We start from the raw sequence: 72,089 nt of genomic DNA, 5'->3' as shown, positions 1-72,089 counted from the left end.
TCATGAACATATAGGGCTAGTTGAAATCAACCAAAGCACCCATTTAGATGTTCCTGATGTCTATATTACGGCTCAACAGGCGACCCAAGTATTCTATCTACCGTGGGCCTGCCAAACTAATCCAAATCTGAAAGGTTGGGATGTCGTTTATGAAGTGCCGCCACGTGCTAGACTATCTCCCCCAAAGGAAGAGGATTATGAACCTCACATTAACCCAGACACATATGAAGGAGAATTCTTCCAAGAGACACGTCTTTCCAAAAAGCGTTTCAAGAACCGCTATACTTCACCCCAAAACATTGAAGTAGACAGCGACAGTGAATCCGACATCACCCCAGAGGAGGAACAAGAAGAGCCGGAACAAGAAGAGGTTACTGCTGCGGATGACCTGTCATTGCTTGACCGATTACGTCAAGGTGGCCTTCCACATGTTGATGCCACTGAACCCTATGAGCCCGTCATTGATTATAGTGATGATGATGATTATGCATTTATTGATGATACTGATCGAGATTATTAGTAGTGTCAGGTATTAAATTTTTTAATGTTGTACTTGATGATGATACACTTAAGTGATACACATATTATTATTCATGTCGGTCTTTTTTTTATGTTGTACTAATTTCGTTTACTGTTTGTCATGGCAGGTGTTGAAAGATGGTGGGCGCTGGTCGGGAGCGCGCCAAGGCCCCTTCTTCGTCGGCGCGTGGTCTGAGGTCTTCGATTCCAGACGCACCTCTCCGCCGAGCGTTGCTGGACAGTATGTCCACACCGCCGGGCCCTTCTTCGTCGACCGCGGTGCCCAGCAGGGGACGAGGTAGGAAGAGAGGAGGTGGGGCACGTGGTCGCGGGAGAGGAGGTAGGGTGACTGCTACGGCGCCTTCCTCGCCGCCACCCCCAGCTGTTTCACCCGAGCACGTGACTGCTAGGGTGGACTCGTCCGAGGAGGAGGCTACACGGACTCCGGTCCACGAGCCTCCGGTCCACGGGTCTTGGGCCCACGAGCCTCGGGTCGACTGGCCTTCGCCCACGAGTTCGGCCCACGAGACCCCGGAGGAGCACACGTCCGGATGGGGTACCTGGCCGGATCAGCCCGAGGAGCCGAGTGGCCATGCTGATGATGGCGGGGAGCCGACTGATCTTGAGGAGGAGGGTGGCACCGTCTACCAGCGTGGTGCTACACGGCTCCCGTCCGTGCCGGCGACCCGCGAGCAGAGGTGGTTGATTTTCCCTGATGGGGAGAGGTACGTAAGTGCATTTAATATTTTTGTACCTTCTGCATTCACGTTTCTTCAAATAACTAATGCGTTGGCCTTGTCATGCTGCAGGGGTTGGGACCACCATCATAGTGTCCGCCGGCCCAACTCCGTCCTTGGAGTTCTTTGCCGGCAAAACTTCCCGGGGTTTGTCACGTTGCCTGGTGAGGGTCGGCTTCCAGAGCTTGGGTTGAGCTGGGAGCACTACGTGGCTGCCCCGGCCCCGCCGGATGTCATTATCGACGGTGTCGTGTGCGACACGAGGGCAGACATGGTGATCAGGACGTTCTGGGTAATTTCTCCTTTACACATTTCAAAATCTTCAACTAGCTAGTTATTAATTGTACTAATCAATATTGTCTCATTTGATTGCAGACATTCTACAGGTGTGAGGAGGGATACGAGGAGGACGCGGCAAATGTTATCCAGAACGTCTGCAAGCGCCTACTCCAGAACTTACGGCACGAGGCTCGGGTGCAGGCTGTTCGAGACTACTACGCCTTGCGTGGTATCAAGAAGACCAAGCCGGCGTGCCGCGATAAGTTCCTGAGTAAGGAGCAGTACATGAAGGTAATTCTTAAGGCCTTCTACTTAAGTTCCTTCATTTAGTAATTCTTAGCCGTAGCGCTCAAGTTTCTATTTGCTAACTTAGGCGCCTCCGAGATGGTGTGCGGATCGGATGGATTGTTGGGAGGTGTTGGTCGATGAGTGGTGCTCAAAAGAATGGCTAGCCCTCCACAACGAGGCCAAGGACAAACGTGCCCAAATGGAAGGTGTGCCACACCATCAAGGCAGCTCCAACTTATATCAGTTCGGGCGCAACTGGGTATGTGGTTTGCTTCATGATTCATGCAATTCATTCATCATGCTAGCTTGAGCCCTTTAATTACTAATTTTCATTGTTTCTCTCTTTCAGGCACGCTACAATAAGGCGGATAAGGTGCCAGAGGTGTACGACCTGTATGCCATGGCCCACACTGCCTCTTTCAAGAAAGTCAAGGCTTTCTCTCAGTCTGACCTCGATGATGCAAACAACTTCACCAACATCTCCTCCCACAACAAGCTCGTGAGATATAGAGATGAGGGGAAGGCGAGGAAAGGGGAGGACTTTAACCCGAGCCAGGGTCCCATTGATCCAGAGCTGGTGATGATATCTGGTGGCGGGAGGTCCCATGGCTCCATAGCCATTGGAGATGGACTTATCCGTTGTCCTAGCACTCTCCCGGAGATCAAGGCGCGCCAGTCGAGCTCCGCTCCTGAGATAAGGCCTCGTGAACGGCCAGTGCAACTCGCCATCAAGGTTAGTGATACGTACTCAGTTATCTTTCTCCATTACATTGTGTGCGCTTCCATCAATGATTACAAATGGTCATGTGAGTGGTGTTGCAGGCTGCTATACAGACTGAGAGAGATAGAACGGAGAAACTTCTGGCGGAGGCGGCGGAGAGGCAGCGGGAGATGGAGGAGAGGACGAGAAAGATGATGGAGGAGGAGAGGGCACGGAATGACATGCAGGCAAGGGCCATGTACGAGCTCCTTGTGGTAAGTTTCTTCTGCAGATTACTTGCTAGTCTTAACATTTGAGTCTCATTACTAACTAGTATGACTCTGTTGTGAAAACCAAATGTGCAGTCTGTGTGCGAGAAGTCCGGTCAGCCCGCTCCGCCGATGCCAGTGATTGCTCCTGGGAGCACGGTGAGTTTAATTTGAATGGACATTACTTGCTAGTCTTAACATTTGAGTGTCATAATGCTAACGAGACATTGGAAATGATCTTTGGTGCAGCTTAACTCCAGAAACGCATCGCACGATCCTTCTCCAGGTAGCGGCACTAGCCACCCCGCTCCTACACCTCCCTGATCACGGTAAGTTTCTCTAGTGTTTTGCTTAACAAATGCATAAAGACCTATACTTAGCTTTATTTCCTCCAATATGCTTACCATAATGACCTAGAGTTAGCTTCTTTTCCTCCAAAATGACCCATTTTACCTAGGTTAGCTTATAAATGATGCAGTTCATCCAAGTTAGCTCAAAAATGACCCATTTTACCTAGATTAGCTCCTAAATGATCCATGTTACCTACGTTAGCTTTAAAATGGCCCATTTCACCTAGGTTAACTCCAAAATGACCCATCTTACCTAGGTTATCTCATAAATGATCCATTTCAACTAATTTAGCTCATAAATGATCCATTTGACCTAAGTGAGCTAAAAACGATCCATTTCACCTAAATTAGCTCTTAAATGATCCATTTCACCTAAGTTAGCTCAAAAAGATCCATTTCAACTAAATTAGCTCATAAATGATCCATTTCAACAAAGTTAGCTCAAAAAGATCCATTTCAACTAAATTAGCTCAAAAATGATCCATTTCAACAAAGTTAGCTCAAAAAGATCCATTTCAACTAAATTAGCTCAAAAATGATCCATTTCAACAAAGTTAGCTCAAAAACGATCCATTTCAACTAAGTTAGCTCATAAATGATCCATTTGACCTAAGTGAGCTAAAAAACGATCCATTTCACCTTAGTTACCTCAAAAACGATCCATTTGACCTTAGTTAGCGCATAAACGACCCATTTCAACTTAGTTAGCTCATATATGATCCATTTCACGTAAGTTAGCCCATAAATGACATACTCTTCTTGTTCTAGTCTTCTTCTTGTTCTAGTCACCTATTTCTAACTTTCTTATTTTTCATTTTGCAGATTTCATTCACTTGACGAAAGCTTGCATAGATGGAGTGCTCCTTATCCCTTTCTCTGTTTCTTTTGTATCATTGAACTATGCATGTATCTTGGTAGTTGGATGAACTATGCTATGTATGATGGAACTTGCTAGTTGGATGGAACATATGTGATGGAACTATGTATGATGGAACTCTGCATGTTGGATGGATATCTTATATGTTTGCACTTTGCTGTGAAAATTGTTGTCATATATATCATATATATCTTATATGTTTGCTGTGAAATATATCTATATGTCATATATATTTGTGATGAAAATTGTTGGATTTAATAAAAAAACAGAAAAAAGAGCCAATATGCAGGCTCTTTGCCGTCTGCCACCGACGGCAACGGGCTCTTTGCCGTCAGCAGCAGACGGCAAAGAAGCCACGTGGCAGCCAACTGTGCTTCCTGGGAGCTGACCCATTTGGTCAGTTTGCCTACAGTGGCAGACGGCAAAGACTTTGCCATCAGTGGCAGACGGCAAAGAACCTGCACTTTTCCATCAGTGGCAGACGGCAAAGAACCTGCCATCTAGTGACGTGTAGATGACATCATACGGTGGACGGCAAAGACACTAGAAATTTTGCCGTCAGCGGCGGACGGCAAAGGCCTGCCGTTAGCCACTTAACGGACTGACAGCGCAATTATTGCCGTCCGCTCTCTTGCCGTCCGCGGCAGACGGCAAAGGGCCTTTGCCGTCAGCCGCCAGGAAGCAGATGGCAAAGTAGCTGTTTACCATAGCCTACTTTGCCGGAGCCTGTTGCCGTCCGCGGCTGACGGCAAAGGCCTTTGCCGTCCGCTGTTCGAGCCTTTGCCGTCCGCCGTGGCAGACGGCAAAATAACTGTTTCCTGTAGTGAATCAATACACTACACAGATCTAATGAAACTTACTCTGATTTGATGGATTGGGAGAACATAACCATAGGATTTCTATTCCAAAAAGGGGGAGGCAGGAGTAAGCAGAGAAACCCTAGGATCTATTTGACACATAAATGGGTATAGATGACTAACCAGTTGTCTGTCGTCGTCGGAGTCGTCGCCGGAGTGGTCGTCGAAGTCGTCGCTGGAGTTGTCGCACGAGTCGTCATCGGAGTTGGTGTGGACCTCCGGCTCCGGTTGTGGAAGCACGGCGCCGTTGACGACGTCAGGGTGCGGCAATACCTGGCTGGCGGTGACGGCAACCTCTATCTCCATCTCCACACCGTGCTCCGGTGCTTCAGCAGCCCCAGCGTTGCCACTGCCTCCGATGGGGCGCTTCGGTGGCATCCTCATACACCGACAGCTTTGAGGAATGAGAGCGGCATCAAGGATGCAAGCGGAGAGAGAGGATTGTGTGTGTGGCAAGGATGGGGGGTGCGGACACTCGGGCGCACCATTAATATGGAGTAGTGGGAGAGAGGCGGGCGGCGGTCAAACCGTTGGCTCGCCTCCCAGTGAGCCTGCGCACCGGACTGCTGGCATGCCTACCGTCATTTCACACAGCTACTTGCACGCCTCCCGATGACACTGTGCAGCGAGCACACCTCCCATCAATTCACACACCTGCATGCACGCCTCTCGTTCTGCCTGTGCGGCGGACTGCTTGCATGCGTCCCATCAACTCATGCCTGCTCGCACGGCACACGGGTTGCATGGCGGCTCGTATATTGTTGCTCTATTTTGATGATTAATGCTGCCGCTTTATTGCTTAACCGAAGCATGACATGTATCCATTGTTTGTTTAACGCCCACGGTTCGAATAAATAATTCATTTGCGATATTGGTTCCCAATTATTAATAATCTCCCATTTGTAAGAAGATAAAGATTACATCAAAACTGGACTCAAATTTGACAAAAAAAGTACAATGCCACTTTGTATTGGTGTCCATATGACAACACGATAAGTTTCATGAATTTCAAATAAGTTTTGGATGTACTAGAATTTTAAAATCATGATTCTCAATGTTTGAAATTTCTTGCATGGGGAGTAAGCATGCACCCAGTGAGACACATGTGTTTTTGCAATCCATTTAGGTGCACTGTCACGTGTGCATGTATCTCAAAGTTGATTTTTTGCACATTATACCCCTAGAAAATCAATCAATGTACTAAAATGTCTTAATGATCTCTGGTTTTTTTCAAAATTAAAATGTCCCTCCTTTGGTAACATATGTTCATTGCGGGATAATTTAACATGCATCATAGTTGCGGTGGATGCGCGGTGTGTGTGTGTGTGTGTGTGCGCGCGTCTAGGGGGTGGGGGTGGCCGGCAGTACACTACGAGTCGGTGGCACCGTGTGGGTTGGCCGTTTTGTAAGGCAGGTGCCACATCAGAGTCGTGAATTCGTTATTTAAAACACTACACAACCCTTTCATACATACATGTTTTGGCCACATGCAGTCGATGGTTGTCCTACACGACACTCACTTGCGTATCACGCTTTCTATGGGCCCGCGAGGTCGTCATCCATCACTTTGACCAACAGTCGACAGAGAGGTTAATTTGACCAGCAAGGTAGAACCTTTTTTTTTGTGTTATGGTGGGAGTATATAGTATGCGTCAAAGAGGTGGGAGGGGACCATCATATATACTATATGTACGGGTCCGTGAACAAGTGCACCTCACTCAGTGTCGGGATTTTCGGTTTTCGAGGCACGTGCCACATCAAAGTTGTGAAATTGGCCATTCAAACATCACACAAATCCTCTTTGGGACACATGCATGTAGGCGGTGGTTATCCTAGGACACTCACGTGTGACGCTTCCATATGTGGGCCCGCGAGTCCATCGTCGATGCATGCATCACTTTGACCTACATCAGGAGAGGTTAATTAATTTCACCATCAAGGAGTATTCTTTTTGGGTTGAATTATGGTAGGAGCATATAGTATGCGTTGAAGAGGGGGAAGGGGACCATCATATGTAGTACGCTTCATGAACCATGCTTTGTGTGGGGACTTTATGGTTTTCGAGGCATGTGCCACATCAAAGTTGTGCATTTTGGGTATCCAACATATGTTTGGCCCACATGCAAAGCGGTAGTGGTTGTCCTCTCTCACCCACTTAAGCGGTTATCAGCGATATCGATTCTTTCCATCTGTGGGCCCGCTTGGTCCATCAATATTTTGCCTGACAATGAGAGAGGTTAGTTTGACTTAGGAGGGGATTATTTTTTGTTTGTAATATGGTGTATATATATGTCATGCTCTTGGATGACATGATACAGTTTGAGCACACACATGCATGTGTACGCATGAATCCCTCCCATCGAGTCGAAGTGGCTAGTACCATGACACGTCATGAACCGATCTCGCTCTGTGTGGGGACAGTATGATTTTCGACGCACGCGCCACATCAATGTTGTGAAATGGTATTCAAACATGCATGCATCACCTCCATACATGTGCATGTAGTGGTTGCCTTTGAACGGTACACTCCCTTTTGTGGTTATCGGCGACAAGCCTATATATTCGTGGGCCCTCGTGGATATCCATGATCACCTTGACCGACAACAAGATAGGTTACCATGCCAGATTCTTCCCTTGGTTCGTGTTATCATAGTATAGGTCATGGTGAGATTCAGACCTAATTAAGTTTGAGCGCATACTATGCACGCATGCATGCATGAATCCCCGTCATCGGCTTGAAGTGTGGTGTGATATACATATGCATCGTCAACTAACCCTCGCTCCGTGTGGGGATTTCTGGTTCGAAAGCACCATGCCACATCAAAGTTTTTCCATTGTGTATTCAAACAAACCTCTCCATACATATGTTTGAGCCACACGCAGGCAGTCGTTGTCTTCAGGGACTAGCTACTTGCCTGATTATAGCGAGCTAGCCCATCTCTGGGGTCTCATGGACGGCCATCACTTTGACCAACAACAAGAGAGAGGTTGTACGACCAAGGTGGATTATTGTTGGTCTGTTTTATGATACATCTTGGTGAGATGCCCTCTCCGGCCTGCCGACTGAAAGTTTTTGGAATCGTGGAAACACTAGCATCCAAATCACACAAAGAATGGCACTCATAATCTTTTATCTTAATCTTAATAGTAGGTTCCCACTCATCATAAAGTTTTCTAGGAATGGAAACTTCCAATTCAAGCTTTTCTTCAAAAGATTGCATCATAGCATCAACAATATGTTTAGTAAAAGCTTTGTTTTGATTATAAGCATGAGGAGAATTCAACATGGATAGCAACAAGGAAATACAATCTATTAAAGAACAATAATCATGATTAAATTCCTTGAAATCCAAAAGAGTGGGTTCATCGCTACCTAAAGTTTTGACCTCTCCAATCCCACTTTTATCAATTTTTGCATCAAGATCTATAAACTCTGCATCATTGGGACGCCCTTTAACTAAAGTTGACTCATCTGCAGTCCCAACTTTATCAAGATTTATATTGGAAAACAAAGATTCAATAGGAGTCACATCAATCACTTTAAGATCTTCATCATTATTTTCAGGGAAACTAGAAGAACACGCTTTTATAAACCAATCTTTCTTAGCACGCATCTTAGCGGTTCTTTCTTTGCACTCATAAATGGAAATTATCGTAGCTTTGAGAGGCTCATTGATATCATGCTTGGGTGGAATAGATCTAAGTTTCAAAGAATCAACATTAAGAGAAATTCTATCCACGTTCCTAGCCAAATCATCAATCTTAAGCAATTTTTCTTCAATAAAAGCATTGAAATTCTTTTGTGAACTCATAAATTCATTAACACTATTCTCAAATTAAGAGGGCATCTTATCATAATTTCCATAAGAATTGTTGTAGGAGTTACCATAATTATTAGAGGAATTACTAGGGAACGGCCTAGGATTAAAATTACCTCTATACGTGTTATTACCAAAATTGTTCCTACCAACAAAATTCACATCCATAGATTCATATTATTCTCAATCAAAGTAGACAAAGGCATATCATTAGGATCAATAGGAGCACTCTTTCTAGTAAATAATTTCATAAGCCCATCCATCTTTCCACTCAAACTATTAATCTCTTCAATCGCATGCACTTTTTTACTAGTGGAAGATCTTTCGGTATGCCATTGAGAATAATTAACCATAATATTATCTAGGAGTTTAGTAGCTTCTCCTAAATTAATTTCCATAAAAGTATCCCCTGCGGCCGAATCTAAAAGATTTCTAGAAGCAAAATTCAATCTAGCATAAAAAAATTGTATAATCATCCACAGATTCAAACCATGCGTAGGGAAATTTCGTATCATTAAGTTCATCCTCTCCCAAGATTGTGCAACATGTTCATGATCAAGTTGCTTGAAATTGATAATATCATTCCTAAGGGAGATGATCTTAGCGGGAGGAAAATACTTGGAAATAAAAGCATCTTTACACTTATTCCATGAATCGATACTATTTTTAGGCAAAGATGAAAACCAAGTTTTAGCACGATCTCGAAGTGAGAATGGAAATAGATTCAATTTAACAATATCATTATCCACATATTTTTCTTTTGCATATCACACAAATCAACGAAATTGTTTAGATGGGATGCGGCATCTTCACTAGGAAGGCCGGAAAATTGATCTTTCATAACAAGATTCAACAAAGCAGCATTAATTTCACAAGATTCCGCATTAGTAGCGGGAGCAATCGGAGTACTAATCAAATCATTGTTATTGGTGTTGGAAAAGTCACACAATTTGGTATTCTCTTGATTCATCGTGACAAGCAAGCAATCCAACACACGAGCACACAAAAGGCAAGCGAAGAAGACGAACGGAAGAGGGGCGAAGAAAAGGAAAATCTTTTCAAAAAATGGTTTTAGAAGTGGGGAGAGGAAAACGAGAGGAGAATGGCGAATAATGTAATGCAAGGGATGGGAGTTTATGATGGGTACTTGGTATGTCTTAACTTGGCGTAGATCTCCCCAGCAACGGCGCCAGAAATTCTTCCTGCTACTTCTTGAGCTTGCGTTGGTTTTTCCCTTCAAGAGGAAAGGGTGATGCAGCAAACTAGAGTAAGTATTTCCCTCAGTTTTGAGAACCAAGGTATCAATCCAGTAGGAGACAACGCACAAGTCACTGAATACCTGCACAAACAAACATCAACTTGCACCCAACGCGATAAAGGGGTTGTCAATCCCTTCACGGTTATTTGCAAAGTGAGATCTGATAGAGATGGATAAACGGTAAAGAAATATTTTTGGCATTTTTGGTTTATGGAACAGAAAGTAAAAGATTGCAAAGGAAGTAAATAGGAAACTAAAATTGTAGATCGGAAACTTATATGATTGAAAGTAGACCTGGGGGCCATAGGTTTCAGTAGAGGCTTCTCTCAAGATAGAAAATATTACGGTGGGTGAACAAATTACAGCCGAGCAATTGATAGAAAAGCGCAAAGTTATGACGATATCTAAGGCAATGATCACGAATATAGGCATCACGTCCGTACCAAGTAGACCGACTCCTGCCTGCATCTACTACTATAACTCCACACATCGACCGACTCCTGCTTGCATCTAGAGTATTAAATTCATGAAGAACAGAGAAACGCATTAAGTAAGATGACATGATTTAGAGGAATAAACTCAAGCAATATGATGTAAGCCCCATCTTTTTATCCTCAGTGGCAACAATACAATACGTGCCTTGCTGTCCCTACTGTCACTGGGAAAGGACACCGCAATATTGCACCCTAAGCTAAGCACTTCTCCCATTGCAAGAAAAACCAATCTAGTTGGCCAAACCAAATCGATAGTTTGAAGAGACTTGCAAAGATATCAAATCATGCATATAAGAATTGAGAGGAGTTTCAAATAATATTCATATATAAGCTGATCGTAAATCCACAATTCATCGTTTCTTGGCAAACGCACCGCAAAAAGTATTACATTGAATAGATCTCCAAGAACATCGAGGAGAACATGGTATTGAGAATAAAAGAGAGAGAAGAAGCCATCTAGGTACTAGCTATGGACCTGTAGGTCTGTGGTAAACTACTCATGCTTCATCGGAAGGGCAATGGTGTTGATGTAGAAGCCCTCCGTGATCGAATCCCCATCCGGCAGGACGCCGGAAAAGGCCCCTAGATGGGATCTCACTCGTATAGAATGTTGCGGCGGTGGAGAAGTGTTTTTTTGGCTCTCCTGGTAGGTTTTGGAATATGTCTGAATATATAGGCGGAAGAAATAGGTCGGTGGAGTCACGAGGGGCCCACAAGGGTGGGGGCGTGCCCTACCCCCCTGGGCCCGCCCTCCGTCCTTGTGGTCGCCTCGTGGCTTCCCTGACGTGTACTCCAAGTCCTATGGATGTCTTCTGGTCCAAGAAAAATCATCGCGAAAGTTTCATTCCGTTTGTACTCCATTTGATATTCCTTTTCTTGGAAACTCTAAAACAAGGAAATAACAGGAACTGGCACTGGGCTCTAGGTTAGTAGGTTAGTCCCAAAAATAATATAAAATAGCATATTAATGCATATAAAACATCCAAAACAGATAATATAATAGCATGAAACCATCAAAAATTATAGATACGTTGGAGATGTATCACCATGCCCCTTCGGGACCTCCCTCCCCCACAAGTATCCATACATCGCCTGCAGCACGTCACCATCGAGATGCGACGAGAAGAAGACGAAGTCACCCCTTTGCTTCTTGTCCAGTTCCGTCGCCCTCTTGCCCCCCTCGGCGGCCGCCTCTTTTGCAACGGACGTCTGCTGCCCCCTGGTAGCAGTTTTCTTCCCCATATCCCCTGATATACTGTGAGAGAGTGGGAAGGAAATCCAAAGGGGATCGGTGGCGAATGTGAACGAAGGAAGCGGGCGGTTGTTCGGCTTGCGAAGGAAGATGATGGGAGGTGAGGCAGACGATGAATGAGCAGTACCTTCCCATGTTTTCCCCTCTTAAGGGAAATGGTGTGGAAGAGGGCGTGGCTCTTCAAAAGAGTTACCGTTGTTACATTAACTGCTACAGTCCCATGCCCCCAGGCCTCGTGATAGTTACGCGAAGTGGACGTTGGATTGACTGGTCATCATGACGAACCATCGCATGGCCTTCTCCTGCCATGTCTCCGTGCACTGTTTGGGGCCTAACCCAACGTGCCCAGCGACATGTATGGCTCAGGCCCGGGAGCATCTGTCAGGGAACACAAACAGGGGTATATGTTTTCCCCTGACTTGTGCATGAACAAAAGGCCCAACAACAAGATTACAGCACCAAGATCAGATCAAAGCACGAGGGATCAGTTCTTTGAAGGATCAAAGTGCAGATCAAGAGGACCAAGACTAGCCAGAGAAACAAGATACCACTGCGAGGAGAACCTCCCTTGCCGAGCAGGCGAGCCTGGCGAGGTAGGGGTTACCCCGGAAGCTAGCCTCCAAGATCGCCCCGGCAGGCCTGCCGGGGCTCATGGAGGCAAAGCACTCCCCCACGCCACCTCACAGCGACACACATCGTCTATCAGTGCGGTGTCAAGCTCCTAAGTTACTAAGTGGCTGCCCCCTGCCACATGGCAGTCACTTCCTACAGAAAATGCCTCCAAGCAACACCCGTCCTGAGAGGTGTCAAGCAAGCTGGCGCGAAGCTGGCAAAACGGCCCGGCAAGGCCTGCCGGGCGAGCTGTGATGTGACACTGCGCGGCGCACTTAATGTGCTCTGTCAGCCTGCAGAGTTAGGTCTGATAGCACTGTTTGCTATCTAATTAGTATGGAAAGACTGATTTGCCACAGTGGTGACCCCTTGATCTATAAAAGGAGGCCCATGGCAACCGTACAAAGGATTCGGACGCCCTCACACTCATACGCGCATAGCCACTCTCGCCCCGAGGCAACCTTGTCGGGCAAGAGCGATGCGCTTTTCCACCATTTTCCACCATCAATCCACCAAAGCAGGAGTATGGTTTAACGCCTCATGGCGGCCCGAACCTGGGTAAAACTGCCCGTGTGATCTCTGTCGTTCTGTGTTACGCTTCTCCGCTCTTTGTGCCATGTGCCCATCCCCCCGCCGAACCAAAAGGGGCCCATGGCCCCATAGGTTGTCATGGTTTCCCACGACACCGGGCAAGCACCCCTAGACGGAACAAGTTAGACCAGTACCAGATCCTGAAGTACCCTTAACTACCGAGTGGATCAAGTTAGATCAGTACCAGATTCTGAAGTACCCTGAGGCTACTCACTCGGTCGTTCCCCTCTGAGTGGAACAAACTTGACCAATACCAACCCTAAAGTACTTTCGGATTACCCCCTCGACCGCACACACCCTCGACAGGAACAAGCTTGACCAGTACCAAATCCTCAAGTACATTCTAGTTACTGGGCCAGCCCAGCACCCCCGGGAAGACCCTGCTCGATTAATACTAGATCTTGAAGTGCCCTTTGATCTACCCTCACTCCGCTGACCCTTGAGTCAGCAATGAAGAAGATAAAGGACAACAACACAAGATGACTTGCCTCACTCGGCTGACATCCGAGTCGGTAAGGAAGTTTTACCTATTATCTCGCCAGCGCACGAGTGTCAGCGGGCGCCCCGAATGCCTAATGACAGTTCTAAAGACTACCACCAATTGCCAGCGATCGACGACAGCCTCGGGGACTACACCCAGTGGGTGCACTCAGCGTGCCCCCACTGAAAAGTGACTCATCGATGAGCTAAAAACACAAGTTCTAAGACTAGCGCCGACTGTTCCAGTCAACGGTAGCCTCAGGGACTACACCCAGTGGGTGTACTCAGCGTGCCCCCACTGGATCATGTCCACTCGACGAAGCTCCAGCTAGACTCCGAGTGAACACAAAGAAATTCAACAAAACTTCAAAGACTCATGCCGACTGATTCCAATCGACAGGAACCTCGGGGACTACACCCAGTGGGTGCACTCAACGTGCCCCCACTGGATCATGTACACCTAGTGGGTGTGCCCTGCGCAAACCCACTGGCAGAAATCCTACTACAAGAAAAGAAGAAACTTCGGCTGGGAATTATACTCACAATGGGACTTACTCAGACATTGGTCTCCAGCGCCATGTTGGCGTCATAGGCCTCCTTCAGTCGGCTGCACATCAAACCCACCTGGATCAGCGCTTCCTTACTCACCCCCACCTGATCCTCTAGGACATGGTACAAGGGGAAAGAAGTAGTCGGGGCCGAAGGAGTCGCAGACATCGGCCTCTGGGCCAGAATCGTCGGCGCACCACTCGGAGGAGCTTGGGAGGATCCTGCAGCCAACACCACCGCGGTCGAAGATGCCGAGCCACCTTGAGCTGGAGGACTTGGCCTTGCGGTCTTGGTGGCGACCTTCCCGGTGAAACAGGGGTCATCTGGTGAGGAGAGGCGTCTGTCATTGGCCAGCATTTGGCACCCCCTCCCTGGCGACGTCCGGATTCGGCGGATCAGCACCCACTTCATCGTCCAGCTAGATAATCTCAGGTGGAGCTGCATAAACCAAGGAAATCATCAATGTTCAGTCGAAGAAGGCTTGACCATATGAGTCAATCAATGCAACATACCTTTGGAGGTGGCAGCATCCGCCGCGTCAGCGTCACTCGGGCCTGGCTTGCGGGCATGCGGGTCCGCTGAAGTGGTTGAAGTGTCGTTACTGCAAGGATCAAACAACACTTGGTCAACAACCGAATCAATTAAAAAATGAGCAACGAGTCGGCGAGAGCACTCACTTCGAGGCCACAGGCACTGCCACCTTGATCCGCGGCACTGCAACCTTCCGAGGCTTGGAAGAGATCTGCTTGGGAAGTTTGGGTTGTTTCTCCTATGAGCTCTCAGCCTCGGCGCGAGCGCGTTTGGAGCTCCGAGTCGCGTGACCTGGAGCAGTCGGCTGTTGAGTTTCTCCTGGCTTGCCCTTTGGATCATGCAGCGCCTTGGAGCGGGGTTCTTTGGGGGGCCTCATAAGACGGAGAAGACTCCGCCTCATCCCCCTCATCCGAACTCTCATCGTCATCGTCGTCGTCACTCTCGTCATTGAGAGAGTACTGGATTAAGGGGTCCTCAGGCGTTCGGGCTATGTGACGTGGGCCGGACTAATGGGCCGAGAAGATACAAGACAGAAGACTTCCTCTCGTGTCCGGATGGGACTCTCCTTTGCGTGGATGGCAAGCTTGGCTTCGGATGTGAAGATTCCTCTCTCTGCAAACCGACTCAGTAAAATCCTAGGCCCCTCTGGTGTCTATATAAACCGGAGGGTTTAGTCCGTGGAGGCAATCATAATCATACAGGCTAGACATCTAGGGTTTAGCCATTACGATCTCGAGGTAGATCAACTCTTGTAAACCCCATATTCATCCAAGATAATCAAGCAGGAAGTAGGGTATTACCTCCATCAAGAGGGCCCGAACCTAGGTAAACATCGTGTCCATGTCTCCTATTACCTTCGATCCTCAGACGCACAGTTCGGGACCCCCTACCCGAGATCTGCCGGTTTTGACACCGACATTAGTGCTTTCATTGAGAGTTCCTCTATGGCGTTGGTGACAGGATTGATGGCTCGCCTTGCTATCAAGGACAGTATCACTTCGGGAGGAGCCCTGGCCGCAGGCCAAACCCTCCGGCTGGGCAACTTTACCATGGCTGCCCCTTCGGCCGTTAAGCCTATGATGACTTCCCAAGTCATCAAAATCGTCTCCGTGTTGATCCCGTGTACTCCAAACGGATGGATCCGGTGGATTCGTCGTCTTTAAACGAACTCCTGGATCGCATCGCCACCCTGGGGGTCACTTCAGACTATGATCAGATCGGGCTTAAACCCGATCAGAGAGAAATCAAATCTCCGCCGATCACCCATCAGATAGTGGTCGTAGAGGAGCAAAACAACAATGACTCTTCCCCTATGTTGAAAACAAGCTATGTTCAGATTTCTGAGCTCGGAGAGCCGGATACCCGTCTGCAGGGGGACACTCCCAGTCCTTCGAACTTAGAATCGGGCGTTGAGCCTAATGAATCATTGGACATCCCGGAGCCCGAACTAATAAACTCGGAAGTTTTTCAAACTCCGGACTCCACATTGGGTCAGGGTTTAGATTTAATGCCACCCACCCACCACAAGCAATGTTCGCCAAGCAATTCTGGTCCCCGGATATATGCGACCTCATGTACGTGCGACAGCAGTCTCAGGAAACAGTCCATCAATTTTGGGCGAGATTCCTCCTTGTCAAGGACAAGATTAAAGATTGCCGCGACGAGGATGCGATTTCAGTATTCTGCAATAATTGCATGGATGAAGGAAACCTCAACACCCTCAACCGCCGTCGCGTACTACACTTTGCTGACTTGGCAACCATAGTACAGAAGTACTGTGCAATGGAAAGTGTCTGGAAAACTCAGACAACCCGCTGGGAACCACCGGCCTTCACGCCACCTCCCAGGCGGGAAAAAAGGATGCACCCTCGCGGGGCACCCGACCCTGTAGGCAAGAAAATTAAACCCATTACGGGACGTGGAACTGTTCTTGAGGGATGGCTTGATAAGCCATGCAAAATACACACGACACCAGATACCTAACCAACCCACAGCCTCAGAGCATGTTGGATACTCTGGCAAGTGGCCAAGAGCGGCAAGGATATCCTCACCAAAAATACCTCAGAGCAGCACTCTCCGGAAGACGACGACCTTAGAGTATTGATGGTCTTCGAGACTTTTGCTTCAAACAATCGGCGCAAGAGGGCACTCCGTGACCTCGCCGAAGTTTGCCAAGTCGCAGCAATAAATCCTTGGAACGACACAGCCATAATTTTTAATGCCAATGACGAACCAAAATTCCGTTCAGTCCGGGCACCAGCCGCCTTGGTCCTCAACCCAATTGTGGATGGCTTTTGGCTCACTAAAGTGCTCATTGACGGCGGCAGCGGACTGAACCTCGTCTACGAGGACACGCTCAATAAAATGCAAATAGATAGAATCCGCATCGAGCCAAGTAATACGACCTTTTGAGGAATCATTCCCAGTCGGGAAGCAAGATGTGCGGGAAAAATTAAGCTTGACGTGGTATTCGGCACGCCGGAGAACTATCGGTCCGAAGAGGATAACCTTCCAAGTGGCCCCTTTCAACAGTGGATATCACGCCCTGTTGGGGCGAGACGCATTCACGCGCTTTCAAGCCATACCTCATTATGGGTATATGAAGCTCAAGATGCCCGGGCCCAAAGGTATTATCACTCTCGCCAGTGATTCGTACATAGCACTCTGCGCTGAAACAAAACCGCATCCCTGGCCCTCGAGGCACTATCTGAGGCCCTTGCAGCCAGTGAATTAACCGCACTACGCTCCACGGTGGATAGGGACGACATAATCCTCGATAAGCGCCCCAAATCCACCTCCTTCAAACCAGCAGACGAAATAGTCAAATTTCAAGTTCACCCGACGGACCCCAAGAAGACAGCTTCCATCGGGGCACAGCTGGACCCGACGGTCGACGCCGCATTACGCGCGTTCCTGCGTGAGAACTGGGACATATTCGCCTGGCACCCTTCTGATATGCCAGGAATCCCACGCAGGTTGGCCGAACACAGCCTCAATATATTGAAGGGATACAAGTCGGTCAAGCAAACACTGCGGCGCTTTTCCGAACCCAAACGACAAGCTATGGGGGAGGAGCTAGCCAAGTTAATTGAGGTCGGGTTCATCAGAGAAATAAAACATTCGGACTGGCTAGCAAACCTGGTGATGGTACCAAAGAAGGATAAATCCTGGCGCCTGTGTCGATTTCAAAGACCTCAACAAGGCCTGCCCTAAGGATCCCTTCCCCCTCCCCCGCATCGATCAGATCATTGATGCTACTACAGGACACGACTCACTGTGTTTCCTCGACGCATACTCCGGATACCATCAAATCAAAATGAAGGAGTCTGATCAAGCCACAACAGCGTTCATTACCCCATACGGGCCTTTCTGCTTCAACACTATGCCCTTCGGGCTGAAAAACACCAGCGCCACCTACCAACGCATGATTCAAACATGCCTGGAGAAACAAATCGGCAAGACGGTCGAAGCATATGTGGATGATATCATCATCAAAACTAAGCACGTCGAGTCACTAGTAGACGACCTGCGTCTCACATTCGACAACCTCCGTACATATGACATCAAGCTCAATCCGGAAAAGTGTGTTTTCGGCGTCCCCGCCGAAAAAATGCCGGGCTTCATCGTTTCCAATAGAGGAATTGAGGAAAACCCAGCCATAATCCGAGCTTTGTCACAATTGGCTACACCAACATACCTCAAACAGATCCAAAAACTAGCCGGATGCGTGGCAGCTTTAAGCCGCTTTATCTCCAGGTTAGGAGAAAAGGCATTGCCACTATATCGCCTGCTCCGACGCACCGACCACTTCGAGTGGACGGACGCGGCAACGACCGGACTGGAAGAAATAAAAGCTCTTTTAGCAAGCAACCCAATCCTGGCCACGCCGAACGTCGGCGAACCCATGTTATTATACATCTCTGCAACACACCAGGTGGTGAGTGCGGTGCTCGTCATTGAACGAGAGGAGGACGGACATAAATTCCCACTTCATAAACTGGTATACTATGTATCCACTATCCTCACACCATGCAAATCCTGGTACCCTCGTTACCAAAAGATAGCATACACGGTCTTCGTGGCATCCAGAAGCTACGACACTACTTCCAAGAGTGCTCGATCACGGTGGCTTCCAAAGTACCACTCAATGACATTATAAACAACCGCGACGCTATAGGCCGGATTGCCAAGTGGGCCATTGAGCTCTTGCCATTCGATATAACATACAAACCACGCCGAGCCATTAAATCCCAAGTATTGGCTGACTTCGTCACCGAATGGACAGAGGCCGAACTCCCTAAAGAGTACGGTACATATTCCAACTGGGTCATGCACTTCGATGGCTCTAAAATGCTGGCCGGTTTAGGAGCGGGCGTTGTCTTAACGTCCCCCAGAGGAGACACAGTCCAGTACGTACTCCAAATATTATACACAGACTCCAATAACGCAGTCGAATACGAGGCCTTATTGCACGGTCTTCGGATGGCTGTCTCCATGGGCATACAACGCCTGGAGGTGCGCGGGGATTCAAATCTCGCAATATCCCAAATAAACGGAGACTTCGACGCTAAAGATCCGAAGATGGCGGCATATCGTAATGCCGTACTCAAAATATCAGCTCGGTTCAAGGGACTCGAGTTTCATCATGTGGCTCGAGAAAGTAATCAGGCGGCGGATGTCCTTGCTCGCATGGGAGCCAAGCGTGACCCCGTCCCGCCTAACACCTTTTTGGAAAGGCTCTTCAAGCCATCCATGGTGTGGCAGGATGAGAGCGGCAACACTAGTCCGGATCCGATTATACCCCCAGATTCCGAACACAATATCGATATCATCAGGGGCTCAGCCACCGAAATAACACCATCGGCCCATCTAAGCCTACCTCAATAGGCGAGAGCTCCCTGAGGATCAAAATGAGGCTCGATGCACCATTCGGCGTTTGAAAGCCTACAAGGTTCATGAAGGAGAGCTCTACAAGAAGAGCGCTACTGGAATACTTCAAAGATGTATCTCCGAAGAAGAAGGACGGCAGCTCCTGGTCGAAATCCATGCTGGTCTCGGCGGTCACCACGCCACGGCTCGGGCTCTTGTAAGTAAAGCCTTCCATACCGGTTTCTTCTGGCCGACGGCCCGAGCAGATGCACAGGACCTTGTCCAACGTTGTGTAGGATGCCAGATTTTCGCCAATCAAAGCCATATGCCGCCTACCGCCCTACAAACAATCCCAATTACTTGGCCTTTCGCGGTCTGGGCTTGATATGGTCGGACCCTTTAAAGGGGGAAGCCATAAGAAAAAATATCTGCTGATCATGGTAGATAAATTCACTAAGTGGATAGAGGCCAAACCAGTTAAAATGGCCGAAGCCGGACTAGTGATAGACTTTATATTCGGTGTCGTACACCATTGTGGTGTCCCACACAACATCATCACCGATAACGGCTCCAACTTTACAGCCGACGAAGTGCAAACCTGGTGTGCTAACCTGGGCATCAAGCTCAGTTATGCCTCCGTCTATCACCCCCAAACAAACAGTCAAGTCGAACAAGCTAATGGTCTTATCATGAGCGGCATTAAGCCTAGACTAGTACGGTCTTTGAAAGAGTCAGACAAACATTGGGTCGAGGAGCTCAACTCCGTACTCTGGGGACTGCGGACCACGCCCAATCGCACTACCGGTTACACACCATTCTTCATGGTGTACGGCACGGAGGTTGTTTTGCCCTGTGGCATCATTCATGACTCACCTTGAGTGTGCATGTACGAAGAGAGAGAAGCCGAGCTGGATCGGCAGGACAGTCTAGATGCCCTCGAGGAGGAGAGCGACGTTCCAAAAGCCCGTTCCGCATTATATCAACAACAAGCTCGCAGATACCAAAGCAGAGAAGTGCGGGCCAAGACTTATAATGTTGGTGAACTCGTTCTACGCTTGCTAGAAAAGAAAAAGGACAAACTCAAGCCCAAGTGGGAAGGTCCCTTCATTATAGATGAAGTTCTCACTGGAGGTGCGTACCGTCTGTGTGATGCATCGGATAATCGCTTAGAGCCGAACCCGTGGAATGCCGCCAGACTCCGAAGATTCTACGCCTAGAGCCGGACTCATTGTTCGTTTTCTTTTTCTCCTTTTTCCATTTTTTCTCTCTTTAAATTTTTTCTTTACCTTTATAGCTCTTTTGCGGCTAGACCGCACACTTATGAGGTACACATCCTTAAACGTATACGCCCATAATACCTGGGGGCTTCTTTGACAGAAGCTTATTATCATTTTCCGAGCATCAAGCTCACCACATATGTGTCCTTTTCTAATATATACCTTCTCTTCGCCATTATATGCACCTTTATGACTTAAGTTTTTCCCAAGCTGGGTTGCCTGGCTCCTGTGCTTATGCCCTACGTTCCCGTTTGTTCGGCTAGGGCATAAAGGGAGCACCTCTGCGATTGTTACAGCCGGGTCATCTGGACTTGTACCTTAGACTGGGTGAACCCGAAAGCTAGCGTTCTTAAGGGAATAATCGGTCGGCGGACAAAAGACGTTTTACCCTCGTTGCACTATGAATCCCCAGATATTACGTATACTGCGATTTTTCGAATCACAGTTTGGGCATGCATACTAACGCATGTTCACCCAGGGAAAGGAACCCTTAATGGAACTATTCTCTCTGGAAGATGTTTCTTACAACCAATAAGTAATATAACATAGCTAGCCAGATACAACTTGTCTGTTCAAGCAACTATGACCCCTACGCCTGGTTTCCACGCATGCCCCGGTATTTATCATCGGTCCGGTATTCGGAAACACTCCACACCTTCGGGTCTGGAGGTCGAAGCGAAAAGGTCTACCATGACAATCATTTTACAATTCGGCTAGGGACAAATTTGTCAATTGAAGTACATAGTCACTTGGACTCAAAAGCTTCTTCTTCCTCTATACCGTCTAACACGATGTCTAGCTTACAATCCTGTTGTGAAAACTTGGCGGCTATCCTTACTTGGTCATATACCAAGCTCACTGGAATCTCTTGTCCATCTGACCCTCGAGGTCCGACCCGGGCCATATGATTCGGATCAACTCCGGTGTACCGCGTTTTCACCATGGCCCAGGCCTCTTGCGCGCCTTCCCGGCAAGCCGATATCTTCCATAATCTAAAGCGGCGCCGAGCTCCCTTGAATAGCTTCACAAGCTCCTCCATACTTCCTGGAGGGGATGCGGATGGCCATAAAGCCTTGGCAACACTCCGCATCGCTTTCCGAGCTCGATCGTGCACTTGGGACAGCTCTTGAAGCAGATCGCCTTGAGATCTGGACATTTCCTCTTCGGGCTGGCCAGTCACCATACCTACAGACATAAATTTGTTAACTCATTTCTTTACCGCACTACACGAAGGTAAGTTCACAAGCATACTGAATATGCCACCCCGTAGCCTCCTGTTCTCTTTTACGGCATCCACTAGCCGGGCTCGCACGTCTTTTAGCTCTTCGCCCAGCAGGGTGTTGGAATCCTGCAGCTTGTTCTTATCATCCCTGGTCTATGTCAACACATGTTCGCCAGCGGCCAGTTGCTTTTCGGCCTGATGTTTACCCGCCTGAGCGACCTTTAGTTCCTCTTTCAGTTGATCTAACGATCCTGCCATGGGAAATACAACAGTATTAACATTACTGGTATATGATTATATTTTTCTGGATGGAGCAGAACATTACCAGGCGGTGCCTCCTTGGATTTCTCCAGTTCGACGGTAACAACAGCTAGCAGGGTCTGACACTTTTCCAGCTCATGAGACAGCATGTTGTTCTTCTCCGTGAGTGCCTGATTATACAATGATCCTTAAATCAGTTGTTTGAACTGCTTCAAGTCTCGGGGGCTACTGGTATATGATTACCAGATCTATACAGTGCGTACTTACCCGCATATCTTTCAAATGCTGGTCAGTGGCTCTGGCAAGCCCATCCCGAGCAGCTCGGATGTATGCATCAGCCGAGCTGAAGGCCTTGAACGCCTCTTTAGTAAAGTTGGGGTCGCGAAGAGCGGCCCTCCGGTGCCGATGATTCATGGCGCTCTCTACTTCAGAGTTCGTGACGAATACATTATCCGAATCCTCTGAAGGAGGACAATCCGGCGTCATTCCCGTGTCAGCCCCCGCCCTAGAGGCAGGGTCTAGAACCTAATTGGTGGAGGCGCGACCGGCAGGATCCCCAGACATAGTCCGGCGAACGCTCTTCCTGATAAAACACATCGGACAATGTCACGGTTCGATGTGACTGCCATGGGGCATATTTAAAGTCATACCTCTTTGATGAAGGCTCGGCCGTGCTCTCATTTGCCTTCCTCTTCGAAGACCCGCCTGTCGCAGGTGCCGCTCTCTTACGAGACGCCTCTGGTGCAGCATGGCACGCCGAGCGCCTCCCCTTTGGAGCACAAGACAGTGCGGTGGGTGAGGCATAATGAGGAAGCTCTTTCGGAGGAGATGTCTCCTGACTACTTACATATGAGTCAGGAAGGAGGCCGGGGTAATCGGCCATGATGGCCACTTCTGTGCCATCATAGCTCGCCTGGTGGAAGACTCCCTCCTTGAGCTCTACAAGTATGTCCGGATCCTCTTCGAATCCGGGATCGAGGTCCCGGTTATGGTCCTCCGGCTGTGGAGTGGGGCTATGGATCCCCACGATAACCTTCCGCCATTCCTATTAAAACTGGACGGGTTAATGTCAATTAAACATGACTCAGGAGAGGATTGAGTAAGGTGGCGGGATTAAAACTCACCCAATTAGGAGGATTGTACATGGAAAATCCCTCTCGGCGCTTAAGACGAGTGAACTCCTCTTTCTCCCCTTTATACAGATCGGCCAATATTGTGGCCAGCGCGGCGGGGGTGTCCGGACCCTTTCGTCCGCAGCATGAGGCATCATCTTCCCCATTGTAGTGCCACATAGGGAGCCCTATGAATTGGAGTGGCTGAACACCTCGCGCTATGGAAGTCGCCATTACCTCGATTATTGATAATCCGGACTAGGCAAGTGTCCTTATCTTGCCCATTAATTGTTGGACTTCCGCGCTATCTTCCTCCTCGAGGCTCCGAGGACGCCAGCTGTGGCGTTTCCTCAATGGAGCGCTGGAAAATTCGGGAAGGCCCATTCGGACTGGGTCGGGGAGAGCGACATCTTCAATATAAAACCACTCTGAGGGCCACTCTTCGGACACCTTCTTTGGCGTGCCGGACAGGTATCCGGTCCCGGCTATGCGCCATACCTCGGCGCCGCCCACCTCGAATACAGACCCCTTTTGGGTGTGAGGGACAAGGCAGAAAAGCTTCCTCCATAACTCAAAATGGGCCTCGCAGCCCAGGAATAGCTCGCAAAGAGTGACAAAGCCCGCGATGTGCAGGATAGAGGCCGGTGTAAGATTGTGCAGTTGGAGGCCGTAGTACTCCAGGAGACCTCGGAGGAAAGGGTGGATTGGAAATCTGACGCCTCTTAATAAGAAGGAGACGAAGCACACTCGCTCCCCCCTGGTTGGGTTGGGGAAAATTTTCGCCAGGGCTTCGCTGGTGAAAGAGGTTAATCCTGCCCGAACGGGGACTAGATCCGGGGAAGGAATCCCTGCGTTTAAAGCTTAACCAGCTGGTCATGGGTACTGAACATCTCTCCCAATCGCCTTTTTTGGAGCCATGAGGGAGGGAGGAAGAACTGGGAGCACTAGCCATGTTTGAATGTTTTCTCCTGGCAAGCTCTAAGGATTTTCCGCCTGGTGTGGAATGGCATATGAGATCCAATCCCTTTAAATAGACGCCTTTCTTACATGGCCGCGGTGTTATGTGCAAAAAATACTCTGACCTTTTGTATTCGCTCGACATGTGGAAGCAGAAGCAACGGGGGCGCAGAAGCTAAAGGGTATGACATTAAATGAAAAGCCGAGTATAATTCTTCGGGTCAGATGCTTTGAAGTATTCGGAGGAGGAAACCGCCTTGCAATGCCGAAGACAATCTGCGCGCTGGACACATCGTCATTGAAGCCTGATTCGGGGGCTACTGAGGGAGTCCTGGATTAAGGGGTCCTCGCGCGTCCGGGCTATGTGACGTGGGCCGGACTAATGGGCCAAGAAGATACAAGACAGAAGACTTCCTCCCGTGTCCGGATGGGACTCTCCTTTGCATGGATGGCAAGCTTGGCGTTCAGATGTGAAGATTCCTTTCTCTGTAAAGCGACTCTGTACAATCCTAGGCCCCTCCGGTGTCTATATAAACCAGAGGGTTTAGTCTGTAAAGGCAATCATAATCATACAGGCTAGACATCTAGGGTTTAGCCATTACGATCTCGAGGTAGATCAACTCTTGTAAACCCCATATTAATCCAAGATAATCAAGCAGGAAGTAGGGTATTACCTCCATCAAGAGGGCCCGAACATGGGTAAACATCATGTCCCTATCTCCTGTTACCTTCGATCCTCAGACGCACAGTTCGGGACCCCCTACCCGAGATCTGTCGGTTTTGACACCGACAGTCCTCATCAGACCTCTCCGAGTTGCTGCTCGGTGTCACTCGTCACATCTTGAGGCGAGCGGTCCACCACTTGGATCTTAGAGATCAAGTTCCGGAAGTCCTGGGAGGCGGACTTGTGACAACATGGGGGTCAGCTTTTCAAAAAAGACAACATATGGTCCAGCCAACTGATCTACGAACTATTACCTCAATGGTCGGCAGGTCCTTGTGGAAGGCTGGCACCAACCGAGCCCCCCGCCGGTTGTCGCGAGCGCGGGTGACGGCCTTGTTCTTTTCCCCCATCTCCTTCTCGGTGAGATCCTCCGGATGCACCCGAGTGGAATCACCTAGCCCCTCGTACAGCCACATGGGCTGGGCCCTGGCCTGAAGTGGCTCGAGGCGCCAAGTGAAGAAGTTCTGCAGAAAGTCCATGCCATTCACTCCAACATTCACGACTCCAATCGATGCACTAGACAAGATATCGACACCCACCTTCTCCTCCTTCGCCACGGTGAGGGTCGGCGAGGCTCATACTCGCTCAGATGAGGACGGCGCGAGGCCCGACTGATTATGGGCGCTGGGGACGTCCCTACAGTAGAACCAGGTCCCCTGCCACCCCTTGACGGAGTTGGTAAAGCTCATCTTCGGGAGCAACCTCCCCCGTGAACCTGGATGCCCAGGCCCCCGCATAGCTGGATGACATGGGTTTTCTCACTAGTCGGCGAGTCCTTCACGGTCGTTGACCGGTAGGCGAAGATGTATTTGAAGAGACCCCAATGAGGGGGGCAGCCCAAGACGTTCTCGTGGAGAGAAATGAAGGCCGAGAGGTAAATGACGGCATTGGGGGGGGAAGGTGGTGGAGTTGAGCACCGAAGTAGTCGAGGAATGCTAAAAAAAGGGGGGGCAGCATCGAGAAGCCCCGCTCGACGTGGGTGACGAGCAGGACGCGCTCGTCCTCCTAGGGCGCCGGCTCGACCTCCCTCGCACCCAGGCGACGCCATCCTTCGTGCGGAATCAGCCCCTCCTCCGCCAACTCCTTCGGCCGCCGAGCAGTGACGTGCGATGGGATCCAGTCCCCCGCCATGCTGCCAGCCGCTGCACCAGAGCCAGAGGAAGTTACCTTCCCCGCCTTCTTCGCCTTCTCTGCTTTCACCGTGGAACCCTTCGCCATCGCCGCACACTCGGCTGGAGGAGAGAGGTGGAGGAGTCAGGAGGAGAGAAAGGGGATCTGAAGCCCGGAGCTTTGCCCCCAACTCTTTTATACCTTCAGACGAAATCTTCAGCCGAATCTCCCACCGCGAATCTCTGGATAGACGGCCCACGCGGCAAGGCTTTGCACAGGACAGGCGCAACACGTGGAGGGGATCTGATACGTCTCCAACGTATCTATAATTTTTGATTGTTCCATGCTATTATATTATCTATCTTAGATGTTTTATATGCATTTAATACGCTATTTTATATTATTTTTGGGACTAACCTATTAACCTAGAGCCCAGTGCCAGTTTCTGTTATTTTTTCTTGTTTTTGAGTTTCACAGAAAAGGAATATCAAACGGAGTCCAAAAGACCTGAAAATTTACAGAGATTTTTATGGACCAAAAGAAGCCCACGAAGCATCGGACTTGGACTAGAAGCTTCACGAGGAAGCGACAAGGGTGGAGGGCGTGCCCACCCCCCTAGGGCGCGCCCCCTACCATGTCGCTGCCTCGTGGACCCCCTGACTTGAAACCGACGCCAAAAATTCCTATAAATCTAGAAAACCCCAGAAAGAAACCTAGATCGGGAGTGCCGCCACCGCAAGCCTCTGTAGCCACGAAAAACCAATCAGGAGCCCGTTCCGACATCCTGCCAAAGGGGGAAATCATCATCGGTGGCCATCTTCATCATCCCGGCGGTCTCCATGACGAGGAGGGAGTAGTTCACCCTCGGGGCTGAGGGTATGTACCAGTAGCTATGTGTTTGATATCTCTCTCTCTCTCTCTCTCTCGTGTTCTTGATATGGCACAATCTTGATGTACCGTGAGCTTTGTTATTATAGTTGAATCATACGGTGTTTCTTCCCCTCTACCTTCTTGTGATGAATTGAGTTTTACCTTTGAGGTTCACTATTATCGGATTGAATACTATTATGGATTTGAGAACACTTGATGTATGTCTTGCGTGGGATACCCGTGGTGACAATGGGGTGTTCTATTGATTCACTTGATGTATGTTTTGGCACTCAAATCACGGATTCACGAGGTGACATTGGGGTAATCTATGCATAGGGGTTGATGCACGTTTTCGTCCTTGTTTCTCCAGTAGAAATCTTGGGCACTCTTTGAAGTTATTTGTGTTGGATTGAATATTATGAATCTGAAGTTGTTTGATGCATATCGCATAATTGACCCATGGATACTTGTGGTGACATTGGAGTATCTAGGTGACATTAGGGTTGATTGATGTGTATCATATGGTGTTATTTTACTACAAACTCTAGGGCTGTTTGTGACACTTATAGGAATAGCTCAATGGATTGATCGGAAAGAATAACTTTGAGGTGGTTTCGTACCCCACAAGCAATTTCATCTTATGTTCCCCGCGATAGGAACTTTGGAGTGACTTTTGTCACACGTTGAGGGATTGCCATATGATTTAATTATGTTATCATTGTTGAGAGAACTTGCACTAGTGAAAGTATGAACCCTAGGCCTTGTTTTCAAGCACTGCAATACCTTATTTGCTCACTTTTACTACTAGTTATCTTGCTGTTTTTATATTTTCAGATTACAAAAAATTATATCTACCATCCATACTACACTTGTATCACCATCTCTTCACCGAACTAGTGCACCTATATAATTTACCATTGTATTGGGTGTGTTGGGGACACAAGAGACTCTTTGTTATTTGGTTGCACGGTTGTTTGAGAGAGACCATCTTCATCCTATGCCTCCCATGGATTCCACTTGAGGGAAATTTGCTACTGTCCTACAAAACTCTGCGCTTGGAGGCCCAACACAAGTCTACAAGAAGAAGGTTGCATAATAGACATCAGGATCATGCGCACAAATCGAGGAGCCACGCCCCCCACTTTCCCATTAACACATGACATTACCGCTTCAGCGCGGGAACACGCGAATTCAAAACCCGAGATTTCCGAACGAATCAATCCGATTGATCGCCAGCGATTCCTTTCCTAAAAGGATACGTGTCAATCCGACTGGCCACCCTTCGCTGGGACCCGTGCACTCGTCCACGTTAAACACCCGACTGAAGTCTTCTTCAGGATCTTTATGTGATGAGCTTGATGCCCCTCTGCGGGTTCACTTGCCCCCCTCGGTAGGCTCCAAGGCGCATGATTCGTAAACCTGGACTCGTAGGAGGCCCGCGCTGGCGTTCCCCTGGGATAAGGAGTGGCATCTCTCCAGAGAGTCAGACCACGCGCCGGCGTTGCCACTCGAGTTGTAATGGCATGCCCTCACTCGGGCCCCTAGTCTATCTCCTCCGAGAGAGAAAACGAATGCCACCGGGTTTTTTCTGGACGATCGACAGCACCCGGTCATCTGAATAAACCTAAAGTCCAGAATTTGTTGTGTTTTCATCCAAGGAACAACAAATCATGGTTCGGAAACATATTCCGAGTGCTCCTGCAGCACTCGGACTCAACCGAATGGTCGTTTTGTTCGTCCCACGAAATCCCAACCGATTCGGGGGCTAATGATGTGGTTACCTATTAAAGGTAGGGTCAAGGACCCATCATTTGGGACCCCCATAGGGCCCATCACAATCATAGGTAGGTCCCTGGACCATACCAGCATTCGAATGCATACATCAGGAGGTTCACTCGGACAATCACACATCACTCGATGGACGAATTACCACTCGGACGTACATGACAAGAAGGCATCCTGGGAGCTGCAACGGTCGAGGAATCCCAAGTCATCCACTAAATAGAGTTATAGTGACCGTTACCTGTAACTGCTGTAGTACAGGCTCATTACACTAGTAACTGTCTCATTCAATGATATTAATTGCCTCAGGACGTGGGAGACATGGGGCTGCAGCGCACTCTATATAAGCCGCTCCCCTCTCCATAACTAGGCACGTTCAATCTCTGTAACCATACCCATCAAATCAATGCAAGCCTCAGGGCATGAGACGTAGGGCTTTTACCTCCCCCGAGAGGGGCCTGAACTCGTTAAACACCGAGTGTTACACCTACGCCATAGCTAGTCTCTGCCCCTTATTCGTGCCCCTAGTACTCATTGCTAGGATCATAACCACAACACCCGTGTTAGAGGGGGCGGCGGGAGCAACGACCGGGGCAACAAGTGCATCGGGAACGGCGGGGGGTAGGTTAAACCATCCTTCGCAAGGGATGCGACACCTCCCACATTCCTTGGGTCATCCATATCCTCTAAGGTTGTAAAACCTTATATTCGAGCACGAGGCCCTGATACCTGTTGAAAGGATCGATAGGTCGGCTAGAGGGGGGTTGAATAGGAGACTACAAATTTTAATCTTTCTTGTCAATTTTAAGGTTTAGCGGATAAATAGGGTTCACTAGATATGCAAATAGGTGAACACAACCTATATGACAAGCAAGCTTAAATCAAAATATGCTAAAAAAATAGTCTAATTAGCAAGCCAACAAGCATACAAATAAAAGTAAAGTGCGGGAAAGGATTAACCATAAGTGAGACGAAGACGCTGATTTTGTCCCGAAGTTCACTCTTCCTTGGGGAAGAGCTACTCTCCGTTTAGAGCACTGCCGGAGCCAAAGCATGCGGAACGCCACTAAAGGCTCACCATAATCTCTTTCGAGTCACCCCCAACGGATGAGCCTTTATCACTCAGGGTTGGTCTGGAAGGCGACCACCACACCTTTACAAACTTCTCCAGAGCACACCACAAGCAAGGAAGCTTCCAGAGGAACCTCTAACCGACTAGGAGCCCAAGCTCCAAGAGTAACAAGTCAATGGTGGAGAAATGTTGCAGGGAACACGATTTGGTTTGGTCAAAGTGTAGATCGGTTCTTGCTCTTCCAATCCCCAAAGTTTCAACAAGTTTGGGTGGAGGGATTGAGAGTATTGAGCAAAATGAGGTGTAGCAATGGTGGAGCTCAACCAGACATTAGGGTTAGGGATGGAGGAGGAAGAACGGGGCTTTTGTAGTGTTATTGGCTGGGTGGTTTTTTTTGCCCGTTGGACCCCGTGCGCACGGGCTAAGTCAGCCTCTGGCGCATGGGGTATCCAGGGACATACGCAGCATCCCATGAGCACGGGGGTCAAAAGACCCCGCGTGCACGGGATACACAGCTAGCACACTAAGGATATTTGGTGGTAGAAGTGGGAAGGCTGGTGAATGAGTTTTGTCAAAGTCATCCCCACACGACATAAAACCACAATGAGCCCTCTTAATAGTGCAGTCTTTCCTTCGACTCGAATCGAACAAAAAAGAAAACCTTCAAGCCGTCGGTAAACCACGCCTTTGATGTTTTTGAATTGGGGGGGGGGGGGGGTCGCACACCTCCATCAAGAATAACTTGTAACCAATATCCTGAGATAAACTTTAGCAACCGATATTAGTTCCACTAACCATATTGTCATCACACCAAAATATAATTAAAGTGACACTTGCACTTTCACCATGCTAATCTCTATGCATGTTCTATTTCGTTATGATGACTTTGCTGCTACTCTGATTTGCGTGCATAGTGTAACAAACTCTCCGGTAAGTTATTCATCACCCTGTTATTCTTTAGAAAACTTGTCTTTTTGAAGAATCTATTAAAATTCCCATTCACCCCCTCTAGTCGATAACTTACACTTTCAAAGGGGTTCACGACCCAAAAGGAAGTGAGAGAGGAGAGAAAGTGTGAAGAGAAACAGGAGCAAATGAAGACCTTCTTTGACATACAAAAGAAGAAGCTCGAGATTGAGGAGAGCTCAAGCTTCAAATATCGGATATCGGGTTCGTACAGGTTTGGCTTCGACATGTCTTTTTTTCATTATTCTTGTTCAAAAAAATTATTTTTATTATAACAAAATATATGATGTCAATGCGTTAACATGACACTTTTAGATTCCTGGTTTATTAACTTGTTGATTAAGAAACTATTACGGAAAGATTCACAAAATCCTTACTCTATGATTAAAAACAATACAATATATATGCATGGGACGAAACATTGTGCATGACTTTAATATATAATGAAGTTGTAAATGCACAATCTTATTTCCACTTCATTCTAATAAATAATCGTTGTCTCTACGTATAGTTCTATATTGGTGGACATATCGGGCTAGATACCGGCCATATCGGTCGATATTTCGGTCCATATCGGATGATATGTTTGAAAATATTAATTACAAATGATTTGTATTGTTTATATTGGTAGAGCACCAAAAGTGATATATCGGCCTATATATCGGTCGTATCAGCCTAGATTTAAAAGCCTGGGAGAGCTATGCTCGGACAAAAGCAAACGAGGTGAAGCTCGTGTGGATCTTGAAGGAAGTGGAGATCATGACGGTCGATTCGAGCAACGTTTCCCCAAGAAAAGGGGCTTGGTTCAAGAAGAAGCAAAAGGAGATGCCCGAGATAGATGAATGAACTATGTCCAAGACGCGATTATTTTGTATGCCGGCATGGAGTACGACCGAGATGCATGAATTGTGGTCAAGAGGCGCTTTTTTGTATGCTGGCATGCATGTCGGCATTAACTATGGCCAAGAGGCGTTCATTTTTGTATGTTGGCACGATGCCGACATGAATTCTAGCTTCATTTGCGGAAATATGTTTGTTGGGAAAAATCCGGCCAGGCGGACCAAATGTGTGCATTGGCCATATTTGCACGGATGAGGATGGACACCGTCCCCACACCCGACCCAAGCGGACAAAAATTGCATCCATTTGCGTCGGCGCATTAGAGTTGGCCTAAACCCTGAACCCTAAGGCTAACTATAATCGGCGGATGCAAACGAATGTCCCTTTTGTCCGTTTGGGTCAGCCAGGCAGACACGAGCGTCCGTTTGCATCGGCCGGCCCATAGCTGCGGCCAAGGCGGACGACGCATTTCACAAATTGTAAAAAAAACATGCATACCAAAAGTCCACGTCCACGACGGTGTATTAATCTTAAACATTAAAGTACATAAAAAGGCATAAAATAACTACTAAACCCTAGATTTAACACTGGTCGTCATCATCGCTGCCATCCATGGTGACGTTGACGAACGGAGGTGGCTGCCACAGGTGGGCGGGCGGCGCCTACACCGTTGGTGCACGCGACGGTGATGGTGACCACTCATCTCAGGGCATGAGCAAGGCCGACATGTACTCCCTCATGCATAGTAGCGTCGACGTCCACGTCCATGAATGCCCCACCAACACCAGGTCCCAGATCGTCGGCGGCGGCTCCAGCACAACGCCGTCCTCCGGCTCCGGGACGGCCACATCGCTCGCGGTCGACATGGCGAGCTGCACGTCTAGGCCTTCCCACTGGCTGCGTTCGTACTCGAGGACCGAGTCCTCAAGCACCTTCTTCATGAGCTCCTCCTTCTCTTCGGCGTTGAGGGCTGGTGGTGGTGGCGGTGCGGACAACGAGCGCGTAGGTGCGCACACCCGCGCATGCCCACGTATACGGGGTGGGCTGGGAGCACGCACATGGGGAGGGGCTAGAGCACGTGCATGCGGTCGCGACAGGCTTGGAGCACGGGGCCAAAGAAAGTTTACGGCCGCATGTCGTGCTCCTCACAGAACCACATGTCCCACATCGGGGACTCGTCGGGATGGTCGCACGGGCACCCAATCGAGGATGAGATGCCACCTGTTTGGCTGGTGTGCGTCGGGCCACGACAATGGGGTGCCCGTGTCCTAGTAATGCTGACAAACCTCCATATTCACGTACGACCTCTGCCGCGGTGCGGCGGCGGGCGGTGAGATCGAGAAGCCGACGGCGCTCCTCGAGCCTGATGAGGCAGAAGAAGACCCGGCTTCAGCGGCATGCTTCATGGCCGCCCCCGAGATCCACTTCCACATCCCATTGTGTCTAGCGTTGACGAGCAGGGTAGGCGGCGCGACCTAGGGCTTGTCGGGCGCGACAAGGGGCAGAGAAGTGTGTGGATGTGGACCGGTCAGTCGACGGGTTGCCATTAGAAAGGACCTCGGCGGGGGCGGTCGGGTAGTTGACATACTGGTCCGTCTATGCATGCCGATTAAATAGGACCGGCGGGAGGTGGTTGGACGGCTGAAATGCAGGCGCGAGGACGGACACCAAGAGACCCGCATGCGTCCGTCCATGTCTGTCTGGACGCAAATTCAGCTCAAGTTTGTGTCAGATATAGTTGCAAACCAGAGGCGGATTTAGGGCCCAGGCAGCGGGCGTGAGGCGACTTACTTCGTTGACTGCAGCTACAGTACACCACTGTAGTTACAGTGCTCCGAAGGATGCCTGGGTCGGTCTAGGACCTGACATTTTCCTGGGTCCGCTACTGGTGCAAACGGACATGATGCAGCCAGATTTTACATTGGAGGCCGTGCGTTGGGCCGTGTTATTTGCGTCTAGATCCAAAACAGACATAGATGTACAAGTGCGGTGCTAGTCGGAGTTGACCTAAGGTTCACACACACGAAGGCCATGCCACCGAGGACAGAAGCCCATGCCACGCCATCGCGCTGGCACCTCAGCTCACTTCCACGCGCGATTCCGCGCCGTCCAGCCTCGCAGCGTCCCGACTCGCGAGTACAGCCCCGCCGGCATTTCTCTTGTCCGTTTGTCCCCGTGGCTGCGTGGCCGTCGTTGGTTCGTGCACCGCGTGTGGCTCGCTGTCCGCCTGCCGTCACCCGCGCCCTGCACATGGCCGCCTCCCATTCGCATCAGGAAGGAAGTCAGCAGCCGCCTTTGCTCACACTAGTAGAAGATTCGGACGCCGTCATTCGAACAATCTCGATACATTTCGTTTTTCTTTCTCGGTACATCAGCATCGGAGTTTCTTTTTCTCCGTTCAGCCCGGGAACCGGTGGTAAAATTGACAAATTTGACCTATTGATAAAATTAAATCACAGAATGAACTGTCTGTAAAACTATTTCACGCGGCTGATCTTTTTGTGTGACGTCCGACACGAAGGCGTCACACTACACTGTGCAACGCCCCACAGATAGGCGCTACACGCCTGGCCAGCGTCGCACCCGTGTGATCCGAAAATTACTAAGTCAGTGTGCAGCGCCTAGCTTCTAGGCGTTACACTAGTGGTTGCTTCATTTTGTAGTGCAACCACTAGTGCAGCGCCTGAGAGCTAGGCGCCACACTATACAGTGCAGCGCCTAGCGCTTAGGCTCTGCACAATGACTTAGCAATTTTTAGGCAGTCTGGGGTGCAACGTTGGCCAGTCGTGTAGCGCCTATCTGTGAGGCGTTGCACAGTGTAGTGTGGCGTCTTCGTATCGGGCGTCACACAAAAAGGTCAGCCGCGTGAAATAGTTTCACGGGCAGTTCATTCTGTGATTTGATTTCGTTCACAGGTCAAATTTGTCAAATTTGCCGGAACCGGTCGTGCGCATGCATCAGCAATGAGCCGCGAGTAGACCGGACTCGGACATATTTCTTGGTGAGGACCACGTCTACGCTGGAGGCTGGACACAGTAGGCACTTCCTTAATTAATCTTAGATTAGATGATGGCAAGCAGGACTAATCAGGTCTTGGAACTTTGACCCATCATTGGCGCCACAGCAGGCTCTTCCAAAAGAAAAGGCTATAGCTGCGCCTGTGCTCTGGAGGCCACCCTGGAATTCGGCCTCGTGTCGCCCATTTCAGAATTCGCAGCCGTCTTCTGTTCTCCACATGCCGGCAACTTCTCGGTCTACTTTTCAGGGTAGAAGAAGAAACCAAAGAAAAATGCATGGTGGCCCGGCCACCACCCCCCTGGCCTGCTTTCCGCACGTTTTCTACTTTCTCTCGCACCAATTGGCAGGAGTATAAACCCAAGAGAATAAACCGCCGGACAGGAAATAATCCTGAGAGCTGCAGTGGTACATGTATACTACTACTAGTCGACCACGATTTCTTCCTCCGAGCCCGAGCTGATCCATCACCGGCATATATCGCCGGGACCTGCGAGGCATTTCAACGTGATAAACTGCAGCCACATCTCATGTTCGAAATGCTAGAAGAAAAATTCCGATTCCGAAAGCGCCGTCCATGAGCCCGACGGAGAACGGATCCATGTCAATTTCAGGCCCATGACCCCTCATGTACTCATCTTTTCCGTGGCACACCCTATTGGTCCATGCCGATGCCAGACCTGTACCGCTAGAAATCCCCGAACAAATCCATACACACACACGCAGTCAACTTCGTAATAGTATCAGCTTTAATCTAGTCCTCAACCATTTCTTTCATGTCCAAACGGCGCTGATCAGTGTTGATAAAATATCAGACACGCCATGCCTGTTCCGGCGGCCAGCGTGTAAGCAAGCCTAACCTAAGAGGAAAGCGACATGATCCGGAATTCTGGATAAGGGTTATCGCAATTATCACTCTTGTCGACATATACATGTTGGACATGCCGAGAGCCTCAGGCTCATTTCGCCTCCTGATGCACCCATCGAGCGATCATCTTCGGAATCTCTTTTATTTTCCCTGCCGAGAGGCCAGCGTCAGATTAGGATACAACAAATGCATTGATGAAGAAACGGATGTGTTTTGCAGATAGGCTCGGCCGTGAACCGTCTAGAAAGATCTCCCTTTGGAAGGGTCCGGGCTCGCCGAGCAAGCTGCTCACAGAGTTGGTAAGCAAGGGCTCCAATTATTATGAACGAAACATCATCAGTTTTGTTGCAGCGATTCCATTATCAACGAGAGCAGAGCATCACATATTATCTGCTAAAGAAGAAGCCATGGATAGACGACGAGCGAGCCAAGCAAATATGAAAAGAACCCAAGATTTTTTATTGTGCGTGTGCGTGTGATCGATGCTGATGTATTCGCATTCGTCCTGTATGTTCGACGGCGAGGCCTGAGAAGGACACGTACGCGAGATACCTATCCGTTGGTGGCAGTGGTGGCTCGCGGAAGCAAACCGGAATTTTCTTCCTGCGCCACGGTCATGGGGCCTCCCTCCCATATATAGTACTCACTTTTCTTTGTTGGAAAGGGAAAATTATAACTAATTTGCGAGCGAGCGAGCGAGCGATTAGCTCAGCTATTCTCCAAATTGTTGGGTTGATTTCTGCTGTCCTTGTTGCTTGTTTGGCCAACCACCCGGCGTCACCATGCTTGCTGCTAACTCAACTATCATTTCTCCTTAAAAAACCAAAAGAAAAGGCAGAACTCAACCATCTTACAAGTCAACCCACTTCTTTTAGACCAACTAACTATATGAGGCAACCAAAATGGGTTAACGGAACAGTTTCTTTTTCTTCCTTTCGAAAAGCGCTGATGAAACAATTATGCAAGAGAAATCCTGATTTTTTGTTGTTTCTTTCGGGAATAGTGGTTGATTAGTGCATCAGTTGGCTGTGGTGATGGTGGACTGGTGGTTGATAATGCGGCGTACTTGCGGAGTTGGAGAACAATGTGCAGTCATACATGTTCTTCTCAGCTTATCGCCTGTCAAATCTCCAGTTTTGGCGCGTACGTGCGTGCGTAGCGAGCGAGGTCCCTGGCGCTTTGACAGATGCCGCATTCTGAGGGGGAGTGACATGACAATTTTGGCACAATTTTGACATTCGCAACGGGCGGCCAGAGAAAAACAAGAGCCGGACAACAAGTTTGGCAGGGTGAATATACTACTACTACTACTGTCAGCAATGCTTACAGTTGCAGGCTGGCAGTTGCAGGTCGACAGAGAATGGAAGTATAACTGAATAACGGTATAGTGGGTTGCTGTCGCTGCTGCAGCTGAATTGACCGCTTGCAAGTTGCAAAATTGAAAACAATGGCGTGCAGAAAGAACGAGAAGGAACGACGAAATGTATGGAGGCAAACTTGTTTTCTTCTCTTTGTGGTGTCATGCCGGAACATGATCATTCTATCCACATGTACATCACACACATCTATAAAAATCTGTACAGTTTTTACTCCGAGACCGAGTAAGAGTAACCGGGAGACGCTGGGAAAACTTGCGATGACGCCACGCAAGGAAGACGGCACATCACAAAAGGTTGGAGGAGGAAAAGTCCACCGTGCCAGCCCAGGCGTCACGACGACGACGGCTGCGGCGGCTTCGTCTGCCGCGACGACGCGCTGCTCTCGCCACCGCCGGCGAGCCCCATCTCTATGTCCCTGGTCGCGTCCTCCTCCTGAGGCGCCGGGGGCGGCGACGCGCCGCCACACCCGAGTAGCCGCCGCAGCCCGCACGCCCCGGCGGCCGGCGCTTGCGCTTGCGACGGAGTAGGCGCTGACTGAGGCGTCGTTGCGGCGGGAGGCTGCTGCTGCGGCTGCGCGCGGCCGGTGCTGACGTCGTCCTGGGAGCCGAAGAAGAGCACGTTGGTGGGGAAGTTGGGCGACTCCTGGTCGGCCTCGGGCGCCTGGACGGGCGCGGGCGGCAGCGGCGGCGCGTCGACGGCCGGGCAGCGGCAGAGCGGGCAGGTGGAGTGCGACTTGAGCCACATGTCGACGCAGTCCACGTGGAAGCCGTGGCCGCAGCGGGGCAGCACGCGCGCCGTCTCCCCGGCGGCGAGCTCCGTGATGCAGACCGCGCAGTCCATGGCCTCCCCCTTGGCCACCTCCCGGCGGGGCAGCGACGCCATGGACGCGTCGTCCAGGCCCCCGTCGTAGAACCAGGGGGCGACGCCGTCCCCCGCTCCGGCCCTCCCGTCCCCGCCGCAGAACAAGAAGCGCAGGTGCGCCATCACGCCGCTCCCCGGCGGCGGCGGCGCCCCTCCGCGGGACCTCTTGGCGCAGAGGAATATGTAGAAGCAGAGCACGAAGGAGAGGAAGATGGCCATCACCGCCGCCAGCATGGCGGCCGCCGCCGCGGCCGTGGTCGCCGTCACCGCCATGTAACCACCCCTCGAGCAAGAATCGCTTCGGCCTGGTGCAAACGACAGCGGCCGACCTCCCTCTCTTTCTCTCCTCGGTATCTGCTCCTCGTCCTCGCAAGCTTCTAGGCAGGGCGTGCGTGCGCGGAGAGAGTCAGTATATATTCAAACCAGCGTGCTCTGGCTCGCGCTGGAGATGGATGTAAGAATGGGATTAACGTAATGGAGTGCGCCCTGCTACTTATACGGGGGCGGAGAGGATAAGAGGGAGAGGGAGGAGGAGAACAAAACGGGTGTGGGGGCTTGGCGCAGGGGTTTGGAGGAGAAGGTGAGCGAACGGGCCAACTGTGGAGGAGGGAAAGCGAGGATGGCGACGGTTTTCAAAAATGTTGACGCGAGCTGAGCAGCCATGAGTCCATGACCGGGGGGCTGGGTGGGTTTGTTCGTTGGACGGACCTCCCCGCCACGGCCATCCCCGTCGACCAATCTCCCGCGATGGCGTCGCCCGTGTCCCGGCCCGCGCGCCGCTGCACGGTTGCACCAACGATGCAACCACACACCACGTCGGTAAACCCCTGGAATCGACCCGTCGACGCACACGCGGCCCCGTACGTGCCGCCAGTTAAAATAAGTAAAAAAGCAGAGCCAGCCACTCACTGACTGACACACTGCCCCCACTGAAGTGACACGATCCTGTTATTATATTACTTTTTTTTAGAATCCTGTCATTATTATATTACTACTATAGTACTAGCAGTTCTAGTGTTCACCATGGTTGGATCCTGATTTTTTGCTCGAACCCTGGTCTGGGTTGCTGCAGGACACACCGCCGGATCGGGGGACACATTTGAACGGACCCAACCGCCAGGGCCAGGAAACGTGGGCCGTATGCCGGCAGCGCGTGTGACACGCCTCTCCCGGGGTCCCGGCCGTGTAGATAGCTTGACGTGGATACGTCGATCGATATGCTTGAAGCAAGCAACGGAGCTGGAGCGGGCAGCAGGCAAAGCCAAGGTGCCCCGCCCCGGAATCCATCCATCCATCACAACGGGTGGACCACATCACGGGAGGTTCGTTCGGTATAGCGGTTTGTTGCCCCCCGCGCCCTACCCCCGTCCCTTTCCCCGTCCGATATGCGTCTCGGGAGCACACAAGCGAGCGGGCGATCGAATTCAATTCGAATCCGACCGGGTGAACGAAGGAATGAGTCCGGTCCGTGTGGTTGTGGCATCGGCTCGGCGTTTCCTGGAAGCGACTGGAGGGGGGACGGACGGCGGCTTGGTTGAGTGTGGCTCAATCCTAAGTTAAGCAAGCCGCCTTATCTTACTTGGCTGGGAAATCCGGGAAAGTTGACCGGCATATCCAAGTACGAAGCCATCTCCATTAATTAGCTTAGTTCGGATGGTTACTAGCTGGTCACATAAACGCCCGTCGAAACGTACTCCCGCCTCCGACGGGTGCGACCGATCGAACGCCACATGCATGTTCCTACTACTCCTACAACACTAATAAGACTTCAATTTATTTGATTGGTATTATTATCCTCGCGGAAAAAGACTCAAATCGATCGAATAAACTCTCCAGATAAACCCGAACGAGCGCAAGTCGTCGCTGCCAAGTTGCCCATCTCTGACCCGTTGGGTTCGCTGTATCGGCAGCCGACTCGCCGTCGGGGTCAGGGGCGGCAGCGCGCACGCGGCCAGCCGGTTCGGCGTAGGGGGACGTGGCCGGCTGGCCGGCGACCCGTATCCGGCGCCCGGGCTGTGGCAGCGACGGCACGGGGCGGGGGGTGGACGGACGGACGCGCGCACGGAGCGGGGGAGGACAGTGACGCGCGCGGTCTGCGGCCCCGTGCGCTGCCGCCTGCTGATGATGCCCATGATGATTCCGCCGTTGTTAAAAAATCTGCTTGGTGTCCGGTCCCTGCCTTTGAATCGGGTCGGCTAAAACCCCGGGGGAAAGTCCGTCCGCCACGCACGCGTCCATCATGCGGGACGCCCCGCGGGCGGGCGCGCGCTGATGCTCCTCCGTGGATCACTGCTGCCTTTGACCGGCCCGGCTGACGGCCTCAAAGCGGCTTTGTCATTCCCCGTTTCTCGACAGAAAGGGCGCCTTTTCTGCCGTCGAGAAAACTAATTAAACGAAAAAGAGCGGGCGCCTTTCTTTCATCCGGTAGTTTTGTGGTTCTAGTAGACAAGAAAAGAACATTGCTAGGGTGCCGAGCTTCTGAAATTCCGAGCATGCAGGCCGAGTACTCGCGTGATTTCGTGCGAATTGGCGGCTGCTGTTTCTTTTGCTGATTTGCACTTCAATTATCCGGTCGCGTAGCACGCTGACTGCGAGCCTTAACTTTTTTCTTTTCTCTTTGAGACAAGACTGCGAGCCTTAATTAAAGATAGCTGCTGCAGCCGATCGTCGTCACGAGCCGAGAAACGGTTGCAGTTTGAATCCAACATGGTACATGAGTTCGGCAGTTCCCCGCCAAAAAAAAGTTCGGCACCGTGGGGGTCCTTCGAGCCCTCGTGCGGCCGACATGGCGCCACACACACTGGCCCAGAAGCCGCGAACCGAGGTACGTGCGCGCGCGCCCGGTCGGCCAGGAAGATTTTTTTTGGGAAAGGTTGCCGCTTTTATTTAATTAAGTGTAGCTCGGAATGTCATCCGAAATTACATTCAAAATGCAGTCTGGGGGAACCCCCAACCAAACCTTACACAATTCATCACCTACCCCTACTTTTGCTAATTTATGCGTGGCAACATTACCGGTGCGTTTCACCCACGTCACTTTGTAGTCATTCTTCAACGCCAGCATCTGTTTGATTTCCTGAATCCATGGTCCAGCTCGCGAATAATTGATGCCCTTTTGGTTAATCATTTGCACCACCGGCAAACAGTCCAACTCCAAATGGACATTCTGTACATTGATCTCCTCAGCTACCTGCAAAGCTCTTTTGCAAGCCAAAATCTCCGCTGCTTCAGGCTCCACAATGTGTGGAAAATGATGGCACACTCCGGCCAGAAATGCCCCATTATGGTCCCGAAGCACCGCTCCACCACCAGCCTTACTCCCTCCTTTATTAACCGCACCATCAGAATTGATCTTAACCCATCCATCTTCAGGTGCTTCCCATTTTTGTGGCTGATCCGTCCTTTCTTGCCTCGGCTTTGGTTGATGCACGCTGCTCCATTCTGCCATGTGAGAGCATACCGACTCCATGATTTCATGTGGTTGGTCAATCCTCTTCCCATCTCTTGCTGAGTTCCTCGCGAGCCAGAGGCCATAAGTGGCATGTATCATTGCCTCCCGCTCATCCCCATCAGCATCCAGATAAGTATGACCCGTGTAATCTTTCGGGTTCACACGGATTAGCGAAGGCGTAAGTTCAACCCATCAGGGCATCTTAGGAACATATACCACAAACTTCGGAGTAAATATTACAAGCTCGAAAGTAGAGCATTGTTCAAAAGCAGATGATATAATTCACCAAAGGCATTATATACCCATGGAAAGGCTCACAAGGATATTCAATATGAAGGACACTGCCGGATAAAATCCAACAAAGGAACCGATGGTCCACAAGGGATCTGATGTGAGCATCGGTACTCAACGAGAGGAAGAAGAATGCAAGGAGATCTGATTATAGAAACAACTGACTAATTCAAAGTTCAAATGCAAAAGAATTATGATTTCCAAATCAGGGGATCAGAAGCAACGCTCTGATCAAGGATGGATAAGTTGAGTAGGCTTAGGGGTACAATCGATGGCAATTTGATTGGTCGAGATCCAGCTCACGTTTAAAATGACGTCTGAGCCGGAAGGATGAATTCTAGGATCTGATTGAGGATTGCGAGCATCCGTAACAAATTGAATCAACAGACTCAAAATGATAATGACAAGAGATGCCAATCAGATTACGAGACTTATGGGATTAACCATAATGCAAGCAAACAAGAATTTCAAGAGCAACAGGCTCCTGAGGATTTCCGGAAGATCGAATAGTATTTTGAAGACTATTGTGAAATACATGAATCAACTGGGGATGAGTCGATACTCGGTAGGTGCGAGAATTATCCGTAGGGGTATTCAGGTGACAAGGAACAGCAAGGCAGTAAGCTCAAAGGATCCTCGGAACAACAGAGAGAATTTCGGGGTATCTTGTAATAACAAGATCGACTGGGAATGAATGTAAGAATGACAACTGCATGTAGTTATCCATAAGGGTTGACGGTCGAAGGGGAATTGCAAACGCGATGAACACAAGTTCTCGGGTTAACAACGGAGAGTATCTTCAGGGTCTTCTGGTGCAGCAGATGATCATCGGTAATAAGGTGCTCTCCGGGTGAAAGTGATAACGAGATCCTAATGTTAGATTCAGCAAAATTCATTTTAACCCGAATAGAAGAGAGATCAGAGTCCCAGAGTAAGGATCGAGGAGTAAAAAATCCTAGTACCACCCAATGGCGACGTGGGCCCGTAAGACACACAGCCATGTTAGTAAAAGTTTTTGCAATGTCTAGACTTGACTTCGGCTAAGGAGTGTGAAAGGGGGATTCCTACAGGCAGTTGGCTCTGATACCAACTTGTGACGTCCCCGATTCAATCGTACACTAATCATGCACACAAATATGTACGATCAAGATTAGGGACTCACGGGAAGATATCACAACACAACTCTACAACATAAATAAGTCATACAAGCATCATAATACAAGCCAGGGGCCTCGAGGGCTCGAATACAAGTGCTCGACCATGGACGAGTCAGCGGAAGCAACAATATCTGAGTACAGACATAAGTTAAACAAGTTTGCCTTAAGAAGGCTAGCACAAACTGGGATACAGATCGAAAGAGGCGCAGGCCTCCTGCCTGGGATCCTCCTAAACTACTCCTGGTCGTCGTCAGCGGCCTGCACGTAGTAGTAGGCACCTCCAGTGTAGTAGGAGTCGTCGTCGTCGGTGGCGTCTGGCTCCTGGGCTCCGGCATCTGGTTGCGACAACCAGGTAGAAGGGAAAGGGGGAAAAGAGGGAGAAAAATAACCGTGAGTACTCATCCAAAGTACTCGCAAGCAAGGAGCTACACTACATATCCATGGGTATATGTGTAAAGGGCCATATCAGTGGACTGAATTGCAGAATGCCAGAATAAGAGGGGGATAGCTAATCCTGTCGAAGACTACGGTTCTGGCCACCTCCATCTTGCAGCATGTAGGAGAGAGTAGATGGTAAGTTCACCAAGTAGCATCGCATAGCATAAACCTACCCGACGATCCCCTCCTCGTCGCCCTATTAGAGAGCGATCACCGGATTATATCTGGCACTTGGAAGGGTGTGTTTTATTAAGTATCCGGTTCTAGTTGTCATAAGGTCAAGGTACAACTCCGGGTCGTCCTTTTACCGAGGGACACGGCTATTCGAATAGATAAACTTCCCTACAGGGGTGCACCACATAACCCAACACACTCGATCCCATTTGGCCGGACACACTTTTCTGGGTCATGCCCGGCCACGGAAGATCAACACGTCGCAGCCCCACCTAGGCTCAACAGAGAGGTCAACACGCCGGTCTAAATCCTATGCGCGCAGGGGTCTGGGCCCATCGCCCATTGCACACCCGCACGTTGCGTACGCGGCCGGAAGCAGACCTAGCCTAGCAGGCGTTCCAGTCCAATCCGGCGCGCGCCGCTCCGTCGCTGACATCAAGAAGAGCTTCGGCTGATACCACGACGTCGAGTGCCCATAACTGTTCCCGCGTAGTTGGTTAGTGCGTATAGACCTAATGGCTAGACTCAGATCAAATACCAAGATCTCGTTAAGCGTGTTAAGTATCCGCGAACGCCGACCAGGGCCAGGCCCACCTCTCTCCTAGGTGGTCTCAACCTGCCCTGTCGCTCCGCCACAAAGTAACAGTCGGGGGCCGTCAGGAACCCAAGCCCACCTCTACCGGGATGGAGCCACCTATCAGCCCCCTCATCAGAAGCACTTGCGGGTACTCAACGAGCCGACCCGACTTTAGTCACCACATGTGCCATGTATATAAAGTATATAGTATATACCCGTGATCACCTCCCGAAGTGATCACGGCCCAGTAGTATAGCATGGCAGACGGACAAGAGTGTAGGGCCACTGATGGAACACTAGCATCCTATACTAAGCAGTAGGATAGCAGGTAAGGGTAACAACTGTAGCAACAATGACAGGCTATGCATCAGGATAGGATTAACGGAAAGCAGTAACATGCTACACTACTCTAATGCAAGCAGTATAGAGAAGAATAGGCGATATCTGGTGATCAAGGGGGGGCTTGCCTGGTTGCTTTGGCAAGAAGGAGGGGTCGTCAACACCGTAGTCGTATTGGGTAGCAGCGGCGTCGGTCTCGGTGTCTAACGAGAGAAGAGGGGGAAGAAACAATAAATATAATGCAAACATAAGCATGACGATGGAAGACATGTCAATGCGCAGGGCTAGGTGTGCCCTAACGCGGTAGGAGGTGGTACCGGCGAAGGGGGAAACATCCGGGAAAGTATTCCCGGTGTTTCGCGTTTTCGGACAGATGAACCGGAGGGGGGAAGTTGCGTGTTTGCTATGCTAGGGATGTGTGGCGGACGAACGGGCTACGTATCCGGATTCATCTCGTCGTTCTGAGCAACTTTCATGTACAAAGCTTTTCCATCCGAGCTACGGTTTATTTTCTATGATTTTTCAAAGTTTTAAAAGTTTTTCTGAAATTACTGGATTATTATTAAATCAAAAATATTAAATAGTTAAAGGCTATAGGTACACAGAGTGTACCCAGAGTTGTGCGTGTATGGCTGACTGGTGGGGCCCAGTTGACTGCCAAGTCAGCAGTCAACTAGGAACGTTGACTGGTCAACAAGTCGTGAGGGACCCATGTGTCATTGGCTGAGTCAAGCCTAGTTAGCAATTTGACTGGGTCAAACTAGACAGGGGGCCACTTGTCATTGGGTTACTTATCTTGCATGGGTTAATTATTAGTTAACAGGGGGGTGGCCCGGTAGTTAGTGGGGGGTTTAGTGGGTTAGGTAATTATATTAGGTACTAAACTAATCCGGCCAGGGCCCACCTGTCATTGAGACAGGGCCGACCGTTAGGCGCTGTGCACGCGGGCGCGCGCATAGCCCAGGCGCGGCGAGCGACCGAACCCGGTGGGGCGCCGGCGGCGAGGGCCAGCAGGCCGCGCGGGCGGCCGGGAAGCGGGTTGCACGGGCGGCCGGAAGCTAGCGCGGGAGCACGGGAGGAGCTTCAGGCGCGGCAGCGGCAGCGAAACAGCAGGTCGAGCAGGTCGGGCCCGGCACGGCAGCGAGCGGGTGCATCGGGTGCAGGAGGGCTTGGCCAGCGGGAGGCCGAAGCGCGACGAGCGGAGCATGGCGGGTGGAGCGACGGGCCGTGAGCGTGGGGTGCAGCCACGGCAAGGCAGGGCGCAGGCGGCGCGCAGCCATGGGAGCAGGGGCGGGACGACCGATGAAGCGCGGGGAGGTCAGAAGGGATACAAAGAGGGGGGAAGGGGAATCGGACGAGGGGTCCTCACCGGGCCCTGTAGTTGTGCAAAGGTGAGCTCGGGGAGGTGTCTGGGAGGCGCCGGAGCAGCGAGACGAGGCGGCGGCCGTGGAGGATTCCGGCGATGTGGGACGAGGCGATCCGGCGGAGGAGGGCTCTGCGGCTCACTCCGGAGGTGTGGACGATGATGAGGAGGCGCTGCGGAATTTCTGGATTCCCTCTCGTGGCACGGGGAGGTGCCGGAGCACGCGTCCGACGATGACGCAGCGCGGGGTTGGTCGGGCGTGCGCGGGGAGGCAAGCGACGGCGCGGGGAAGGAGGGAAACGGCGCGGCTAGGGTTGGGGGGGTAGGTCTGGTAGGCAGGGTGGGGTGTGGATGGCCGACGTGTGTGCATCGCTGGCAATGGCGCCGGCGGATGAGCGCCACGCCCATCCCCGCTTCTGTAGCTGGAGATGAGGGGGGCAAGTGTGGTGTGGACTGGGCTTGGTGGGGTGGTTTTGCCCCCGGTGGGCTAGGCTCAGGGGGATACGGGGAGGGGTTTCTTTTCCCCCAATCTTTTCGTTTTGTTTTGTCTTTACTTTTTAGTTATTCTTTTCTTAACTGTTTTTATTTTAGTTACCTTTTGAATTTAGTTTTATAAAACTTACCACTAGTACCTAAATTTGCATTTATAAATATAGTACTGCCTCAATAATTGTGGCACCCAATTAAAATAGTTTAATGTTTTATTAATTATAAAGGGCAATTAATTAATTGTTTTTGCTGCTGCTCCACTTATTTTAGAGCATCTAAATATTTTATAAAAGTGTGTTTTCTTCACCAATATTTATTATGGATTATGGGCCACTCATAGAACATTTTAGTTTTAACGTTCGAAAACTTTTACCGTTTGACTTGGTTTTTGATCTTGAATTCGAACCGGTTTCGAACTAACGCGAGATTAGCAACAGTAATCGAGGTGACGTGGCATCATTAGCAGAGGTTTACTGTAGCTTAAATATCCGGGCGTCACACCCGTCAGCATTAGCGAACCATTCAAAGAGCCAGCGAGATAACTCACCATGATTGTCCAACGGAACCGGTGGAAGTGCCACAGAAACGCCCTTCTCCTCGCGCAGAATCTTCCAGAAGTGGACGGAGTGTGGACACGCCCAAAAACGGTGGTATATGGTTTCCTCTCTACCACATGCCACGCAAAAAACTCCTGGTTTGATTCTTCTGCGATGAAGCTCGGCGCCAACGGAGCCAAAGGAAGGGACGCCGACGGACGAGGTGGGTTGCGTCTCCGGCGCGGCGGTCGGGTATGGACTGGATGACATCTACGACGGTGGATCGGGACCGATGCTGAGGATGGGAAGTAAGGGTGGCGGACGGTGAGGGCTCGGGCGCGGGAAAGGTTGGAGGGCGGCGGGAGGCGGATTGCGTCTCCACCGCGGCGGTCAGGGATGGGCTGGACGACATCTATGGTGATGGATCGGGACCGGTGGTGAGGATGGGGAGCAAGGGTGGCGGACGGCAAGGGCTCGGGCGCGGGAAAAGTTAGAGGGTGGCAGAAGGAGGAGGAACAATTTGATATATTTGGTGCAATTTGCAGTGAGTTGGTTTGTCCGCCCCATATTTAAGCTAGATATGAGGGATGCCAATCAATCCGAGCATTCCGAGGCTTGTTTAAGGAGCTTGTTTAGGGGGGGGGCTGCTACAAATAAGCCGGATGATTTTTTAGAAAATCATCCGCCTAGGTAGTCGCATGATCTGGCGCATGTGACCGTTCGATCTCACCAACCAGCTCGTGTCTTCTCTCAACCAGCTCGTGTGTTCTCTCCTCTGAACCCGTTCAGTTTGACAACCCCTTCTCTCTGAAGTCCTCCGTTGTGGCAGCTGCCATGGTAGCATCGACGGCGACCAGCGGTGCTCCATTGCAGCACCGGCAAAGCTTCAACGCCCCTGAGACGCTTCATTGAATCTCCGGCGCGCTCCGTTGCAACTCCGGCGATGCTTCATTGCAGCTCCGGCGGCGATTCATTGCAACCATGCGCGCTTCACTTCAACTCCGACGGCCCCGCCGATGCTTCATTGCAACTCCGGCTAGCCTCCTCTGCTTCATCGGCTGCTGCAGCTCGCCGACCAGCCTTCAGCACCGCACCCTTACAGCACCAGCTGAGCGTCGACGTCTCGATGCGCACCGACGGAGCTCCGGTGGTCCGATGCAGTACCGGCAGAGCTCAACGCCCCATGACGGTGATGATGCGATAGGTGGTCAGTTGCAGACCGACGGCAAGCCTCGGACGGCGGTGTTGAACCGCGGCGCGAAAAGAACTCTGATGTAGCACCGTAGCTCCATTGCAGCCGCGACGGAGCTCCAACAACTCCGGCGACGCTCCATTGCAACACCGAGCGCTACATCACAGCTCCGGGGCCGCCCGCGAGTGCTGCATCGCAGCACCCGAATCCGTCGACGAAGCTCTTTTGCAGCACCGAGTTTCATGGCAACTCCGGGCCGCCGGCGAGTGCTACGAGGCTCCATCGCAGCTCCGGGCCGCCAGCGAGCGGTGCATCGCAGCACCGGGAGACGCCAGCGAGCGCTCCATTGCAGCGCCACCGCGCGACCCCCATTGCAATGCCGGTGATCCCCTTGCACCAGCGTCAACGGGCGGGCTTGCAGCGGGCGTCATCTCCTAGCCGCCCATTGTAGCACACGAGCAACGCCCCCTCCCCCCAGGCTGTCGGCGACGAGCCCTTCCGGCAGCATTGCGTCTGCAACGTCTCCGGCTGGCCATCCAGCGCCGGTGAGTTTGCCTCATCTCCACGACGGCAGCATCGCGTCTGCAACATCTCCTTCAAGAAAAGAGGCCAACAGCGGCGCCTCCCACACACGACTCCGCGCTCGGCTGCTGCTTCGATTTCACCGGTGAAAAATATGGGGCGGGCGACGGAGGAGAGCATTGGTCGGAGGGAGGAAAACGAGCTAGCTAGATCTCACAAGAGCGGGGGGAGCTGGGGTCAACGAATCAGTTGGATTTTCTTTGTGTGGCTGAGCTCGCGTGGGGATAACGCTGAGGATGGAGAAGCGGTGCGCGGGTCCTACAGGGACGCGTGGCAGACGTTGAAGGAGGTTTATGCCGCGCTGTTATCAGCCGGTTGATCTTAAACATTTTCCTTGTTTGGGTCAAAATTTCGTAACCGTTTGAGACGGCTTTGAGGCGTCCGGTTGTAGATGCTCTAACCTAGCCCTCATTGTTCAGATGAATAGCAACTGCGTACCAATCACACGCGCCCTTTTTCAGTGGTTGCACCGGCAGACGGTGTTGATTCAAGGGTGCCCAAACACCGGTGCTCTCTCTGGCTCGCTCTCAAAAGACAAACACACCGGTGCACCAATTCACCAAAAGTCTCGTGTGTCTCTGCGGTGCACTGTTCCTTTTGCAAGGCGCCGCCCCGGCTGGCTAGCCTTTTAATAGTGCGAAAATAAAAATACAGCACGAATGATCAGATGGCCGAGTTGGTCTAAGGCGCCAGATTAAGGCTCTGGTCCGAAAGGGCGTGGGTTCAAATCCCACTCTGGTCAAAATATTTTTGTATTTTTTTCCATAACACAGTTTCTGGCACGATACTTTGCCTGGGCAGAGACCGCAGGATTACTTCTCTGCTCAATCCCTTCTCTCCGCCGGGCCATGTTCCATTGCCTACAAAGAAGTTCAACGTAGTACTGTACAAAGGAACATGCACACACGCACGTCTCGAAAAGTTAGCAAACTAGCTGGCCTCGCCTTCCTCCCCAACCAAACACGCACGTTCAACATAGTACTGTACAAAGGGACACTAGAGATTTATCACACTTAGTAGATGGCCTGGAACAATGTGAAGCCTTTCTGCCTTTCTTATTCCCACTTGATCATTGGAACGACAATCAAAAATATGGGTGATATAGTAAAGAAGGTACCGCACAGTCCACAAGTCTGGAGATATTTCTGAACCGTGGGAGTGGGTTCAGTAAATTAGCTGAATCTGCTAATGCTCCGGATGTTGTAGATGGTACGGAGCCTGCCTACTTGATGAATAAATTGTAATTTTTTTCTTCAGAATCCTAGGTTAGTTCGGTGCCATCTGTTTCATTTATCTTAGGTTTTCATCTTGTTAGTATCTCATCTATGCTGGCATGCTGTGAATGCCGGTCTGTAGCAGTCTCCACGCGAAATCTCATACTAGCCAGAATCATGAAGAGCAGCTTGTGTTTTTTCAATCATGGCAATTAAGAACCTTGTGACTCATGGTAATCAGGGCAACAATGCAATTAGTGGGATATTTATGGTCAAGGGATGGTTCAAGCTCGACTACCTCAGCATCTCATCCTGGACCACGATGCACTCCATCAAGGACTGGTGGCTCAACATGTCAGCCGCCAATATGCCGAACCGGAAGGCGATTGCCTCCCCCACTATGCTAACATGCTGGACCATATGGTGTGAGAGAAATGCAGGGGTGTTTTGTCACAAGTCTAACGCTTCCGTCCATCTTGCCTTCAAACATATAGAGCGAGCCCAACCTTTGGGTAAGTGCGGGTGCAAAGCACTTGGGTCAAATCATGCCGGGAGAGTAGCGGCATTGTGATCTTTCTTTTCGCTTTTCATTGTAAAAGCAACTCTAAACTCCTTAGTTAATGGATGAGACAAATCTTTTGCCTTCGTTTTAAAAAAAACTCACAATTATTTTATGTTGCATGAAACGAGCACACAATTTTCATTTCAATGACCAGAGACCAAAAAACCTTAAAATATAACATGAGAAAACTGATAAAAGATTGACATGGAGTTTGTACCATCTCTGCAGACTGGTGGTCTGAAACCAAGATGTGCAGAAGTTCAACAACTGTTAAATCAGGGAAGTAACCAATTAACATCAAACGTGCAGTTATTTTTTGATGGATAAATCAACCAGTTATATATATGTAGGCAGATGAGAGGCAAAAGTAGAATGAGCAAACTGATTGCCTTTCATGTTAATATCGTTTCTTTCCTCAACCTCAAATTAACCATATCTATACTAATTTACACAATAACTGACATGCATAGGAAAAAAATATAGTGAGATTGCCAAGTTGGAACTCACTGTCTCGCTGATCCCGAGCTGCCCACGACCCACCTCAACATCGTGAGCTACCCTTCTGTTCACAGTTTTTGCTCGACACCTCGCCAGATCTAGCAATGTGAAGTTTATCATCATTTGCATTACCTGGAAGGTGCACACGTATGGTGCCGGAGTTTCATGGGGGCAAAGGGGGCCATTGCCCCCCCCCCCACTCTAGATGTTCTTTTATATGTTCTACCTAATTTAATTTTGTTCCTAGGACCAACTCAATTTGCAGAATGCCTGTTTAACATGTTCATGTACAATCATTCTGAATGAAATTGCAAATTAACTGACATTTTCTTTACTGCCGCAGGCATAAAGATACCAGCAGTGGCTCCCCTTGCTTTTGTTGTTCTCACCGGAGTCTCTTGAATGTGATGGGAATTAATTACACAGTGCCCAGCAGCTACCAGAAGAGCTTGGAGGAGCTGTCTGCAGGGCTGGCCAACGCGGTGTCCTCCCCCCCAGATCTGTTTGGCGGAAAGGTTCTCTGTTCCTGGGGGAGCAGGGTATATGGCATGGGGTATTGTCGTCCTGGTATAGATGCATATACATGCATGGCATGTCTCAATGAGGCCTTCCACGATGCACGGGTCATATGCCCATCAAGGAAGAGGGTGTGCATGTACTACGAACTTTGTATTCTAGCATTCACCGACCAGGACATTCTATCTCACTCGACCTGGAACAAAGCTGCCATCAAGGTCAATGGTTCTAAGGTGCCTGCCAGTGCAGCAATGTATTTAACAAGGTTGTCAATGGATTGATCATATATTTGGCGAAGATGGTAGCAGATTCCCCTCACAGGTTTGCCACGGGGCAGAAACACTTAACTGGAGATGCTTGCACACAGTGGCGGAGCTTGATGAAGATTGTTGAGGGGGGCTAATTAGTGTTGAGGGGGGGGGGGGATAAGTTATGCATGAACTCTGAGAAACCTTTGATATTCAAGCCTAGTAATTAGGGTACAGTCAAGAGTTTTCCTAGAGGGGGGGGCATTGGCCCCCGTTGCCTCAAACGGATGTATCTAGACGCATTTTAGTGCTAGACGCATCCGTTTGAGCATCAACTAATTCTGGGCGGAGGAAGTATAACTTTTCTTTGACTAATGGGTGAATTATATATGTAGGGAAGAAGCGCGGTCTGGATTGTGGTGAGTAGTGTTGAGGGCTCACTGATAATATTATGGTTCTATTTACCGTGGTGGAGACTGCCGGTATGGCTTCTTCTGCCCCCTCCTTTGTAGATTTGTGGAATGGCAGGAACATGCACAATGTTTGCGGAATTAAGCATTGGAGGTTTGCCACATGAGGTAGCCAAATAGGGGGATGGCGTGCAATACGCATTATTAGTAGAACTAGATGATACCCCGCGCGTTGCTGTGGGAATAGGTTGCAACACATTTCAAATTTAGCTACATGCAGCATGAACATTTGGATTAATAATATGAGAACTGAAACTAAAAGTACACATAAGTTATTGTAGAGGAATATTACATAGTTAATATTTAATGAATATATGTAGTATTTTCCTATGCGTTGTTGCAGGTAGAGGTTTTACCTATGCAGGCTTGTATCTTAAGGTGGCATGGTTACATGTTGAGAGAGATAGATTAATTAGTGAGATCACCTGCTTAGTTAGAATAACAATATGTAGAGTTAGCTTCCAAACAATATAGATTTTTGAACCAAATGGCTATATCACATGATTATTTTAAAAATAATCGATAGAAAATTGATCAATCGATGGCATGTAATAGACAATGGGAGAAATGAATGTAAACTCAATATATTAAAGATAATGTATGGAAATAGATGCTATGCAGAAGAGTACTAATTAAAGTTCTACTCTATTACAAATGGAGGTGATCACTCTATAGTGATAACAAATTCTAAATCTAAGTAACATTATTACAAATTTTACGTAGAAACCATGTGTAGTTTGTGAGAAGCGGACGTGGAGTTTCTACACCCAGGAGGAAATGCTCCTGGTGTGAACAGTAATATAAAAAACATTAAAAAATCAAAAAATTCTGAAATTTTTTTGTGGCATTCTTTCACAAATGTTAGTTGTGCATGCAAAATTTCATCGCAAAATCACATTGGTGGAAGGCGTGGTAAAAAAACAAAATCGATGCTCTGAAAATGTTACTTACAAAAGCATTTTGGAGCTTTGATTTTGTTTTTTTGGCACGACTTGCACCAATGTGATTTCGTGATGAAAATTTGCATGCATGACAAACATTTGCGAAAGTATGTCCCAAAAAAATTCAGAATTATTTAAAAAAATCAATTTTTTTTATTGTATTGTTCACACCAGGAGCATTTTCTATACATGAGTGATTCCGGTGTAGAAAGGTACTCTCGGTGAGAAGCTTGCATGAGTGATTCCTATATTACCATGCTATTTTCTCATGGTATGTTTTCACACATAATCATACTTTTTCTAGACTTACGAGGATTACATAATCGGGGTCAACACTTGAACTAGAAAAATTGTCACATAATTTACACAAAATCCCCTTCCCCCCTTTCAAAATTACCACGATGTTTGTATGAAAGTTATAAGGTCTGTGGTGCTTACATTATCATGCTATTTACACAGAAGTCACTGGGGGTATGTTTTTTCAATTTTACCAGGTGAGAGTCACACGGTGTTTGTGCCTAAGTTATCATGCCTGCGGGGCATGTATTACCTTGCTATTTGCACAGAAGTTACCGAGCTATGTTTTTTAACATTTTTTTCCTAGTGCCAAAGTTATCATGGTGTTTTGTACTAAGTTACCACGTCTGTGGTGCATATATTATCATGCTATTTATACATAAATTGCCGGGGGAAATGCTTCCAATAATTTTGTTTCCCATGGTCAAAATTACCAGTGTTTGTACTTAAGTTATCAGGTCTATGATGCATATATTATCATGCTATTTACACAGAAGTTGTTATGGGTATGTTTTCACCAACTTTTTTCTCGGTTCCTAAATACCTTGGGTATCAGGTCTGCGATGCGTGTATTGCCATGTTATTTACACAAGAGTTATCGGGGTACATTTTCAACAATACAACAAAATATGGACATGGTTAATATGGGTTAACATATGTTCAAACTTTTTGCATGGGTTAATATGTACATGGCACACTGAGTAGAATGAATAAAACACTAAGTTCAGCCTGAAAGATAGCATTTTTCAGAAATGAGACCGCATATGGAAGCTTCTTAGAGCTCTCCATGGGCACTCAAATCTACCATGGCTCTGCCTTGGAGACTTCAACGAGATCCTCTTTGGGGGTGAGAAGGAAGGAGGGCCGGCTCGGGCCTAGGGTTGTATGGAAGCTTTCCGAAGATGCCTTGAACACTGTCGGTTGGAGGACCTGGGGTTTCTTGGAGATCCTTTCACCTGGAGAAATAACTGGACGGATGCAGAGGGGTACACGCGGGAGAGACTGGACCGGGCAGTGGCGAATGTGGTTTGGAGGTGTATGTGCCCTCTGCATAAGATTATTAACGATGATCCAAGACATTCTGACCACCGCCCAATCATTGCTGAGCTTAACGGACAAAGTCTGCAGACGGCTGCGGGTCAGGGTCCAAAGTGCTTTCGATTTGAGGCGCGGTGGCTCCAAGAAGAGGGATGTGGCCAGGTGGTGGAGGAGGCTTGGAATGAAGATTTTCAGGAGGGGGTTGGTTCGGTGGGAGAGGCGGTGAGAGGTGGGTGCAAGATTACTGAAGTGGGATAGGGAGGTGCTGGGGGAGTTGAAACATAGAATTAAGAACATCAAAAGGGAACTTGAGCGGTGTAGACGAGGAGGAATTGACCAGCACAACATTTTCCGAGAGCATTTACTAAGGTATAAGCTGAGCCGCCTTGAGAGCCAACACAACTTGTATTGGCAGCAGAGAGCACATGTAAACTGGCTGCAGTACGGCGACCGAAACACAGGCTTCTTTCATGCCCATCCGTCGGAGAGACGGAGGAAGAATTTAATTAGAAGATTGAGGAAGGAAGATGGAAGTGTAGTGGAGAGGGAGGAAGATATAGGACCCTTTACATCTAACTACCACAAAACTTTGTTCGTATCTTCTGCAGGAACACCAAATGACGATATCTTAAAGCATGTTCCCCTGTCAGTGACCCCGCCAATGAATGATATCCTCACCAAACCTTTTTTCGGGGAGGAAGTGGAAAGTGCTCTCGATGCAATTGGTGATTTAAAAGCTCCAGGACCTGATGGCATGCCGGCGGTTTTCTATAAGAAGTTTTGGCAGAAGGTTGGGCCCAAGGTGAAAGAGGAAGTACTCGGTGTTCTTAATGGTAACCTTATGCCGGAGGGGTGGAATGAGACTACAATAGTGCTGATCCCCAAAGTTAAGGACCCAGAATCTCTATTACAATATCGCCCAATCAGTCTTTGTAATGTCCTGTACAAGCTCATTTCAAAAGTTTTGGCAAATCGGTTGAAGTTGATCCTGCCAGATATAATTTCCCCAACCCAATCTGCCTTTGTTCCTGGGCGCATGATTACCGATAATGTGTTTGCTCGCCTACGATATCACCCATCTAATGCATCGCAAGAAAGGCGGCAGACAAGGGCTTGTGGCCGTGAAACTAGACATGAGGAAGGCATATGACAGGGTGGAGTGGAGTTTCCTCGAAGGAATGATGGACAAGATGGGATTTGCTCCTGCCTGGGTGAATTTGGTTATGAAGTGTGTGAGGTCTGTCTCCTATCGGGTTAAGTTCAACAACAAGGTTACCGAGGCCTTCCTCCCTCAGAGGGGTTTGCGACAAGGAGACCCTTTGTCACCATACCTGTTTATCCTCTGTGCGGAAGCTTTCTCAGTATTGTTGCAACAAGCGGAGGTGGATCAGACCATTGCGGGAGTTAAAATCTGTCCTGGCGCCCCGAGCATCAACCATTTGTTCTTCGCTGATGACTCCTTGATAGTGATGAAAGCTACAACAGCAAGTGCAGCCCGTCTTCAGGAGATACTTGCATTATATGAGGCCCAATCTGGACAGAAAATAAACAGAGAGAAGTCTTCGGCCTTTTTCAGTAAGAAGACTGATACTACCAACAAGCAGCAAGTACTGAATGTCCTAGGTATCCCATCTGAATCGCAGAACGAACGATATCTTGGTTTGCCGGTTCGCCTGGGAGCAGCAAAGAGCAAAGAATTTGAGTACATAAAGGAGAGCATATGGAGAAGAATTCGGGGGTGGATTGAGAGGCTCTTGTCCAAGGCGGGAAAGGAGACTCTAATTAAGGCAGTTGCACAGGCCATTCCCACTTATGCTATGTCATGTTTTGACTTGACTAAAAGCTTGTGTGATGAAATCAGTGCAATGATTAGTAGGTATTGGTGGAACCAACAAGATGGAGTGCGCAAATGCCATTGGATCAGCTGGGATAAGCTTATGAGAGGGAAAAAGAAGGGCGGCCTTGGTTTTCGGGATTTGCATATTTTCAACATGGCCATGCTTGCTCGGCAAGTGTGGAGGCTCATAGAAAATCCAGAATCATTGTGTGCCGTGGTGCTGAAAGCCAAGTACCACCCGGACTGCTTCATTCTGGAAGCACCAGAACCACAAGGTATGTCCTACACCTGGCGAAGCATATTAAGGGGACGTGAGCTGCTCAAGGAAGGGGTCATTTGGCGTATTGGCGATGGTCGGCAGGTCAATGTCTGGACTGATTCATGGCTTCCAAGGGGGACTACTTGAAATCCGAGCAATCATAACCAAGGTACACGAACTGATTGATCTGGTGACGGAGAACTGGGATGTTGAGCTTGTGACGGAATTGTTCACACCGGAGGATGCAACAACCATTCTTGCTATTCCCTTGAGATCCGGGATGGAGGATTTTCTATCATGGCACTATGATAAGAAAGGGGTCTTTTCGGTCAAGTCGGCGTATCAGGTTGGGGCGAGTCTCAAAGAGGCAAGAAATCACCAGGATGCTGGAAGCTCCAGCGCCCAGGCTTTGACATCAGAGAAGTGGTAGCATATATGGAGCTTGAATCTCTCGGGGAAAGTTCGAATGTTCTTGTGGCGGCTGGCACATAATAGTCTTCCCACAAAACTAAACGTCAAGCGCACGAAGATTGAACTTGACACTCGATGCCCGATGTGTGCTAGACTGGACGAGGATGGAGGACACCTTTTCTTGAGATGCAAGACGGTTAAAGCAGTTTGGAGGGAGCAGCAGTTAGAAGATGTCAGGCTTCAGTTATGTCAGCGCCGAGACTCCTTTGATGTGATTCATGAGGTATGTGCGCTTCTGATCGAGAAGAAGCTCCGTGTAGCCGTGTTATTGTGGGATTGGTGGACTACCAGGAACAAAACAAATGCAGGCGAGAAACAGCAATCAGCAACAGAAGTGAGTGCCCTCATCTCTAAACATCTTCTGGACTTTGCAAGTGGGCAACCCCAGTCCCATACACAAGCTCCACAGTCAAATTCACAGCCTTGTTGGAACCCACCTACCTCTGATACTGTTAAGATTAACCTGGACGCTGCTTACCGAGTGGAGACAGGGTCCGGCGCCTGTTTTTTTTTTTAACACAGGCGCCTGGGGTTTTGTGGCTCGCAACGAAACAGGAAGCTTCCTTGCAGCTGCTGCAGGCAAGCTGGAACATGTGCAAAGCCCTCTGCAGGCTGAGGCAATGGCATGTCTGAATGCAATCGAGGGTGCTGCTGATCTGGGTGCACAACGAGTCATTTGAATCAGATTGCCTCACACTGATCAACACCATCAAGTCCAGGGACTATGACGTGGCCGAAGAACTCGGCGTTCTCTTCAGGGAAGCAAGGAGTCTGGGCCGTGCATCCTTTGAGTTCTTTGACTTCACTTTTTGTCCTCGTGGTTGTACTAGTGTAGCACATGCCCTGGCACAATTTGGCCTACCGGCTGAGGTTCCTCTCTCTGTATGGGCGATGGATGCCCCTGACTTTGTTTCTGTATTGGTGAACGCCGATCTGGTGCACCAAGTTTAATGGAATAGATATTCCACCCTCAAAAGAAATGAGACCGCATATACAGCAACAACCACAACAACAAAAACTTGTTAAAGCCCAGAAACACATACAATTGAAAAGAATTGATTGTCTTCATAGGTATAGTCGCAAACAAGTTGAGCGCAGTCATAACAAAAAACAGATGAGAAACTTGGAATTTTTGAAGGCTCAAATACCCTACAATTGCAAGGTAAATACTTTAGTTGAATGCATAGTCAACAATCACTAAACACATTGCTTTATACTGAAAACTATGTAATATGAACTTGCACTTCACTTCTGCGTGAGCAATTGCTTGTGATAGACTTCTGATAAGTCCAGATAGCAAAGAGAGCATCATAGAGATAAGAATATCAGGAACTGAATAATGTTTTTACACTGTCCGAGACCATGCAAGAAGTCTATCAGCCCAGCTCTACAAGAAAATTTCGCAAATGCCAGCATTCCTTTCGCATCGTCATCAGCAATTAGCTCATAATCAAACAAGGACACTCCTACTTCCATGATCTGAAAAATATGAACCAGCAATTTAGCACACCATTTCCTTGACAGAAATGCACACCCGCAATAATGAATACCATATCTAACAACGGCATATTCTCCTTCTGGGCCCTTGTGGGTGTGTGAGAAGAACGCATATGCTCTATCTGGAAGAATCATCTCCAACTGTACAATAAAACACATCTCAGAACATTTTCACATGCTACAGATCCAATTCGATTAGACTATCTAGATTGATGGTTCTGATATTACCTGTGGTTGCTTTATGCCTATGATAAGACCACACTCTGATAGGTCTTCTGAAATCTCACACCCAGCGTCCTCATATTGAGCATCATGGTGGATCCTGTTTGTGCTTGGCTGCACGATGATCCGGATCACACCGGATTTGCTCTTGCCTCCTCCGAGCATGAGACGAGCACAATGGGAAGGAGTTAACAGTGCCCTCTCTCCCACATATTGACAGTCTCGGCAAGAATGCAGGGTGTCATCTTTCTGTGAGTTAAAATGAACGAGCATGCCATTGGTGTTAGACAAATCGATTATCACAGATCACGCAATTTAAGAATAACAACAGAATGGGTTGATTCGAGTGATGCACTTCAGTTCTGATGGACCCCATAGAGGATGAGTGCAATTACGACAACACAATCAGGAACCTGTCACACACACATACAATTGAAAAGGATTTGTTCAGTCTCTCATAGGTATAATTACAAACAAGTTGAGGGCACTCGTACCACAACAAAAACAGATGACAATTTGGATTATTTTTTTGAAGGCTTCTGTCCATCAAACTAGGACTTCAGAGAAGGAATTTTCCATTTTCCATACTAACTGATCCCATGCTATATTGTTTGAACAAAATTGAGAGATAAAAGAGGATTATTGCGCCAGGGTGGGCGTTTTCCTTGGAACGTTCACAGGAGGCACTCACCAGAAGCTCACCTATCGATGCAGTAGGCGGCGACGGGTGGTTCTGCAGTGCAATGGGCGACGACAGGTGGTTCTGCAGTGCAATGGGCGGCGGCGGTGGTCAGAGATGGTGGGGGTAGGGAGGTGCGACGGGATGGGGTAGCGGGCACACGACACGCGGGGTCGAGCCGGCGACGGCTTGCGGGGTCGCTGAGAAGATGGTGGGAGGTTGGGTACAGAGCGCAGCGGCGGTGGGCGTGGACGTGGCGGCCGTACGGGAGGAGCCTGCCGGCGGTTGTTTACCGGATCGGCATCGGAGCAGAACCAGGGGAGGGGATGGGGGCGGGGCGGCGCCGGGGCCAGGGGAGGGATTGGTACATGCGGACGGCGGGTGCTGGGTACGAGATGGGCGTCCGCTTCGACGGGGCCATGGAGGAAATGGGCTGGGGGCACATCCAGGGAGAAGATAAAGCTCGCGTCGGTTTTCGGGGCTGTTTGGTTCCACGGCTTGCATTGCCACATTTTGTCATACATTTTAGCCAAATTTGTCTAAAATTAGTTCATCAAAATAAAAGCCACAAGTTGATAAATCTAAGAGAATTTTGCCACACTTTTTATGTGTATGTCATGTGGGGTCCTAGTGTGGCTTGTCTAAAATGTGGCTTGAATCAAATACTCATCTAACTTGATCAAATTTGCCTAATCTTAGATGTGGCAACCTTTGACAAAGTTAGTTAGAAACCAAACAACCCCTTCCTTTTTCACCCGCGCAGATTGCCAGCAGCCGCGTGATCAGGATCGAAGCGCTATCAGGCCGTTCGGTAGTTTTGCAAATAAAATTTGGGGTGCCAGATACATTAATCGAAATATATAACATGCATTACCTGTGTTGCGGACGTTGATGCAACTTGGTGCAGCGGCAGTCTGACCGTAAACCAAGAAGCCAAGGAAGATTAATCACCTGCGGTGTAGGCGTGTAGCTAAGAGAAACAACGTATGAATCGACCTGCAGCCAAACCAAGAGAGGCATCGTCGCCATCGACAACAACAACAATGTATATATAATTTTTTCTTTCAAGAAAGTAGTCCACGATTTCATTACTAATTTACCATATCACCACAAGCATACCGTACATGTCTGAACAGCACACAAAGCGTAGTAGAACTGTAGAAATACGAAGATTGAAGAAGAACTGTCCAAGCGACCAAGCCATTCGCGCAAAGAACAGCTTGCCCCATGCTTCTCTGACCTTGGCCCAATAACCGGCTCCAGTGGTCATCGGAAAACAGATGAGGAGCCATCCTCCGCTTCACCACAAATCCGTACAGCCCCCCCTCATGTAGTCCTGTACATACTCCTGCTCCTCACATACCTCACACTGGCAACACCGTAGCAAACGGCAACCAAACACGCCCTATAGGAAGGAGCACGCCCCTCCCTGGGACCCTGGCTCCGTAGCCTCGCCGGAGCTCACGCGACCACCACCGGGTTGCGATCAGATGGCGTTATTCCTGTGCAGGGCACCCCTCTATCAGAGATGCACCACCAGGAGACACCACTCGCTAGGCGTAACTTTACACGATACTCTCCAGCAGCACATCACATCCATCATCTTCCCCACCTTCGGCCACCAAAAACAACCGGTCGGTTGGAATTTCGCTAGTAGGCCTTTGGCCCAAAGCCCAACTAAAATTCTGAAATTCTCTTAGACTATTCATGCACACATGTGAGTGGAGTGAGTGAGACTAGAGTTTAGTCCCACCACGGAAGTTGAGTGAGACTTGCACCTCTTTATAAGGTGAGCTCTTCTACCACTTGTATGAGTATGAGAAGAGGAGACCTACACGCGCGCTCCTCCTCCACGCCTCGTCACGCCGCGCCGCGCCGCGGATTGCGGGATTGAGCCAAGCCGAGGACAGAGCTATGCACGGTGTTTACATTTTTGCCCATTAATTAATAATTAACGGACACGTTAATACGGGAGAGGGGCGATCAGGTTTTTGGGGAGCGCACTCGCATGACTGCTGGCAGCGACGACTTCTTCCCCGACCTCGGCAACCTCATCCTCGACGACATGGGCGACAACGTCAACGCCGGCGGTGCTGCTCCCGCTGCACCGTATGTGATTCTATCCTTCTTGTTCGAGATCGTGGTAGAATTCATGTTTCTAGTATGTGACCTAGATGTGATATGTTCATCTACTATGCTAGTTCGCATGATTAGTTTAATCTCTGCTAGTGCTGTCATGATTTATCTTCTGTTTATTCAGATTAAATCTCGTAGTAATTTGCTCATATTTTCAAAAATCCAAAAACCTGACTATAGGCAATTTATTTCGAGTGGTTTTGATGCGCATCTGAAGCCGCCTGCCTTTAAGGGGGTGCAATATAAGAGGTGACGCATGAGAGCAGTCTACTGGTTTCAGACCATGGGCTGCTATGACGCTACTAAGGGCAAGCCTGAGGGCGATCTTAATCCAGCACAGCTGGAAGCTTTTGAGAAGATCGATACTCTCTTTAAAGGCGCTCTTCGTGTTGTTGATGATTCCATTATGGATTCGTATATGTCGTTTGACAACGACAATGACACGTGGGCTGCGCTCGAGGCAAAGTTTGGTGCATCGGACGCCGACAGCGAGTTTTACGTCATGGAGCAATTCTATGACTATAAGATGACTGATGAGCGCTCCGTTGTACAACAAGCTCATGAGATACAATCGATTGCAAAGGAACTCGAGTACTTCAAGTGTGTGTTGCTGGACAAATTTGTTGCCGGAGGCATTATTACCAAGCTTCCACCTTCGTGGAACAATTTTGCTACTTACCTGAAACACAAGAGACATGAGTTTTTCGTTGCGGATCTCATTGGTACTCTTGATGTTGAAGAGAAGGCGAGAGCAAAGGACACACGTGCTCGAGTTGCTGAGGGAGCTTCTAGTGCCCACATGGTACAGAAGAAGAACTTCCAGCCCAACAAGTTCAAAACCAACAAGAACAAAACTCAGGGCAAAGGCAAGTACAAAGAACAAGTCGTCACATTCTACCAACTTCAAGAAGAATTCTCACAAGAAGGGGCAGGGACTTTGCCATGTCCGCGGTGATCCTAATCACTAGGCTCCGAAGTGTCCTAACCGCTTTGAGGAGCGCGAACATGAGAAGAGCGGCAAGTCTGCTAATGTTGTCATCGGTGACACTGATATGAAGGAATCTGGATATGATATTCTTCCTACCATCCTTTCTGTATTTCAATCTCCTGATTGGTTAATTGACACCGGGGCCAATGTACATGTTTGTGCTGACGCCTTGATACGTCTCCAACGTATCTATAATTTTTGATTGTTCCATGCTATTATATTATCCATCTAGGATGTTTTATATGCATTTATATGCTATTTTATATGATTTTTGGGACTAACCTATTAACCTAAAGCCCAGTGCCAGTTTCTGTTTTTTCCTTGTTTTTGAGTTTTACAGAAAAGGAATACCAAATGGAGTCCAATTGACGTGCCAATTTTTGATGATTTTTTATGGACCAAAAGAAGCCCCCGGAGTAAAAGAGTTGGGCTAGAAGAGTCCCGGGCTGCCCACGAGGGTGGGGGCGCGCCCCTATCTCGTGGACGGCTCGGAGACCCCCCTGACGTGAGACCTACGCCAAAAATTCCTATAAATACAGCAACCTCCAGAAAATAACCTAGATCGGGAGTTCCGCCGCCGCAAGCCTCTGTAGCCACCAAAAACCAATCGGGATCTTGTTCCGGCACCCTGCCGGAGGGGGAATCCCTCACCGGTGGCCATCTTCATCATCCCGGCGTTCTCCATGACGAGGAGGGAGTAGTTCACCCTCGGGGCTGAGGGTATGTACCAGTAGCTATGTGTTTGATCTCTCTCTCTCTCGTGTTCTTGATTTGGCACGATCTTGATGTATCGCGAGCTTTGCTATTATAGTTGGATCTTATGATGTTTCTCCCCCTCTACTCTCTTGTAATGGATTGAGTTTTCCCTTTGAAGTTATCCTATCGGATTGAGTCTTTAAGGATTTGAGAACACTTGATGTATGTCTTGCATGTGCTTATCTGTGGTGACAATGGGATATTCACGTGATCTACTTGATGTATGTTTTGGTGATCAACTTGCTGGTTCAGTGACCTCGTGAACTTATGCATATGGGTTGGCACACGTTTTCGTCTTGACTCTCCGGTAGAAACTTTGGGGCACTCTTTGAAGTTCTTTGTGTTGGTTGAATAGATGAATCTGAGATTGTGTGATGCATATCGTATAATCATACCTGCGGATACTTGTGGTGACATTGGAGTGTCTGGGTGACATTAGGGTTTTGGTTGATTTGTGTCTTAAGGTGTTATTCTAGTACGAACTCTAGGATAGATCGAACAGAAAGAATAGCTTCGTGTTATTTTACTACGGACTCTTGAATAGATCGATCAGAAAGAATAACTTTGAGGTGGTTTTGTACCCTACAATAATCTTTTCATTTGTTCTCTGCTATTAGTGACTTTGGAGTGACTCTTTGTTGCATGTTGAGGGATAGTTATATGATCAAATTATGTTATTATTGTTGAGAGAACTTGCACTAGTGAAAGTATGAACCCTAGGCCTTGTTTCCTAGCATTGCAATACCGTTTACGCTCACTTTTATCATTAGTTACCTTGCTGTTTTTATATTTTCAGATTACAAAAACCTATATCTACTATCCATATTGAACTTGTATCACCATCTCTTCGCCGAACTAGTGCACCTATACAATTTACCATTGTATTGGGTGTATTGGGGACACAAGTGACTCTTTGTTATTTGGTTGCAGGGTTGTTTGAGAGAGACCATCTTCAACCTACGCCTCCCACGGATTGATAAACCTTAGGTCATCCAGTTGAGGGAAATTTGCTACTGTCCTACAAACCTCTGCACTTGGAGGCCCAACAACGTCTACAAGAAGAAGGTTGTGTAGTAGACATCAAACAGTTTCTGGCGCCGTTGCCGGGGAGGTGAGTTCTTGAAGGTATATCTTTAGATCTTGCAATCGAATCATTTAGTTTCTTGTTTTATCACTAGTTTAGTCTATAAAAGAAAACTACAAAAAAATGGAATTGAGGGTGCCTCATATGCTTTATCTTTTTAATGTCTTTCATGAAAATAAGAATTCTGATAATTGTGCCAAAGTACTAGAAGAAGAATTACATAGAATGCTTGGCATAAAATATGATTGCAATGTTGTTAGTATGAATTCTTTGAATACCCATGATGCTAATGATATGCAAAGCCACAAGCTTGGGGATGCTATGTTTGATGAAGATGATATGTTTAGTCCCCCAAGTTTTGATGAGAAAATTTATTATGATGAAAGCATGCCTCCTATTTATGATGATTATTGTGATGATACATATGCTATAAAGAATAAAGATAACCATGAAACTTGTCATCATGATTTTAATTTTCAATTGGATTGTGCTTCACATGATAGTTATTTTGTTGAGTTTGCTCCCACTACTATTGATGATAATACATTTGCTTATGTGGAGAGTAGCAAAATTTCTATGCAAGTAGATCATGAAAAGAATACTTGATGTGCTGGTTATAGGGTTGAATTCATTCATGATGCTACTGAAAATTATTATGAGAGAGGATCATATGCTTCTACATATTGCAATAATATCAAGTTTCCTCTCTATGTGTTGAAATTTTTGAAGTCATGCTTGTTTTGCCTTCCTATGCTAGTTGAATCTTGCTCCAATAAATTTTTTGATTACAAAATCCCTATTCATAGGAAGTGGGTTAGACTTAAATGTGCTAGTCATATTCTTCATGATGCTCCCATTATGTTTCAATTCTTATCTTTTATGTGAGCATCATTGAAATCATCATGCCTAGCTAGGGGCGTTAAACGTTAGCGCTTGTTGGGAGGCAACCCAATTTTATTTTTGTTCATTGCTTTTTGCTTCTGTTTAGTAATAAATAATTCATATAGCCTCTGTTTAGATGTGGTTTTATGGTTTAATTAGTGTTTTTGCCAAGTAGAACCTTTGGGAAGACTTGGGTGAAGTCTTTGTGATCTTGCTGTAAAAAACAGAAACTTTAGCGCTCACGAGATTAGATGCCATTTTTTACTGGAGAGTGATTTTAGGTTGATTCTTTTTGCAGATGATTAATATACATATTACTCAGTTCCAACAATTTATTTCAGAATTTTTGGAGTTCCAGAAGTATACATTTGATACAGATTACTACAGACTGTTCTGTTTTTAACAGATTCTGTTTTCATTGTGTTGTTTGCTTATTTTGATGAATCTATGAGTAGTATCGGAGGGTATGAACCATAGAGAAGTTGGAATACAGTAGATATTACACCAATATTAATTTAGAATGAGTTCACAACAGTACCTAAGTGGTGGTTTTATTTTCTTATACTAACGGAGCTTACGAGTTTTCTGTTGAGTTTTGTGTTGTGAAGTTTTCAAGTTTTGGGTAAAGATTCGATGGACTATGGAATAAGGAGTGGAAAGATCCTAAGCTTGGGGATGCCCAAGGCACCCCAAGGTAATATTCAAGGACAACCAAGAGCCTAAGCTTGGGGATGCCCCGGATGGCATGCCCTCTTTCGTCTTCGTTCATCGGTAACTTTACTTGGAGCTATATTTTTATTCACCACATGATATGTGTTTTGCTTGGAGTGTCATTTTATTTTATTTTGTTTTGCTTGATGTTTGAATAATATACCAAGATCTGAAATTCTTAAATGTTAGAGAGTCTTCACATAGTTACATAATTATTCAACTACTCATTGATATTCACTTATATCTTTTGGAGTAGTTTGTCATTTGCTCTAGTGCTTCACTTATATCTTCTTAGAGCATAGCGGTGGTTTTATTTTATAGAAGTTATTGAATTCTCATGCTTCACTTATATTATTTTGAGAGTCTTAAACAGCATGGTAATTTGCTTTGGTTATGAATTTAGTCCTAATATGATGGGCATCCAAGAGGGATATAATAAAAACTTTCATATAAAGTGCATTGAAGACTATGAGAAGTTTGATTCCTTATGATTGTTTTGAGATATGAAGATGGTGATATTAGAGTCATGCTAGTTGAGTAGTTGTGAATTTTAGAGATACTTGTGTTAAAGTTTGTGATTCCCATAGTATGCACGTATGGTGAACCGTTATGTGATGAAGTCGGAGCATGATTTATTTATTGATTGTCTTCCTTATGAGTGGCGGTCAGGGAGGAACGATGGTCTTTTCCTACCAATCTATCCCCCTAGGAGCATGCACGTAGTACTTCGTTTCGATAACTAATAGATTTTTGCAATAAGTATGTGAGTTCTTTATGACTAATGTTGAGTCAATGGATTATACGCGCTCTCACCCTTCAACCATTGCTAGCCTCTCTTGTGTCGCACAACTTTCGCCGGTACCATACACCCACCATTACCTTCCTCAAAACAGCCATCATACCTACCTATTATGGCATTTCCATAGTCATTCCGAGATATATTGCCATGCAACTTTCCACCGTTTTGTTTATTATGACACGCTTCATCATTGTCATATTGCTTTGCATGATCATGTAGTTGACATCGTATTTGTGGCAAAGCCACCGTTCATAATTCTTTCATACATGTCACTCTTGATTCATTGCACATCCCAGTACACCACCGGATGCATTCACATAGAGTCATATTTTGTTCTAAGTATCGAGTTGTAATTCTTGAGTTGTAAGTAAATAAAAGTGTGATGATCTTCATTATTAGAGCATTGTCCCATGTGAGGAAAGGATGATGGAGACTATGATTCCCCCATAAGTCGGGATGAGACTCCGGACGAAGAAAAAAAAGAGAGGCCAAAGAAGCCAAAAAAATAGGCCATAAAAGAATGCCCAAAAAAACAAAAAAATGATGAGAGAAAAAGAGAGAAGGGGCAATGCTACTATCCTTTTACCACACTTGTGCTTCAAAGTAGCGCCATGATCTTCATGATAGAGAGTCTCCTATGTTGTCATTTTCATATACTAGTGGGAATATTTCATTATAGAACTTGGCTTGCATATTCCAATGATGGGCTTCCTCAAATTGCCCTAGGTCTTCGAGAGCAAGCAAGTTGGATGCACACCCACTTAGTTTCTTTTGTTGAGATTTCATACACTTATAGCTCTAGTGCATCCGTTGCATGGCAATCCCTACTCACTCACATTGATATCTATTGATGGGCATCTCCATAGCCCGTTGATACGCCTAGTTGATGTGAGACTATCTTCTCCTTTTTGACTTCTCCACAACCACCATTCTATTCCACCTATAGTGCTATGTCCATGGCTCACGCTCATGTATTGCGTGAAGATTGAAAAAGTTTGAGAACATCAAAAGTATGAAACAATTGCTTGGCTTGTCATCGAGGTTGTGCATGATTTAAATATTTTGTGTGATGAAGATAGAGCATAGCCAGACTATATGATTTTGTAGAGATAGCTTGCTTTGGCCATGTTATTTTGAGAAGACATGATTGCTTTGTTAGCATGCTTGAAGTATTATTGTTTTCATGTCAATATTAAACTTTTGTCTTGAATCTTATGGATCTGAATATTCTTGCCACAATAGAGAAGATTACATTGATAAATATGTTAGGTAGCATTCCACATCAAAAATTCTGTTTTTATCATTTACCTACTCGAGGACGAGCAGGAATTAAGCTTGGGGATGCTGATACGTCTCCAACGTATCTATAATTTTTGATTGTTCCATGCTATTATATTATCCATCTAGGATGTTTTATATGCATTTATATGCTATTTTATATGATTTTCGGGACTAACCTATTAACCTAGAGCCCAGTGCCAGTTTCTGTTTTTTTCCTTGTTTTTGAGTTTTACAGAAAAGGAATACCAAACGGAGTCCAATTGACGTGCCAATTTTTGATGATTTTTTATGGACCAAAAGAAGCCCCCGGAGTAAAAGAGTTGGGCCAGAAGAGTCCCGGGCTGCCCACGAGGGTGGGGGGCGTGCCCCCTATCTCGTGGATGGCTTGGAGACCCCCCCTGACGTGAGACCTACGCCAAAAATTCCTATAAATACAGAAACCTCCAGAAAATAACCTAGATCGGGAGTTCCGCCGCCGCAAGCCTCTGTAGCCACCAAAACCAATTGGGACCCTGTTCCGGCACCCTGCCGGAGGGGGAATCCCTCACCAGTGGCCATCTTGATCATCCCGGCGCTCTCCATGACGAGGAGGGAGTAGTTCACCCTCGGGGCCGAGGGTATGTACCAGTAGCTATGTGTTTGATCTCTCTCTCTCTCTCTCGTGTTCTTGATTTGGCACAATCTTGATGTATCACGAGCTTTGCTATTATAGTTGGATCTTATGATGTTGCTCCCCCTCTACTCTCTTGTAATGGATTGAGTTTTCCCTTTGAAGTTATCCTATCGGATTGAGTCTTTAAGGATTTGAGAACACTTGATGTATGTCTTGCATGTGCTTCGTGTTATTTTACTACGGATTCTTGAATAGATCGATCAGAAAGAATAACTTTGAGGTGGTTTCGTACCCTACAATAATCTCTTCCTTTGTTCTCTGCTACTAGTGACTTTGGAGTGACTCTTTGTTGCATGTTGAGGGATAGTTATATGATCCAATTATGTTATTATTGTTGAGAGAACTTGCACTAGTGAAAGTATGAACCCTAGGCCTTGTTTCCTAGCATTGCAATACCGTTTACGCTCACTTTTATCATTAGTTACCTTGCAGTTTTTATATTTTCAGATTACAAAAACCTATATCTACTATCCATATTGCACTTGTATCACCATCTCTTTGCCGAACTAGTGCACCTATACAATTTACCAATGTATTGGGTGTGTTGGGGACACAAGATACTCTTTGTTATTTGGTTGCAGGGTTGTTTGAGAGAGACCATCTTTTCAACCTACGCCTCCCACGGATTGATAAACCTTAGGCCATCCACTTGAGGGAAATTTGCTACTGTCCTACAAACCTCTGCACTTGGAGGCCCAACAACGTCTACAAGAAGAAGGTTGTGTAGTAGACATCACGCCTCCATGTTTTCTTCTTACCAGGTCACAGGGACTTCTCCCGTGCTGATGGGAAATGGGTCACATGCCATCGTTCGAGGTGTCGGTACAGTCGATCTGAAGTTTACTTTAGGGAAGACCGTGCATGTGAAGAACGTTCATCATGTGTCGTCCATCAATAAATCTCGTTAGCGGTTCCCGTTTATGTCGAGATGGTTTTAAGTTGGTCTTCGAGTCCAATAAAGTTGTAATTTCTAAGTATGGACAATTTGTTGGAAAAGGCTATGAGAGCAGAGGCTTGTTCCGCCTGTCTTTGTCAGATATTTGCACTAAAGTTATTAATAATGTTTGCCACAATAATGAGTCTGATATTTGGCATTCACGACTTTGTCATATTAACTTCGGTTGCATGACGCGGCTAGCCAATGTGAATTCAATTCTGAAAATCTCTATTGTCAAAGGCTCCAAGTGCCAAGTAGGTGCAAGCTAAGCAATCTCGCAAGTCCCATAAGACTGCAGAGGCAAGAGACTTGGCGCCACTAGAGCTTATACATTCTGATCTTTGTGAGATGAATGGCGTGTTGACAAAAGGTGGAAAAACATACTTCATGACGTTGATTGATGACTCCACTAGATATTGTTATGTGTATCTTCTGAAATCAAAAGATGAGGCTCTAACTTTCTTGAAAAACTATAAAGCTGAAGCAGAGAACCAACTTGATCGAAAAATTAAAAGGCTTAGGTCTGATTGTGGTGGAGAGTACTTTTCCAATGAATTTGATCTGTTTTGTGCAGAACATGGTATAATCCATGAGAGAACGCCGCCCTACTCACCTCAGTCAAATGGGGTAGCCGAAAGAAAGAACCGAACTCTAACTGATATGGTTAACACCATGTTAGACACATCGGGTCTCTCCAAGGAATGGTGGGGGGAGGCGCTAATGACTGCGTGTCATGTCCTAAACCGAGTTCCCACAAAGCATAAGACCATGACTCCATTTGAGGAATGGGAAAGGAAAATATTGAAACTCTCTTACCTATGTACTTGGGGTTGTTTGGCGAAAGTCAATATACCAATTCCCAAGAAACGCAAGCTTGGACCAAAAACCGTGGATGTGTTCTTCTGGGCTATGCTTTTCATAGCATTGGCTATAGATTTTTGATAATAAAATCTGAGGTATCCGACATGCATGTTGGTACGATTATGGAGTCGAATGATGCAACTTTCTTTGAGGACATATTTCCTATGAAGGATATGTCAAGTTCATCAAATCAGGAGATACCTACTCCATCTAGTGAGGAATTCGCTGTAATTCCTGAACCCACCATTGGGATGGAACACGTTGAGAATCTTGTTGAGGGTGACAATGGAACTCCTGTGAGGAGTAAGAGACAGAGGACTGCAAAGTCCTTTGGTGATGATTTCATTCTGTACCTTGTGGATGACACACCCAGGACTATTTCAGAAGCCTATGCATCTCCTGATGCTGACTACTGGAAGGAAGATGTTCGTAGCGAGATGGATTCCATCTTAGCTAACAAAACCTGGGAGATCACTGAACGTCCTTATGGGTGCAAACCTGTAGGATGTAAGTGGGTGTTCAAGAAGAAGCTTAGACTTGATGGTACAATTGAAAAGTACAAGGCATGGCTTGTGGCTGATACGTCTCCAATGTATCTATAATTTATGAAGTATTCATGCTGTTATTTTATCATTCTTGGATGTTTAACAATCATTTTATAGCAACTTTATATCATTTTTTTGGGACTAACCTATTGACCCAGTGCCTAGTGCCAGTTGCTGTTTTTTGCTTGTTTTTTACATTGCAGGAAATCAATATCAAACGGAGTCCAAACACCGTGAAACTTTTTGTGGATTTTTTATGGACCAGAAGACATCCAGTGGGCCGAAGAAGCACCTGGGGGGTGCCCTGAGGGGGGCACAACCCACCAGGGCGCGCCTAGGGGCCCAGGCGCGCCCAGGTGGGTTGTGCCCACCTCGGTGGCCTCCCGCACCCCCTCTTTACCCTATAAATTCCCAAAAATTCCAAAAACCCTGGGGGTTAACCTAGATCATAAGTTCCGCTGTCGCAAGGCTCTGTAGCCACCGAAAACCGTGAAAAATCACAAAACTGGCCCTTTGGCCAAAGTTCAGCACAAAATGGTCCTCTTTTGAAATTATTTCATAAAATGGCCCTAACCGCAATGACGCCTGCACCCGGGGTGCCATGCCAATTAAAACAACGCTACGGTCAAGGGCGCCATACTGGTCAGCGGTGACTTGCCACGTTGGCAGGGCATGGCACCATGGCACCCCAGGCCAGGACGCCGTGCTCATGATCATGACGCCCCTGCCCGGGGTGCCATGCCCCTTGCGTCAACAAAATAGAGTACCCCCTGTTTTCCCTCGACAAACCCTCACTTTTCCCCTTCTCCACCCCGGCCATTCCACTCAAGCCCCTCCCTAATTCCCACAAAATTTCATGGATCAGAGCTCCAAATCGGTGATTTATCCTTCCCTTCGATCCCTCAAGGTATTCTCCATCATTCCTCCTCTTTTTGTTTGTTGAAATCTCCACATTATGGGGATTTGGGGAAACCCTAGGTCGTCCAATTTTGCTATTTTTATTGATGCATTTTGGTGTTTATGATTCTAGATGGCGAGGAACGTCAATGTGCATCATGTGGACTTTGTCTCCTTTGAGAAGGGAGACGCGGAGTATGGTGACCCGAAGAAGAAGCCGGTAGTGTGGTGTTTCTCACAAGTCCTAGCCTTGAGAAGGTTTTGATTGAGCTTCGAAGAAGGTTGAATTGGATGGAAGCAAGCGATGGAGTAGACTTAATCGGAAGGTATAATGTTGGGTATGGGCAACATATTCGTTGGAAGATAATGCCTCTTGACTCCGAGTTTCATTGGGAAGCATATAAAGAGAGTGTGTTGGCCTCACAAGATAAATCATTTGAGTTATTTGCCACAAAGGTTGTTCGTTCTCGGTTGCACATTGATTTGAATCAGTGTGCATCTTCATATGATGTTAGAAGCCCGGTTCGAGATTCAACACATGTCACTCTGGATGTG

General features: G+C 48.2%; 2 protein-coding genes and 1 non-coding gene across 9 annotated transcripts; 1 reads left to right on the top strand and 2 right to left on the bottom strand.

The window, feature by feature from the left end:
* Window positions 1-36,890: 36,890 nt before the first annotated feature.
* On the bottom strand, window positions 36,891-38,188 carry LOC123052075 (E3 ubiquitin-protein ligase EL5). The gene has a single exon (XM_044475155.1). The coding sequence runs from the start codon at window positions 37,917-37,919 to the stop codon at window positions 37,116-37,118; it is 804 nt and encodes a 267-aa protein (XP_044331090.1). The 5' UTR covers window positions 37,920-38,188; the 3' UTR covers window positions 36,891-37,115.
* A 10,708-nt stretch (window positions 38,189-48,896) lies between these two features.
* TRNAL-AAG (transfer RNA leucine (anticodon AAG)) lies at window positions 48,897-48,977 on the top strand. The gene has a single exon. It is a non-coding gene; the product is annotated as a tRNA-Leu (tRNA).
* Window positions 48,978-57,701: 8,724 nt separating this feature from the next.
* LOC123052074 (alpha-aminoadipic semialdehyde synthase) lies at window positions 57,702-59,452 on the bottom strand. Of its 7 annotated transcripts, XM_044475154.1 has the most exons (5): window positions 59,008-59,452; window positions 58,661-58,718; window positions 58,312-58,554; window positions 58,137-58,224; window positions 57,702-58,065 (listed from the first exon to the last, which is right to left on the bottom strand). In XM_044475154.1, the coding sequence occupies exons 2-5, from the start codon at window positions 58,679-58,681 to the stop codon at window positions 58,037-58,039; spliced, it is 381 nt and encodes a 126-aa protein (XP_044331089.1). In that variant the 5' UTR covers window positions 58,682-58,718; window positions 59,008-59,452; the 3' UTR covers window positions 57,702-58,036. The 7 variants fall into 7 exon arrangements, with proteins under 7 accessions (XP_044331089.1, XP_044331087.1, XP_044331086.1 ...); XM_044475152.1 differs by having other exon boundaries at window positions 57,702-58,224; window positions 58,997-59,451; XM_044475151.1 differs by having other exon boundaries at window positions 57,702-58,224; window positions 59,008-59,449.
* Window positions 59,453-72,089: the final 12,637 nt, after the last annotated feature.

The sequence above is a fragment of the Triticum aestivum genome, chromosome 2D, assembly GCF_018294505.1.
Source record: "Triticum aestivum cultivar Chinese Spring chromosome 2D, IWGSC CS RefSeq v2.1, whole genome shotgun sequence".
NCBI classification, from domain to species: Eukaryota; Viridiplantae; Streptophyta; class Magnoliopsida; order Poales; family Poaceae; genus Triticum; species Triticum aestivum.
Note: the sequence above shows the minus strand (reverse complement) of the source record. Positions and strands in the feature narration are given on the sequence as shown.

Bases quoted from the DNA above. Each gene is read 5' to 3' on its own strand.
- LOC123052075 (XM_044475155.1), bottom strand. From the start codon at position 37,919: ATGGCGGTGACGGCGACCACGGCCGCGGCGGCGGCCGCCATGCTGGCG.
- LOC123052074 (XM_044475149.1), bottom strand. From the start codon at position 58,578: ATGCTCGTTCATTTTAACTCACAGAAAGATGACACCCTGCATTCTTGC. The intron at 58,225-58,311 runs GTAATATCAGAA...TTTATTGTACAG, and splicing joins TAGGCATAAAGCAACCACAG to TTGGAGATGATTCTTCCAGA.